General features: G+C 52.0%; 2 protein-coding genes across 2 annotated transcripts; one reads left to right on the top strand and one right to left on the bottom strand.

Annotated features, from left to right (window-relative positions):
* The first annotated feature begins 5609 nt into the window (after positions 1-5609).
* On the top strand, positions 5610-36922 carry hspa13 (heat shock protein 70 family, member 13). Its single transcript, XM_072513103.1, has 5 exons — positions 5610-5715; positions 15868-16208; positions 19431-19644; positions 33179-33346; positions 35868-36922. The coding sequence occupies exons 1-5, from the start codon at positions 5691-5693 to the stop codon at positions 36455-36457; spliced, it is 1338 nt and encodes a 445-aa protein (XP_072369204.1). The 5' UTR covers positions 5610-5690; the 3' UTR covers positions 36458-36922.
* Positions 36923-45275: 8353 nt separating this feature from the next.
* LOC140427650 (lysozyme C, milk isozyme-like) lies at positions 45276-55180 on the bottom strand. The gene is made up of 4 exons (XM_072513101.1): positions 55023-55180; positions 52276-52452; positions 50955-51036; positions 45276-45554 (listed from the first exon to the last, which is right to left on the bottom strand). The coding sequence occupies exons 1-4, from the start codon at positions 55150-55152 to the stop codon at positions 45488-45490; spliced, it is 456 nt and encodes a 151-aa protein (XP_072369202.1). The 5' UTR covers positions 55153-55180; the 3' UTR covers positions 45276-45487.
* Positions 55181-60630: the final 5450 nt, after the last annotated feature.

The raw sequence follows: 60630 nt of genomic DNA, 5'->3' as shown, positions 1-60630 counted from the left end.
GGAAAGAGCACCCTACCCAAGGTCAACACCTCCGCCCTATCCCCATAACCCAGTAACCCCACCCAACACTAAGGGCAATTTTGGACACTAAGGGAAATTTATCATGGCCAATCCACCTAACCTGCACAACTTTGGACTGTGGGAGGAAACCGGAGCACCCGGAGGAAACCCACGCACACACGGGGAGGATGTGCAGACTCCGCACAGACAGTGACCCAAGCCGGGAATCGAACCTGGGACCCTGGAGCTGTGAAGCAATTGTGCTATCTACAATGCTACCGTGCTGCCCACTCTTGCATGACACCTAGTGGTCAGAGGCTCTATACACTGGTCGTATACACTGTTACTGCATAACATTATACTGTCTCCTTTAATCCTTCTACCAATTGCCTTAAATCTATGCCCCCAGTAAGTGACCCGTTAGCGAGGGGAAACAGGTCTTTTCTGTCCACCCAATCTAGGCCTTTATAATTTTGGACAATTTAATCAGGTCACCCCGTCGCCTCACCTGTTCTTCTGGTTCCAGGAATATGATATCACTCTCTCACTTCTGGGTCAGACGGTTCTCGATCCAAGCCCCAAACATGAGCACACAATCATAGAATCAGAGCAGAAGGAGGCCATTCGGCCCATTGAGTCCACACTGACCCTCTGAATGTACCACCCAGGGCTTCGGGACTGCAATGGGAAAGACCCTTAGTTATATGTAAATTTAAGTATCAAATAGCTGGTCTGATTGTCAAATCGACCACCTTAAACATTCCTGCCCTGCACTACTAGCGCATTGTTGTTTAACTTATAATTTACAATCTTTATTCGTGTCGCAAGTAGGCTTACATTAACACTGCAATGAAGTTACTGTGAAAAGCCCCCAGTCGCCACATTCCGGCGCCTGTCTGGGTACACAGAGGGAGAATTCAGAATGTCCAATTCACCTAACAAGCACGTCTTTCAGGACTTGTGGGAGGAAACCGGAGCACCCGGAGGAAACCCACGCAGACACGGGGAGAACGTGCAGACTCCGCACAGACTGTGACTCAAGCCGGGAATCGAACCTGGGTCCCTGGAGCTGTGAAGCAACAGTGCTAACCACTGTGCTACTGTGTATCCGTGTGTAGCATCTGCAAGAGGCACTGTAGCAACTCCCAGACTTCCAACTTGGGCACCACCGCCTCCAGTATTCCCTAAACCCTGGCTTGGAAATCTAATTGCCGTTCCTTCACCGGGGGTACTGCCTCCCGAACAGCACTGTGGAAGCACCTTCATCACACGGGGCTGTAACGGTTCAGGGCAAAGGTCCACCATCACCTTCTGAGGGAACTAGGGGTGGGTAATAAATGCTGTCCTTGCCACGGACACCCATACCCCTCCATGGCTCACCCTCTCCCTATCTCCGTAACATCCTCCAGCCTTTCAAACCTCCAAATTCCCAGCACTTCTCCAATCTGGCCTCTCGAGCATTCCCAGTTGCCGAGGCCCTAAGCTCTGGAATTCCCTCCCTAAACCTCTGCACCTTGCCACCTCCTACCCTCCTTTTAGGATGCCTGTTTAAACATCCCCGCCCAATCTTTCAGCCACCGGCCTTTCCATTGGAATATTGATGTGGTCACTGACCTAAAACGTTATCTTGGTTTTTCAGAATTTCCGGTTTGCATTTCAAATTTTGTTTTGCCCTGAAAACACCTTAGTGTCAAAATTGTGTTTGGTGATGCTCCTGCGAAGCACCTCGCTCAAGTTTTTCTACGCTAAGACTCTATTCGTTACAATTTGTTGCAAGGCCTTAACACCATAACGGGCTACAAAGCGAAGCTGAGCAGCATCTCTGGCAGCAGCGCACCCCTCCCCGATGAACTCAGTGCATTTTATGCTCGGTTCGAGCAGGAAACCATCGATCCGCTGGCGAGTGCCCCAGCAGTCCCGGACACACCCCATACCCACCGTCACAGCTTCCGAAGTCAGATCGGCCTTCCTGAAAGTGAACCCTCGGAAGACGACGGGTCTGGACGAGATCTCTGATCGTGCACTCAGAGCCTGCACGGACCAGCTGGCAGATGTGCTCGTGGACATCTTTAACCTGTCCCTGCTCTGCTCCGAGGTCCCCACCTGATTCAAGAATACCACCATCCTACCGGTGCCAAAGAAGAACCAGGCGACGTGCCTCAATGACAACCGTCCAGTGGCCCTGACATCAATCGTAATGAAGTGCTTCGAGAGGTTGGTCATGAAGCGCATCAACTCCATACTCCAAGAACGTCTTGATCCACTGCAATTTGCATACTGCTCCAACCAGTCCACAGCAGACGCCATCTCCCTGGCCCTACACTCATCCCTAGAGCACCCCAACAACAAGGACTCGTACATCAGACTCCTATTTATTGACTACAGCTCCGCCTTCAACACAATAATCCCAGGCAAGCTCATATCAAAGCTCCAAAACCTAAGACTTATCTCCTCACTCTGCAACTGGATCCTCGACTTTCTGACCCACAGACCACAATCAGGAAGAATAAACAACAACTTCCTCCAGATAGTCCTCAATACCGGGGCCCCGCAAGGCTGTGTACTTAGCCCCCCGACTATACTCCCTTTACACACACGACTGAGTGACAAAATTTGGTTCCAACTCCATTCACAAGTTTGCTGACGATACGACCATAGTGGGCCAGATCTCGAACAACGAGTCAGAATACATGAGGGAGATAGAGGACCTAGTGGAGTGGTGCAGCGACAACAATCTGTCCCTCAATGCCAGTAAAACTAAAGAGCTGGTCATTTACTTCAGGAAGCAAAGTACTGTACACACCTCTGTCTGCATCAACGGGGCCAAGGTGGAGATGTTCGACAGCTTCAAATTTCTAGGGGTACACATCACCAAAAATCTGTCCTGGTCCACCCATGTTGACGCTACCACCAAGAAAGCACACAAAGCCTATACTTCCTCAGGAAACTAAGGAAATTAAGCATGTCCACACTGACTCTTACCAACTTTTACAGATGCACCATAGAAAGCATCCTATCGGGCTGCATCACAGCCTGGTATGGCAACTGTTTGACCCAAGACCACAAGAAACTTCAGTAAATTGTGAACACAGCCCAGTCCATCAAACAAACCTGCCTCCCATCCATTGACTCGATCTTCATCTGCCGCTACCTGGGGAAAGCAGGGCAGCATAATCAAAGATCCCTCCCACCCGGCTTACTCACTCTTCCAACTTCTTCCATCGGGCAGGAGATACAGAAGTCTGAGAACACGCACGAACAGACTCAAAAACAGTTTCTTCCCCGCTGTTACCAGACTCCTAAACAACCATCTTCTGGACTGACCTGATTAATACTACACCCCTGTATGCTTCACCCGATGCCGGTGTCTATGTATTTACATTGTGGACCTCGTGTTGCCCTATTATCTGGATCTGGAAGTTCTCTGTCCCAAGGCAGGTCCATGGTCTTATTGAGCAGCAGAATAGACTCGAGGGGCTGAATGGCCTACTCCTGCTCCTTGTTCGTATGTTCGTAATCAACGACGCCGCAACTTTTGCTCTGGGTAGGGCAAACCGGCAGGTCCTGAGTCCATTCCATCCGGAAAGGGGATCGAATCCCATGCTGTTGCCACCAATCTGATCCACACCAGCCGCCCAGACAACCGATACTGTTGGGGCCGGCCCGCTGTGTGGGTCTGCCATGTTGCGTGTGTCCGCAGCCGGACGTGCAGGGCCCCGTATCGGCAGCCGGAGCGGCGTGGACCACTCCAGCGCCCTGCCAGCCCCCTTCAAAACGGAGAATCACTCTGGACTTTCTCCAGGAGTGATTCGCGCCGGTTTTCTCGCGGGCGTGGGGACATAGCCCCATTATCAGAGAATTCCGCCCAAGGAGTCACCCATTTAAAGCAGCGGTGGCGAGTTCTTTTTACTGAGGGTCGTGAGTCTTTGGAACTCTCTTCCTGAAAAGGCGGTGGAAGCAGAGCCTTTGAATGTTTTTAAGACCGAGGGAGATACATTCTTGATAAGCAAGTGGAAGCAAAGTTATTGCGGTAGGTGGGAATGTGGAGTTATTGAATGACGGAGCAGGCTTGAGGGTCACGCGGCCTACTCCTGCTCCGACTTTACTTTTGTATGTTCTTCTGATTTCAAGTATTCTGGGAGTAAATTGAAGATTGTCAGTGTTTGGTTTATCTTAAAATTAGTAGTTACATTCAAGACCTCATGGTAAGTATATTATCTTCTGGGCACATGGTTTAGCTCTGCTGCCTCACAGCGGCAGGGACCCGGGTTCAATTCCAGCCTCCGGTCTGTGTGGGGTTTGCACGTTCTCCCCGTGTCTGCGTGGGCTTCCTCCGGGTGCTCTGGTTTCCTCCCACAGTTCAAAAATGTGTAGCTTAGGTGGATCGGCCGTGCTAAAGTGCCCCTTAGTGTCCAGGGATGTGCGGGTAGCTGGGGTTACAGGGATAGGGCTCGGAGTGGGCCTCGATAGGGTGCTCTTTCAGAGTGTCAATGAAGAGTCGATGGGCTGAATGGCCTCCTTCTGCACTGTAGGGATTCTATGGATTCTATGATCTGTGTCTTGCTGCCTTGGAGGCACGCGTACATCACCTAATTAATATAACCATTAACCCTTTTCAGTAGAGGCTTCAATTACTTCCCATCACACCAGGAATCACATCACCCTTAGTGTTGGGTGGGGTTTACTGGGTTATGGGGATGGGGTGGAGGTGCTGACCTTGGGTGGGGTGCTCTTTCCAAGAGCCGGTGCAGACTCGATGGGCCGAATGGCCTCCTTCTGCACTGTAAATTCTATGAAATTCTATGAATCTCTCCTCTTAGTGCCTCCGTTGAAAGGTTTTACATGTTGTGGCACAGTGGTTATCACAATTGCTTCACAGCTCCAGGGTCCCAGGTTCGATTCCCGGCTTGGGTCACTGTCTGTGTGGAGTTTGCACCTTCTCCCCGTGTCTGCGTGGGTTTCCTCTGGGCGCTCCGGTTTCCTCCCACAGCCCAAAGATGTGCAGGTTAGTTGGACTGACCATGGTAAATTGCACCTTAGTGTCCAAAAAGGTTAGTTTGAGTTACGGGGATAGGGTGCAGGTGTGGGCTTAAGTAGGGTGCTCTTTCCAAGGGCCAGTGCAGACTTGATGGGCCGAATGGCCTCCTTCTGCACTGTAAATTGTATGATACTCAAACTATTTGATCCTTCCATGGTAATTAAGTGTGACTTGAACCTGGAGCTCTGGAAGTAGAGAAGTTACCCACAAGACCTCTGCAGCCCATTTTATAAATTAACACATGGACTGACCATGGTGTCCCTGGAAGCCAAAGGCAACAATGAATCAGGAATTTCGGTTGGGTGCTGTGTTCCTGCTCCGACCTGCCGGTGGCGCTGTCAGTCATTCAGCCTGGGGGAGGAAGCGTTCTGCTCTTGCCGCGTCTCCCGGATCGTCGTCAGCTCCGTCGCCTCCCCTCCGCCGGACGGCGGGGCGCGCAGTGCCCGCCGGGGGCTGTAGTTCCTTAAGCGTGGTGACGCCGTGGGAGAAGGCGGAAGCAGAAAGGCAGAAAGACTACAGGTCCCGGCATGCCGCCGGCGCCGCTAGGTACAGTCAGCGTTGTGAGGAGAGAGTTCGGCCCCGGGGGGGGGCCGCGCCATTAATCCGGTCTGGAAGCGGACGGAGCACAGCGCTGCCAGCAAGCTGCCACACCATGGCCGGGGCCATGGCCATCCTGGGTGAGTGTCCTTCTTCTGCCGCAGGCAGCCTCTATATTCATTAATCATGTATCCCTATAGTCTCACTGCCTATAGAGCAGTCTCCCATTATATACATTAATCACATATCCCTATAGTCTCACTGCCTATAGAGCAGTCTCCCATTATATACATTAATCACATATCCCTATAGTCTCACTGCCTATAGAGCAGTCTCCTATTATATACATTACTCATATCCCTATAGTCTCACTGCCTATAGAGCAGTCTCCCATTATATACATTACTCATATCCCTATAGTCTCACTGCTTATAGAGCAGTCTCCCATTATATACATTACTCATATCCCTATAGTCTCACTGCTTATAGAGCAGTCTCCCATTATATACATTAATCATATATCCCTACAATCTCACTGCCTATAGAGCAGTCTCCCATTATATACATTACTCATATCCCTATAGTCTCACTGCCTATAGAGCAGTCTCCCATTCTATACATTAATCATATATCCCTATAGTCTCACTGCCTATAGAGCAGTCTCCCATTATATACATTAATCACATATCCCTATAGTCTCACTGCCTATAGAGCAGTCTCCTATTATATACATTACTCATATCCCTATAGTCTCACTGCCTATAGAGCAGTCTCCCATTCTATACATTACTCATATCCCTATAGTCTCACTGCCTATAGAGCAGTCTCCCATTCTATACATTAATCATATATCCCTATAGTCTCACTGCCTATAGAGCAGTCTCCCATTATATACATTAATCACATATCCCTATAGTCTCACTGCCTATAGAGCAGTCTCCTATTATATACATTACTCATATCCCTATAGTCTCACTGCCTATAGAGCAGTCTCCCATTATATACATTACTCATATCCCTATAGTCTCACTGCTTATAGAGCAGTCTCCCATTATATACATTAATCATATATCCCTACAATCTCACTGCCTATAGAGCAGTCTCCCATTATATACATTACTCATATATCCCTACAATCTCACTGCATATAGAGCAGTCTCCCATTATATACATTAATCATATATCCCTATAGTCTCACTGCCTATAGAGCAGTCTCCCATTATATCCATTACTCATATATCCCTATAGTCTCACTGCCTATAGAGCAGTCTCCCATTATATACATTACTCATCCCTATAGTCTCACTGCCTATAGAGCAGTCTCCCATTATATACATTACTCATATATCCCTACAATCTCACTGCTTATAGAGCAGTCTCCCATTATATACATTAATCATATATCCCTATAGTCTCACTGCCGATAGAGCAGTCTCCCATTATATACATTACTCATAAATCCCTACAATCTCACTGCTTATAGAGCAGTCTCATTATATACATTATCTTCATTACTCACATCCCTATAGTCTCACTGCCTGTAGGGCCATCTCCCATTATATTCATTGATCATATATCCCCATAGACTCACTACCTATAGAGCAGTCTCCAATTATATACATTGATCATCTAGGAAGTAAGTAATCATATTATATATCCCGACAGTCGGACTGCTCATAGAACTGTACAGCATCTGTCTGCGATATACCAGCATCTCTGGTAACCACACTTTTGGAAGGATGTGAAGGCTTTAGAAAGAATGCAGAAATGATTCACAAGAAAGATTCTAGGAATGAGGAACTTCAGTTATGTGGATAGATTGGAGAAGTTGGGACTCTTTTACTTGGAGAAGAAGTTGAGAGGATATTTAATAATAATAATCTTTATTGTCACAAGTAGGCTTACACTAACACCGCAATGAAGTTACTGTGAAAAGCCCCTAGTCGCCACATTCCGGCGCCTGTTCGGGTGCACGGAGGGAGAATTCAGAATGTCCAAATTACCTAATAGCACATCTTTCTGGACTTGCGGGAGGAAACCGGAGCTCCCGGAGGAAACGCGCGCAGGCACGGGGAGAACATGCAGACTCCACACAGACAGTGACCTAAGCCGGGAATCGAACCTGGGACCCTGGAGCTATGAAGCAACTGTGCTAACCACTGTGCTCCCGTGCCGACCAATTTGATTGAGATTTTCAAAATCATGCGGAGTCTGGACAGTGTAGGTAGGGAGAAACAGGTGGAAGGATCAAGAACCCGAGGGAATAGATTTGAAAATGAAATGAAATGAAAATCGCTTATTGTCACAAGTAGGCTTCAAATGAAGTTACTGTGAAAAGCCCCTAGTCGCCACATTCCAGCGCCTGTTCGGGGAGGCTGGTACGGGAATTGAACCCACGCTGCTGGCCTGCCTTGGTCTGCTTTCAAAGCCAGCGATTTAGCCCTGTGCTAAACCAGCCCTTAATAAGGTAAATGACAAAAGAACCAGAAGGGGCATGAGGACAAAATGTTTTTATATTCGAGAATGGTTTGGCACTGGAATGCACTGTCTGAGAGTATGTAACCCCTGTACCTAAATCACACATCAGCACATGGTTAATGACGTGACCTTCACAGACCCGTGCCATCTTTTCCTGCTCCTTATGAAGGTGGCGATTTAATCAGGGAGGCTCTTGACAAAGAATTATGTTCTAAAAATAATACTGCAGTAGGCATTGTGTTAGTGTGCTGGGGAATTGAATAGAGGAACATCAATTTGCCATCCAGTGAGGCATGGCTCACTATCCAAAATTCTGGGCAGATTGAGGGTTATAGTTTTAGCGTTGGCCCATGAGGTTTACCAGGCTGAATCCTGGGGTGGCGCGACTGACATATGAGGAGAGACTAAGTTGTTTAGGATTATATTCATTGGAGTTTAGAAGTGTGAGAGGGGATCACAAAGAAACTTACAAAATTCTAACAGGATTAGACAGGGTCGATTCAGAAAGAATGTTCCCGATGGTGAGGGGACTCCAGAACTAGGGGTCATAGTTTGAGGATAAGGGGGTAAACCTTTTAGGACTGAGGTGAGGAGAAATTTCTTCACCCAAGAGAGTGGGAAATCTGTGGAATTCGCTACCACAGAAAGTAGTTGAGGCCAAAACATTGTGTAATTTCAAGAAGGAGTTAGATATAGCTCTTGGGGCTAAAGAGATCAAGGGATATGGGGGGAAGGCGGGATCAGGGTATTGAACTTGATGATCATAATGAATAGTGGAGCAGGCTCGAAGGGCCGAATGGCCTCCTCCTGCTCCTATTTACTATGTTTCTCTGTATGGATGTTCCCCTCTACTTTTCCCCTTTTTGTTAATTGAGGAAGGAATGTCAGCCAGGACTCCAGGATAAGTTTGTTTTCTGGAGTTGGCTGCCGGTCAATTGCCAGGCTCACCTGTCCTGCCATGGAACCCACTGTGTGGGGTCATCTCCGGCGGAGACTGGAAGGTCTCACCAGCAGGAGGAGCTGGAAAATCCCACCCGTGGTCACCGTTGTGGGAAACATGAGCTATTTAAACACAGCAAACACTAATGTGATAGTGAGCATTTTAATTTAATGTTCATTGAAGGATAAATTATTGGGCAGGATTGGGCAGCACGGTAGCACTGTTGCTTCACAGCGGTAGAGTCCCAGGTTCGATTCCCGGCTTGGGTCACTGTCTGTGCGGAGTCTGCACGTTCTCCCCCTGTCTGCGTGGGTTTCCTCCGGATGCTCCGGTTTCCTCCCACAAGTCCCGAAAGACGTGCTGTTAGGTGAATTGGACATTCTGAATTCTCCCTCTGTGTACCCGAACAGGCGCCGGAATGTGGCGACTAGGGGCTTTTCACAGTAACTTCATTGCAAAGATGTATCTACTTTTCTGAGAATAGAACCATTCACCTGAGAGGACAGGCGTAACCTCTGGTTAATATTTCATCCCAAAGATGGCACCTCCGGCAGTGCAGCATTCCCTCAGCACTGCACTGGAGGGTTAATCTAGAATGTGGGCTTATGACGATAGAGTGGAAACTTCAACTCACGAGCTTCTGATTCCAAGGTGAGGTTGATATCGCTGAACCACTGAAATAAGTACAAATAAGATTACTACACACTTTCACTTCTCCTTCCCTGATATAGTTCTAGTAAACATTGTGAAGATCTGATCAGGTGAAAAAATACTTTAGCAATCTCTCCTTACTGATTAAATGCATGATGTCTCAATGTCAAACTTGTTTCTGTTTTTTTCTCGCTCGCCCTCCCTCCGCTCGCCCTCCCTCCGCTCGCCCTCTCACCTCCGCTCGCCCTCCCTCCGCTCGCCCTCCCTCCGCTCGCCCTCCCTCCGCTCGCCCTCCCTCCGCTCGCCCTCCCTCCGCTCGCCCTCCCTCCGTCGCTCGCCCTCCCTCCGCTCGCCCTCCCTCCGCTCGCCCTCCCTCCGCTCGCCCTCCCTCCGCTCGCCCTCCCTCCGCTCGCCCTCCCTCCGCTCGCCCTCCCTCCGCTCGCCCTCCCTCCGCTCGCCCTCCCTCCGCTCGCCCTCCCTCCGCTCGCCCTCCCTCCGCTCGCCCTCCCTCCGCTCGCCCTCCCTCCGCTCGCCCTCCCTCCGCTCGCCCTCCCTCCGCTCGCCCTCCCTCCGCTCGCCCTCCCTCCGCTCGCCCTCCCTCCGCTCGCCCTCCCTCCGCTCGCCCTCCCTCCGCTCGCCCTCCCTCCGCTCGCCCTCCCTCCGCTCGCCCTCCCTCCGCTCGCCCTCCCTCCGCTCGCCCTCCCTCCGCTCGCCCTCCCTCCGCTCGCCCTCCCTCCGCTCGCCCTCCCTCCGCTCGCCCTCCCTCCGCTCGCCCTCCCTCCGCTCGCCCTCCCTCCGCTCGCCCTCCCTCCGCTCGCCCTCCCTCCGCTCGCCCTCCTCCGCTCGCCCTCCCTCCGCTCGCCCTCCTCCGCTCGCCCTCCCTCCGCTCGCCCTCCCTCCGCTCGCCCTCCCTCCGCTCGCCCTCCCTCCGCTCGCCCTCCCTCCGCTCGCCCTCCCTCCGCTCGCCCTCCCTCCGCTCGCCCTCCCTCCGCTCGCCCTCCCTCCGCTCGCCCGCCCTCCGCTCGCCGCCCTCCGCTCGCCCGCCCTCCGCTCGCCGCCCTCCGCTCGCCCGCCCTCCGCTCGCCCGCCCTCCGCTCGCCCGCCCTCCGCTCGCCCGCCCTCCGCTCGCCCGCCCTCCGCTCGCCGCCCTCCGCTCGCCCGCCCTCCGCTCGCCCGCCCTCCGCTCGCCCGCCCTCCGCTCGCCCGCCCTCCGCTCGCCCGCCCTCCGCTCGCCCGCCTCCGCTCGCCCGCCCTCCGCTCGCCCCGCCCCTCCGCTCGCCCGCCCTCCGCTCGCCCGCCCTCCGCTCGCCCGCCCTCCGCTCGCCCGCCCTCCGCTCGCCCGCCTCCGCTCGCCCGCCTCCGCTCGCCCGCCCTCCGCTCGCCCGCCTCCGCTCGCCCGCCCTCCGCTCGCCCCGCCCTCCGCTCGCCCGCCCTCCGCTCGCCCGCCCTCCGCTCGCCCGCCCTCCGCTCGCCCGCCCTCCGCTCGCCCGCCCTCGCCCTCCGCTCGCCGCCCTCCGCTCGCCCGCCCTCCGCTCGCCCGCCCTCCGCTCGCCCGCCCTCCGCTCGCCCGCCCTCGCTCGCCCGCCCTCCGCTCGCCCGCCCTCCGCTCGCCCGCCCTCCGCTCGCCCGCCCTCCGCTCGCCCGCCCTCCGCTCGCCCGCCCTCCGCTCGCCCGCCCTCCGCTCGCCCGCCCTCCGCTCGCCCGCCCTCCGCTCGCCCGCCCTCCGCTCGCCCGCCCCTCCGCTCGCCCGCCCTCCGCTCGCCCCGCCCTCCGCTCGCCCGCCCTCCGCTCGCCCGCCCTCCGCTCGCCCGCCCTCCGCTCGCCCGCCCTCCGCTCGCCCGCCCTCCGCTCGCCCGCCCTCCGCTCGCCCGCCCTCCGCTCGCCCGCCCTCCGCTCGCCCGCCCCTCCGCTCGCCCGCCCTCCGCTCGCCCGCCCTCCGCTCGCCCGCCCTCCGCTCGCCCGCCCTCCGCTCGCCCGCCCTCCGCTCGCCCGCCCTCCGCTCGCCCGCCCTCCGCTCGCCCGCCCTCCGCTCGCCCGCCCTCCGCTCGCCCGCCCTCCGCTCGCCCGCCCTCCGCTCGCCCGCCCTCCGCTCGCCGCCCTCCGCTCGCCCGCCCTCCGCTCGCCCGCCCTCCGCTCGCCGCCCTCCGCTCGCCCGCCCTCCGCTCGCCCGCCCTCCGCTCGCCCGCCCTCCGCTCGCCCGCCCTCCGCTCGCCCGCCTCCGCTCGCCCGCCCTCCGCTCGCCCGCCCTCCGCTCGCCCGCCCTCCGCTCGCCCGCCCTCCGCTCGCCCGCCCTCCGCTCGCCCGCCCTCCGCTCGCCCGCCCTCCGCTCGCCCGCCCTCCGCTCGCCCGCCCTCCGCTCGCCCGCCCTCCGCTCGCCCGCCCTCCGCTCGCCCGCCCTCCGCTGGCCCGCCCTCCGCCGGCCCGCCCTCCGCCGGCCCGCCCTCCGCCGGCCCGCCCTCCGCCGGCCCGCCCTCCGCCGGCCCGCCCTCCGCCGGCCCGCCCTCCGCCGCCCGCCCTCCGCCGGCCCGCCCTCCGCCGGCCCGCCCTCCGCCGGCCCGCCCTCCGCCGGCCCGCCCTCCGCCGGCCCGCCCTCCGCCGGCCCGCCCTCCGCCGGCCCGCCCTCCGCCCGCCCGCCCTCCGCCCGCCCGCCCTCCGCCCGCCCTCCCGCCCGCCCTCCCTCCCTCCGCCCGCCCTCCCTCCCTCCGCCCGCCCTCCCTCCGCCCGCCCTCCCTCCCTCCGCCCGCCCTCCCTCCGCCCGCCCTCCCTCCCTCCCTCCGCCCGCCCTCCCTCCCTCCGCCCGCCCGCCCTCCTCCCTCCGCCCGCCCTCCCTCCCTCCCTCCGCCCGCCCTCCCTCCCTCCTCCGCCCGCCCTCCCTCCCTCCCTCCGCCCGCCCTCCCTCCCTCCCTCCGCCGCCCTCCCTCCCTCCGCCCGCCCTCCCTCCCTCCGCCCGCCCTCCCTCCCTCCCTCCGCCCGCCCTCCCTCCCTCCGCCCGCCCTCCCTCCCTCCGCCCGCCCTCCCTCCCTCCGCCCGCCCTCCCTCCCTCCGCCCCGCCCTCCCTCCCTCCGCCCGCCCTCCCTCCCTCCGCCCGCCCGCCCTCCCTCCGCCCGCCCTCCCTCCCTCCGCCCGCCCTCCCTCCCTCCGCCCGCCCTCCCTCCCTCCCTCCGCTCGCCCTCCCTCCCTCCCTCCGCTCGCCCTCCCTCCCTCCCTCCGCTCGCCCTCCCTCCCTCCCTCCGCTCGCCCTCCCTCCCTCCCTCCGCTCGCCCTCCCTCCCTCCCTCCGCTCGCCCTCCCTCCGCTCGCCCCTCCCTCCGCTCGCCCTCCCTCCCTCCCTCCGCTCGCCCTCCCTCCCTCCGCCCGCCCTCCCTCCCTCCGCCCGCCCTCCCTCCCTCGCTCGCCCTCCCTCCTCCCTCCGCTCGCCCTCCTCCCTCCCTCCGCTCGCCCTCCCTCCCTCCTCCGCTCGCCCTCCCTCCCTCCCTCCGCTCGCCCTCCCTCCCTCCCTCCGCTCGCCCTCCCTCCGCTCGCCCTCCCTCCTCCGCTCGCCCTCCCTCCCTCCCTCCGCTCGCCCTCCCTACCTCCCTCCGCTCGCCCTCCCTCCGCTCGCCCTCCCTCCTCCCTCCGCTCGCCCTCCCTCCCTCCCTCCGCTCGCCCTCCCTCCGCTCGCCCTCCCTCCCTCCTCCGCCCGCCCTCCCTCCGCCCCGCCCTCCCTCCGCCCGCCCTCCCTCCGCCCGCCCTCCCTCCGCCCGCCCTCCCTCCGCCCACCCTCCCTCCGCCGCCCTCCCTCCCTCCCTCCGCCCGCCCTCCCTCCCTCCGCCCGCCTCCTCCCTCGCCCGCCCTCCCTCCCTCCGCCCGCCTCCCTCGCCCGCCCTCCCTCCTCCGCCCGCCCTCCCTCCCTCCGCCCGCCCTCCCTCCTCCCGCCCGCCCTCCCTCCCTCCGCCCGCCCTCCCTCCCTCCGCCCGCCCTCCCTCCCTCCGCCCGCCCTCCCTCCCTCCGCCCGCCCCTCCCTCCCTCCGCCCGCCCTCCCTCCTCCCTCCGCCCGCCCTCCCTCCCTCCGCTCGCCCTCCCTCCCTCCCTCCGCTCGCCCTCCCTCCCTCCCTCCGCTCGCCCTCCCTCCCTCCCTCCGCTCGCCCTCCCTCCCTCTCCCTCTTTTTTCTCCTCTCTTTTGTTTCCCTCTTTCCCCCCCCTCTTTCCCCCCCTCTTTCCCCCCCTCTTTCCCCCCCTCTTTCCCCCCCTCTTTCCCCCCCTCTTTCCCCCCCTCTTTCCCCCCCTCTTTCCCCCCCTCTTTCCCCCCCTCTTTCCCCCCCTCTTTCCCCCCCTCTTTCCCCCCCTCTTTCCCCCCCTCTTTCCCCCCCTCTTTCCCCCCCTCTTTCCCCCCCTCTTTCCCCCCCTCTTTCCCCCCTCTCTTTCCCCCCTCTCTTTCCCCCCTCTCTTTCCCCCCTCTCTTTCCCCCCTCTCTTTCCCCCCTCTCTTTCCCCCCTCTCTTTCCCCCCTCTCTTTCCTTCCCCCCTCTCTTTCCTTCCCCCCTCTCTTTCCCCCCCTCTCTTTCCCCCCCTCTCTTTTCCCCCCTCTCTTTCCCCCCCTCTCTTTCCCCCCCTCTCTTTCCCCCCCTCTCTTTCCCCCCCTCTCTTTCCCCCCCTCGCTTTCCCCCCTCTCTTTCCCCCCCTCTCTTTCCCCCCCTCTCTTTCCCCCCTCTCTTTCCCCCCCTCTCTTTCCCCCCCTGTCTTTCCCCCCCCCTCTCTTTCCCCCCCTCTCTTTCCCCCCCTCTCTTTCCCCCCCTCTCTTTCCCCCCCTCTCTTTCCCCCCCTCTCTTTCCCCCCCTCTCTTTCCCCCCCTCTCTTTCCCCCCTCTCTTTCCCCCCCTCTCTTTCCCCCCCTCTCTTTCCCCCCCCTCTCTTTCCCCCCCTCTCTTTCCCCCCCTCTCTTTCCCCCCCTCTCTTTCCCCCCCTCTCTTTCCCCCCCCTCTCTTTCCCCCCCTCTCTTTCCCCCCCTCTCTTTCCCCCCCTCTCTTTCCCCCCTCTCTTTCCCCCCTCTCTTTCCCCCCCCTCTCTTTCCCCCCTCTCTTTCCCCCCCTCTCTTTCCCCCCCTCTCTTTCCCCCCCTCTCTTTCCCCCCCTCTCTTTCCCCCCCCCCCCCCTCTTTTTTTCCCTCTTTCTTTCTCCACTCAGTTTAATGTCAGGCAAGAGAAATGTTGTCTCTCACTACTGCGGCACTCCCTCAGTACTGCGGCACTCCCTCAGTACTGCGGCACTCCCTCAGTACTGCGGCACTCCCTCAGTACTGCGGCACTCCCTCAGTACTGCGGCACTCCCTCAGTACTGCGGCACTCCCTCAGTACTGCGGCACTCCCTCAGTACTGCGGCACTCCCTCAGTACTGCGGCACTCCCTCAGTACTGCGGCACTCCCTCAGTACTGCGGCTCTCCCTCAGTACTGCGGCACTCCCTCAGTACTGCGGCACTCCCTCAGTACTGCGGCACTCCCTCAGTACTGCGGCACTCCCTCAGTACTGCGGCACTCCCTCAGTACTGCGGCACTCCCTCAGTACTGCGGCACTCCCTCAGTACTGCGGCACTCCCTCAGTACTGCGGCACTCCCTCAGTACTGCGGCACTCCCTCAGTACTGCGGCACTCCCTCAGTACTGCGGCACTCCCTCAGTACTGCGGCACTCCCTCAGTACTGCGGCACTCCCTCAGTACTGCGGCACTCCCTCAGTACTGCGGCACTCCCTCAGTACTGCGGCACTCCCTCAGTACTGCGGCACTCCCTCAGTACTGCGGCACTCCCTCAGTACTGCGGCACTCCCTCAGTACTGCGGCACTCCCTCAGTACTGCGGCACTCCCTCAGTACTGCGGCACTCCCCTCAGTACTGCGCACTCCCTCAGTACTGCGGCACTCCCTCAGTACTGCGGCACTCCCTCAGTACTGCGGCACTCCCTCAGTACTGCGGCACTCCCTCAGTACTGCGGCACTCCCTCAGTATTGCACCGGCGTGTCAGTCTAGATTTTACACTCAGTTTCTCGAAGTGGGGTTTGACCCCAGAAATTGCTGACTTAAAGCGGAGTTTTGTCCACTGAACAGCGGGTGACGACCACAGTTGTGTTTCTCTTGGGTTTCTGGGTGAGTGAGCAGGAGGAACTTGAAAGGAAAGACACTCTACCGAGTTTTGATTGGGCTTGGCCGCCTTTGGTTTGAGTGGGTCTCTCACTCGGCTTCTTGTGTTTCCCCAGGCTCCTCTATTCTGGCCCTCCTATTGGCTGGTTATTTGGCACAGCAGTACCTGCCCCCACCCAAGCCGAAGGTGATTGGTGTGGATCTTGGCACCACCTACTGCTCGGTTGGCGTGTTTCAGCCTGGCACCGGCAATGTGGAGGTGATTGCGGACAAGGCCGGGCGGAAGAGCTTGCCGAGTGTGGTGTTGTTCACTGACCAGGGGATACTGGTAGGGTACGAGGCACAGGAGCTGGCAGATGCCAACCCATTGAACACTGTGTATGATGCCAAACGCTTCATAGGGAAGCGCTTCACACCGGAGGAACTGAGCACCGAAAGTGGCCGCTACCAGTTTAAGGTAATGATTGGAAATGTTTTGGATCATTAATTGCAATTCTTGGAGCGCTGCAGTTTTCAGGGAGCGGCTGGCCAAGTCTTTGGAGAGAGTGCAGAAGCAATTTACTGGAATGGCGTCACGGATGTGAAAAAGAGGAATTGTTCTACATGGAGAGCAGAGATAGTTCAGAGCAAAATTCAGGAATACACAAACGGATATCGATAAAATATAACATACAAAATGAAGTGATCAATTTTGGAAGGAAGAATGAGGTTAAAATGGAAAAGAGGAGGAATTACTTCTCACAGAGGGACGTTAGTGTTTGGGATTCTCCAGAGAGTAGGTGAGGCTGGGTCATTGAATATATTGAAGAGCAAAGAGAACAAAGAACTGTACAGCACAGGAACTGGCCCATCGGCCCTCCAAGCCTGTGGCAATCATGATGCCTGTCTAAACGAAACTTCTGCACTTTCGGGGTCTGTATCCCTCTAGTCCCATCCTATTCATGTATTTATTAAGACGCCCCTTAACGTCGCTATTGTATCAGCTTCCACCACCTCTCCGGCAGCGCGCTCCAGGCACCCACTACCCTCTGTGTGGAAAACTTTCCTCGTACATCTCTAAACTTTTCCCCCTCGCACCTTAAACCTCTGCCCCCTAATAATTGACATTTCCACCATCGGAAAATGCTTCTGACTATCCACTCTGTCCATGCCACTCATAATTTTGTAAACTTCTATCAGGTCGCCCCTCAACCTCCGTTGTTCCAGTGGGAACAAACTGAGTTTCTCCAACCATCTCCTCGTAGCTAATATCTTCCAGACCAGGCAATATCCTGGTAAATCTCTTCTGTACCCTCTCCAAAGCCTCCACCACCTCTGGTAATGTGCCCACCACAATTGTACGCACTATTCCAGATGTGACCTAACCAAGGTTCTGTACAGCTGCAGAATGATGCCATTCAGTGCTCCGACCGATGAAGGGAAGCGTGACGCATGACTTCTTGACTGCCTTATCCGCCTGCCTGCCACTTTCAGGGATCAGTGGACCTGTACCCCAGATCTCTCTGCTTGTCAATATCCCTAAGGATTCTGCCATTTACTTGTCCCACCTGTATGAGACCTTCCAAAATCCTTTACCTCACATTTGCCCGGATTAAACTCCATCTACCATTTCCCCGCCCAAGTCTCCAACTGATCTATTTCCTGCTGTATCCTCTGACAATCCTCTTCACTATCCGCAACTCCACCAACCTTTGTTTGGTGGAGCTGAGTTAGATAGATTTTTGATAGACAAGGAGGCAAAGGTTATGTGGGCGCGGGGGCTGGGGGAGGAAGAAAGGTATGGGGGTGACAGCAGTGAAAGGAAAATTGCGTTGAGACACAAGCAGATCAACCATGATCTTACCGATAGGCGGAGTAGGGTCGGACAGCCTAGTCTGATCCTCTTTTGTGAAGCGGAGATTGACAGACTTATTTAAAAAAATTATCAAGACTTTCAATCGAGTAAATATGGGGAAACTATTACTACTGGTGGCGAGTCAGTCACCAGAGAACGTAGATTTAAGATGATTGGCAAACGAATGAGTGTCTGGGGTATAGCTCTGTTACTGTATAACACTGCAGCATCGTACACTTGGAGACAGGCAATTTGAGTCTTGTGACTTGCCTGAAAGGATGGTGGAGATAGATTTAGTAATAACATTCAAAGGGAGTTAAACAAATACTTGAGAAGGAAATAGTTGTAGGGCAGCAGGAAAAGAGCAAAGCAGTTGGGATTAATTGCACAATTGGACAGTTAATGTTTCAAAGAACCAGTACAGCCACAAGGGGTCAAATCGTCTTCTTGGTTATGCAGCTTAAACTGTGCTTTCAGCCTTTCCACTTATTAAGGTTCTATTGTACCTGTTATAAAATCCAATATGTAAGTCACTTCGCAGTAACCATTCCTTATAAGGTGGTACAGGTCTGTGACTGTATATCACTGGGGTGCAGTTCTGGTGAGGATAGGTCTGTCACTATAACATTGGGGTACAGTACTGGTGGGTATAGGTCTGCTAGTGTATAACATTGGGGTACAGTACTGGTGGGGACGGGTCTGTCACTGTATAACACTGGGGCACAGTACTGGCGGGGATGGGTCTGTCACTGTATAACACTGGGTTACAGTACTGGTGGGGATGGGTCTGTCACTCTATAACATTGGGGTACAGTGCTGGTGGGGACGGGTCTGTCACTGTATAACACTGGGGTACAGTACTGGTGGGGATGGGTCTGTCACTGTACAACAGTGGCGTACAGTACTCGTGGGGACAGGTCTGTCGCTGTATAACACTGGGGTACAGCACTGGTGGGGACCGGTCTGTCACTGTGTCACACTGGGTTACAGTACTGGTGGGGCCGGGTCTGTCACTGTATAACACTGGGGTACAGTAGTGGTGGGGACGGGTCTGTCACTGTATAACACTGAGATACAGCACTGGTGGGGACGGGTCTGCCACTGTGTCACACTGGGTTACAGTACTGGTGGGGCCGGGTCTGTCACTGTATAACACTGGGGTACAGTAGTGGTGGGGACGGGTCTGTCACTGTATAACACTCGGGTACAGTACTGGTGGGGATTGATCTGTCACTGTATAACACTGGGGTGCAGTACTGGTGGGGACGGGTCTGTCAGTGTATAACACTGGGGTACAGTACTGGTGGGGATGGGTCTGTCAGTGTATAACACTGGGGTACAGTACTGGTGAGGATGGGTCTGTCACTGTATAACACTGGGGTACAGTACTGGTGGGGACGGGTCTGCCACTGTGTCACACTGAGATACAGCACTGGTGGGGACGGGTCTGTCACTGCATAACACTGGGATACAGTACTGGTGGGGACGGGTCTGTCACTGTATAACACCGGGGTACAGTACTGGTGAGGATGGGTCTGTCACTGTATAACACTGGGGTATAGTACTGGTGGGGACGGGTCTGTCACTGTATAACACTGGGGTACAGTATTGGTGGGGATGGGTCTGTCACTGTATAACACTGGGGTACAGTACTGGTGGGGACAGGTCTGTCACTATAATACTGGGGTACAGTGCTGCTGGGGACGGGGCTTGTCACTGTATAAAACTGGGGTACAGTACTGGTGTGGGCCACTCTTATTTTAGGTGAAGTAGGAGAATTCGCGAGTGTTTTGGTATTTTTTTCTCTGTAGTATATTGAGTCATCTGATTGTTTTCATTTCACAGATCCTGTACAGCAAGGGCGATGCTGTGTTCTCTGTTTTTTCTAATGAATCATTGCACGTCTCGCCAGAGTACATCAGTTCCCTTTTGCTGTTAGAATTGAAGAAGATGGCAGAGCAGTACCTGGGGGCAGCTGTGAGTAAAGCTGTAATCTCGGTACCAGCAGAGTTTGACGAAAGGCAGAGGAACCATACGGTGAAAGCTGCACAGCTGGCGGGTAAGCAGAGCTTGCAGGTCTCGTGGTAACGTCACGCCAGTTTTCTTCCACCTCTGGATGGAGTCTTCGTCTAATTTGTGGCATTTGTGTTGCTCATGGCACTGGGGGGGCAGTTCTTCAAAATAGCAAGAAGTCTTTGAACACCAGGTTAAAGTCCAACAGGTTTGTTTCAAATCACTAGCTTTCAGAGCACTGCTTCCTCGGGTGAATGAAGAGGTACGTTCCAGAAACATATATACCGACAAAGTCAAAGATGCAAGACAATGATTTGAATGCGAGCATTTGCAGGTAATTAATTCTTTTCAGATCCAGAGATAGGGGGTAACCCAGGTTAAAGAGGTGTGAATTGTCGCAAGCCCAGACAGTTGGTATGATTAATTGATTAGTAGACAGTTGGTGCCTACCAACTGTCCTGGTTTGAGACAATTCACACCTCTTTAACCTGGTGTTGTAAGTCTTACTGTGCTCACCCCAGTTCAAAGCCAGCATCTCCACATCATGACTACAAAATAGTGATTATGGGATCTTATCCCTTCCCCTGAGAGGGGACTTGGAGCCTCAACGTAAAGTCTGTGTTGAAAAATGGCACCTCTGATGAAAAAGCTCTCCCTCAGCATAGTACTGGTGCTGTCAACCTTGATTAGTTCAGGTTTCTGCATTGGCATAATGATTCAAATTCAAAAGGTATTTTATTAACAACATGAGGGGCAACCTGTTTCCACGCATACGATACTGCAGTGTTATACAGTGACAGACCCGTCTCCTCCAGTACTGTACCCCAGTGTTATACAGTGACAGACCCGTCTCCTCCAGTACTGTACCCCAGTGTTATACAGTGACAGACCCGTCCCCACCAGTACTGTACCCCAGTGTTATACAGTGACAGACCCGTCTCTACCAGTACTGTACCCCAGTGTTATACAGTGACAGACCCGTCCCCACCAGTACTGTACCCCAGTGTTATACAGTGACAGACCCGTCCCCACCAGTACTGTATCCCAGTGTTATACAGTGACAGACCCGTCCCCACCAGTACTGTATCCCAGTGTTATACAGTGACAGACCCGTCCCCACCAGTACTGTACCTCAGTGTTATGCAGTGACAGACCCATCCCCACCAGTACTGTACCCCAGTGTTAGACAGTGACAGACCCGTCCCCACCAGTACTGTACCCCAGTGTAATACAGTGACAGACCCGTCCCCACCAGTACTGTACCCCAGTGTTACACAGTGACAGACCCATCCCCACCAGTACTGTACCCCAGTGTTAGACAGTGACAGACCCGTCCCCACCAGTACTGTATCCCAGTGTTATACAGTGACAGACCTGTCCCCACCTGTAATGTACACCAGTGTTATGCAGTGACAGACCCGTCCCCATCAGTGCTGTACCTCTGTGTTATACAGCGACAGACCCGTCCCCACCAGTACTGTACCCCAGTGTTATACAGTGACAGACCCATCCCCACCAGTACTGTACCCCAGTGTTAGACAGTGACAGACCCGTCCCCACCAGTACTGTACCCCAGTGTTATGCAGTGACAGACCCGTCCCCACCAGTACTGTACCCCAGTGTTATGCAGTGACAGACCCGTCCCCACCAGTACTGTATCCCAGTGTTACACAGTGACAGACCCATCCCCACCAGTACTGTACCCCAGTGTTAGACAGTGACAGACCCGTCCCCACCAGTACTGTATCCCAGTGTTATACAGTGACAGACCCGTCCCCACCTGTAATGTACACCAGTGTTATGCAGTGACAGACCCGTCCCCACCAGTACTGTATCCCAGTGTTACACAGTGACAGACCCATCCCCATCAGTGCTGTACCTCTGTGTTATACAGCGACAGACCCGTCCCCACCAGTACTGTACCCCAGTGTTATGCAGTGACAGACCCGTCCCCACCAGTACTGTACCCCAGTGTTACACAGTGATCGAATTGTCCCCACCAGTACTGTACCCCAGTGTTACACAGTGACAGACTGGCCCCCACCTGTACTGTCCCCAGTGTTGTACAGTGACAGTCCTGCCCCCACCAGTACTGTATCCCCGTATTAGACAGTGACAGACCTGACCCCGCTGGTACTGTGCCCCAGTGTTATACACTAACAGAACCACTCCCACCAGTACTGTACCCCAGTGTTATGCAGTGACAGACTCGTCCCCACCAGTACTGTACCCCAGTGTTATACAGTGACAGACCCATCTCCACCGATACTGTACCCCAGTGTTATACACTAACAGAACCGTCCCCATCAGTACTATACCCCAGTGTTACACAGTGACATACCCGTCCCCATCAGAGTATACCCCAGTATTACACAGTGACAGACCCGTCCCAACCAGTACTATACACCAGTGTTACACAGTGACAGAACCATCCCCACCAGTACTATACCCCAGTGTTACACAGTGACAGACCCGTCCCCATCAGTACTATACCCCAGTGTTATACAGTGACAGACCCGTCCCCACCAGTACTATACCCCAGTGTTACACAGTGACAGACCCATCCCCACCAGTACTATACCCCAGTATTACACAGTGACAGACCCGTCCCCATCAGTACTATACCCCAGTGTTATACAGTGACAGACCCTCCCCACCAGTACTGTACCCCAGTGTTACACAGTGATCGAACTGTCCCCACCAGTACTGTACCCCAGTGACAGACCTACGCCTACCAGTACTGGGGCAGTACGGTAGCATAATGGATAGCCCTGCGGCTTCACAGCGCCAAGGTCCCAGGTTCGATTCCCCGCTGGGTCACTGTCTGTGCGGAGTCTGCACGTTCTCCCGTGTCTGTGTGGGTTTCCTCCGGGTGCTGCGGTTTCCTACCACAGTCAGAAACGTGCAGGTTAGGTGGATTGGCCATGATAAATTGCCCTTCGTGGCCAAAAAGGTTAGATAGGGTTATTGGGTTATGGGGATAGGGTGGAAGTGAGGGCTTAAGTGGGTCAGCGCAGACTCGATGGGCCGAATGGCCTCCTTCTGCCCTGTATATTCTATAATCTATGTGCTGTACCCCAGTGTTATACAGTGACATACCTGCCCCCACCAGTACTGTACCCCAGTGTTACACAGTGACAGACTGGCCCCCACCTGTACTGTCCCCAGTGTTGTACAGTGACAGTCCCGTCCCCACCAGTACTGTAACCCAGTGTTATACAGTGACAGACCCGTCCCCACAGTCCTGTACCCCAGTGTTATACAGTGACAGACCCGTCTCCACCAGTACTATACCCCAGTGTTACACAGTGACATACCCGTCCCCATCAGTACTATACCCCAGTGTTATACAGTGACAGACCCGTCCCCACCAGTACTATACCCCAGTGTTACACAGTGACAGGCCCATCCCCACCAGTACTATACCCCAGTGTTATACAGTGACAGACCCATCCCCACCAGTACTATACCCCAGTGTTACACAGTGACAGACCTGTCCCCACCAGTACTGTACCCCAGTGTTACACAGTGACAGACCCGTCCCCACCAGTACTATACCCCAGTGTTACACAGTGACAGACCTGTCCCCACCAGCACTGTACCCCAGTGTTACACAGTGACAGACCTGTCCCCACCAGTACTATACCCCAGTGTTACACGGTGACAGACCCATCCCCACCAGTACTATACCCCAGTGTTACACAGTGAATATAGAACATACAGTGCAGAAGGAGACCGTTCGCCCTTTCGTGTCTGCACCGACCCACTTAAGCCCTCACTTCCACCGTAACCCCTTCTCGCCTTTTTGGTCACTAAGGGCAATTTATAATGGCCAATCCACCTAACCTGCACATCTTTGGACTGTGGGAGGAAACCAGAGCACCGGAAGAAACACACGCAAACACGGGGAGAACGTGCAGACTCTGCACAGACAGTGACCCAGTGGGGAATCGAACCTGGGACCCTGGCGCTGTGAAGCAACAGTGCTATCCACTTGTGCTACCGTGCTGCCCAAAGTGATAAAACTGTCCCCACCAGTACTGTACCCCAGTGTTATACAGCGTCAGACCCGTCCCCACCAGTATTGTACCCCAGTGTTATACAGCGTCAGACCCGTCCCCATCAGTACTGTATCCCAGTGTTATACAGTGACAGACCGGTCCCCACCAGTACTGTACCCCAATGTTATACAGTGACAGACCCGTCCCCACCAGTACTGTACCCCAGTGTTGTACAGTGACAGACCCATCCCCACCAGTACTGTACCCCAATGTTATACAGTGACAGACCCATCCCCACCAGTACTGTACCCCAGTGTTATACAGTGACAGACCCGTCCCCACCAGTACTGTACCCCAGTGTTATACAGTGACAGACCCACTCCCACCAGTACTGTACCCCAGTGTTATACAGTGACAGACCCGTCCCCAGCAGTATTGTGCCCCAGTGTTATACAGTGACAGACCCGTCCCCACCAGCACTGTCCCCCAGTATTACACAGTGACAGACCTGTCCCCACCAGTACTGTAACCCAGTGTTATACAGTGACAGACCCGTCCCCACAGTCCTGTACCCCAGTGTTATACAGTGACAGACCCATCCCCACCAGTACTATACCCCAGTGTTACACAGTGACAGACCTGTCCCCACCAGTACTGTACCCCAGTGTTCCACAGTGACAGATCTGTACCCACCAGCACTGTACCCCAGTGTTACACAGTGACAGACCTGTCCCCACCAGTACTATACCCCAGTGTTACACGGTGACAGACCCATCCCCACCAGTACTATACCCCAGTGTTACACAGTGAATATAGAACATACAGTGCAGAAGGAGACCGTTCGCCCTTTCGTGTCTGCACCGACCCGCTTAAGCCCTCACTTCCACCGTAACCCCTTCTCGCCTTTTTGGTCACTAAGGGCAATTTATAATGGCCAATCCACCTAACCTGCACATCTTTGGACTGTGGGAGGAAACCAGAGCACCGGAAGAAACACACGCAGACACGGGGAGAACGTGCAGACTCTGCACAGACAGTGACCCAGTGGGGAATCGAACCTGGGACCCTGGCGCTGTGAAGCCACAGTGCTATCCACTTGTGCTACCGTGCTGCCCAAAGTGATAAAACTGTCCCCACCAGTACTGTACCCCAGTGTTATACAGCGTCAGACCCGTCCCCACCAGTACTGTACCCCAGTGTTATACAGCGTCAGACCCGTCCCCCCCCAGTGCTGTACCCCAGTGACAGACCTGTCCCCACTAGTACTGTACCCCAGTGTTACACAGTGACAGACCCATCCCCACCAGTACTGTACCCCAATGTTATACAGTGACAGACCTGTCCCCACCAGTACTGTACCCCAGTGTTATACAGTGATACACCTGTCCCCAGCAGTATTGTACCCCAGTGTTATACAGTGACAGACCCGTCCACACCAGCACTGTACCCCAGTATTACACAGTGACAGACCCGTCCACACCAGTACTGTATCCTGGTATTAGACCGCGACAGACCTGTCCCCGCCAGTACTGTGCCCCAGTGTTATGCAGTGACAGACTCGTCCCCACCAGTACTGTACCCCAGTGTTATACAGTGACAGACCCATCCCCACCGGTACTGTACCCCAGTGTTACAGAGTGACAGACTCGTCCCCACCAGTATTATATCCCAGTGTTTTTCAGTGACAGACCCATCCCCACCAGTACTATACCCCAGTGTTACACAGTGACAGACCCGTCCCCATCAGTACTGTGCCCCAGTGTTACACAGTGATCGAACTGTCCCCATCAGTACTGTACCCCAGTGTTACACAGTGGTAGACCTATACCAACCAGTACTATACCCCAGTGTTACACAGTGACAGACCCGTCACCACCAGTACTGTACCCCAGTGTTACACAGTGACAGACCTGTCCCCACCAGTACTATACCCCAGTGTTACACAGTGACAGACCCATCCCCACCAGTACTGTACCCCAGTGTTATACAGTGGCAGACCCATGCCCACCAGTACTGTACCCCAGTGTTACACAGTGACAGACCCGTCCCCACCAGTACTATACCCCAGTGTTACACAGTGAATATAGAACATACAGTGCAGAAGGAGACCGTTCGCCCTTTCGTGTCTGCACCGACCCACTTAACCCCTCACTTCCACCGTAACCCCTTCTCGCCTTTTTGGTCACTAAGGGCAATTTATAATGGCCAATCCACCTAACCTGCACATCTTTGGACTGTGGGAGGAAACCAGAGCACCGGTAGAAACACACGCAGACACGGGGAGAACGTGCAGACTCTGCACAGACAGTGACCCAGTGGGGAATCGAACCTGGGACCCTGGCGCTGCGAAGCCACAGTGCTATCCACTTGTGCTACCGTGCTGCCCAAAGTGATAAAACTGTCCCCACCAGTACTGTACCCCAGTGTTATACAGCGTCAGACCCGTCCCCACCAGTATTGTACCCCAGTGTTATACAGCGTCAGACCCGTCCCCATCAGTACTGTACCCCAGTGTTATACAGTGACAGACCGGTCCCCACCAGTACTGTACCCCAATGTTATACAGTGACAGACCCGTCCCCACCAGTACTGTACCCCAGTGTTATACAGTGACAGACCCATCCCCACCAGTACTGTACCCCAATGTTATACAGTGACAGACCCATCCCCACCAGTACTGTACCCCAGTGTTAGACAGTGACAGACCCGTCCCCACCAGTACTGTACCCCAGTGTTATACAGTGACAGACCCACTCCCACCAGTACTGTACCCCAGTGTTATACAGAGACAGACACATCCCCAACAGTACTGTACCCCAGTGTTACACAGTGACAGACCCAGCCCCACCAGTACTGTACCCCAGTGTTATACAGTGACAGACCCGTCCCCAGCAGTATTGTGCCCCAGTGTTATACAGTGACAGACCCGTCCCCACCAGCACTGTCCCCCAGTATTACACAGTGACAGACCTGTCCCCACCAGTACTGTAACCCAGTTGTTATACAGTGACAGACCCGTCCCCACAGTCCTGTACCCCAGTGTTATACAGTGACAGACCCGTCTCCACCAGTACTATACCCCAGTGTTACACAGTGACATACCCGTCCCCATCAGTACTATACCCCAGTGTTATACAGTGACAGACCCGTCCCCACCAGTACTATACCCCAGTGTTACACAGTGACAGACCCATCCCCACCAGTACTATACCCCAGTGTTACACAGTGACAGACCTGTCCCCACCAGTACTGTACCCCAGTGTTACAGAGTGTCAGACTCGTCCCCACCAGTATTATATCCCAGTGTTATACAGTGACAGACCCGTCCCTCCCAGTACTGTAGCCCAATGTTATACAGTGACAGACCCGTCCCCAGCAGTACTGTACCCCAGTGTTACACAGTGGTAGACCTATACCTACCAGTAGAATACCCAGTGTTACACAGTGACAGACCCGTCCCCATCAGTACTATACCCCAGTGTTATACAGTGACAGACCCATCCCCACCAGTACTATACCCCAGTGTTACACAGTGACAGACCCGTCCCCATCAGTACTGTACCCCAGTGTTACACAGTGACAGACCTGTCCCACCAGTACTATACCCCAGTGTTACACAGTGAATATAGAACATACAGTGCAGAAGGAGACCGTTCGCCCTTCGTGTCTGCACCGACCCACTTAAGCCCTCACTTCCACCGTAACCCCTTCTCGCCTTTTTGGTCACTAAGGGCAATTTATCATGGCCAATCCACCTAACCTGCACATCTTTGGACTGTGGGAGGAAACCAGAGCACCGGAAGAAACACACGCAGACACGGGGAGAACGTGCAGACTCCGCACAGACAGTGACCCAGTGGGGAATCGAACCTGGGATCCTGGCGCTGTGAAGCCACAGTGCTATCCACTTGTGCTACCGTGCTGCCCAAAGTGATAAAACTGTCCCCACCAGTACTGTACCCCGGTGTTATACAGTGTCAGACCTGTCCCCTCCAGTACTGTACCCCAGTGTTATACAGCGTCAGACCCGTCCCCACCAGTACTGTACCCCAGTGTTATACAGTGACAGACCCGTCCCCACCAGTACTGTACCCCAGTGTTATACAGTGACAGACCCATCCCCACCAGTACTGTCCCCCAATGTTATACAGTGACAGACCCCTCCCCACCAGTACTGTACCCCAGTGTTATACAGTGACAGACTCGTCCCCACCAGTACTTTACCCCAGTGTTATACAGTGACAGACCCATCCCCACCGGTACTGTACCCCAGTGTTATACACTAAAAGAACCGCCCCCAGCAGTACTGTACCCCAGTGTTATACAGTGACAGACCCGTCCCCACCAGCAGTGTACACATGTGTTATACGGTGACTGACCCGTCCCCACCTGTACTGTACCCCAGTGTTATACAGTGACAGACCCGTCCCCACCAGTACTGTACCCCAGTGTTATACAGTGACAGACCCGTCCCCACCAGTACTGTACCCCAGTGTTATACAGTGACAGACCCATCCCCACCAGTACTGTACCCCAATGTTATACAGCGACTGACCCGTCCCCACCAGTACTGTACCCCAATGTTATACAGTGACAGACCCGTCCCCACCAGTACTGTACCCCAGTGTTATACAGTGACAGACCCATCCCCACCGGTACTGTACCCCAGTGTTATACAGTGACAGACCCGTCCCTACCAGCAGTGTACACATGTGTTATACGGTGACAGACCTGTCCCCACCAGTACTGTAACCCAGTGTTATACAGTGACAGACCCGTCCCCACTAGTACTCTACCCCAGTGTTATACAGTGATACACCCGTCCCCACCAGTATTGTACCCCAGTGTTATACAGTGACAGACCCGTCCCCACCAGCACTGTACCCCAGTATTACACAGTGACAGACCCGTCCCCACCAGTACTGTAACCCAGTGTTATACAGTGACAGACCCGTCCCCACAGTACTGTACCCCAGTGTTATACAGTGACAGACCCGTCCCCACCAGTACTGTACCCCAGTGTTATACAGTGACAGACCCGTACCCACCAGTACTGTACCCCAGTGTTATACAGTGACAGACCCGTACCCACCAGTACTGTAACCCAGTGTTATACAGTGACACACCCATCCCCTCCAGTACTGTACCCCAGTGTTATACAGTGACTGGCTCATCCCGAAAGTTACCGTCACCCAGTGTTATACAGGGACAGGACTGTATCGCAGTGCTATGCGGTGGTTGGCCCATTGCCACCAGTACTTTATCCCAATGTTATACGGGAACAGACCTGTCCCCAGCAGTATACAGGGACAGACCCGTTAGCAGTGCTGTACAATGATAAACCCGTCTGCAGCGCAGACTGTGGCAGACCCATCCGCAGTGCTAGACAGTGACAGACTCCTCCTTGCCGATAGTCGGAGACAGACCCATCTGCAGTGCTAGACAGTGACAGACTCCTCCTTGCTGATAGTCAGCGACAGACCCATCCGCAGTGCTAGACAGTGACAGACTCCTCCTTGCCGATAGTCGGCGACAGACCCATCCGCAGTGCTAGAAGGCGACAGACCCGTCCTTGGCGCTACACAGAGGCAGACTTGTCCGCAGCGAGAGGCGGGGCCTATCTGTCATGCAAGACTGATATCACTAAACAAAGATTGACACTGTACTTGGTTAAAGTGTTGTCTTTTATTGTTGTGTGAGAAACTCATTAGCTGAACTCGATGCAGCAAGATTCCACTAACATAACTGAGTGCTCAGTCAATTTGTTTATTTGCTGGTGAAGATTGGACAGGAAGACCGGATAATTCCTTGCCCTAGCCTAGACGCAGGTTGGTGGGGACCCAATATAACATTTTATCTGCGACCAGCATTGGAGCTCAAGTTACTGATGCCCTAGTCCCAGCACAGATCTTCCACTGCCCAATTCTGATTCCTGATGCCAAGTAGCCAGAGCTGAATGTTTTTGAGGTTTTGCTTTGCTTTTGGTCAGGTCCTGGAGCTGGCAAGCTCCATACACAGTGCCCTATCCCCAGAGCAGCATAGTCCCAGCATTAGCACTTTTCTTAATGCTCATCAATTGAGGAATGTTGTTTCTGTGGATCGAGTCAGTTAACATCAGGCACCCCAGGCTAGGTACCGCATGGATAAGATTCAATATAAAGCTCCTCATACCATTCAGCTAGCTGTTCTGACCCTTCACTTGCATCAGTTCCACACATTTCCATACCCCAGAGTGACACTCTCGGCTCTCCAAGCAAGGCAGTTCATTTACAGCCAAACTATCGGTAGCTATGTTCTGTGAATGTCCGTTCCCCACAGGAATTAACTGGTGACGGTCTAAAGGTACGTCATATTGCACTGAGTGAAGACTCGGCCATCGCTACTCACCAGGCAGATGAAATCTCTGAATATGCTGCTTGGTTTCAGTCAGGATGTTTTTGACGTTTTGATGTGTGCAATTTTCTAAATAATAAAATAATTGCAGGAGGTGGAAATAGATTGTCCTCAAAGGTGGCTGGCTGCCATGGGATGAACAGTACATTATGTAGCAATGAAGGAGATGAAGCTATAACTACCATGTCTTGGCTGATTTCAGCCTGACAATTTCAGACATTGATTGCTAATACATTAAGTAACAACTCCTGTGTCTGCTGTCGGAGAGAATTGGGGAAAGGGTTCCTGATTGAACATCAGAAAGTGTGTTGGGAACAGTACCCACCCTTCCTCACCGCATCTCTGAACCCTTCTTACCCACCTTTTCCCTTTATCCCTCAATCCCCACTAAATCAATATTCTCACCATATCCCTAAATTCTAGATGCTGACCTGCTCCTCGTATCTCTCAGTCCCGCCTCCTCCCCGTATCTCTCAGTCCGGTCGCCTCCCCGCATCCCTCAGTCCGGTCGCCTCCCCGTATCCCTCAGTCCCGTCGCCTTCCCGTATCCCTCAGTCCCGTCGCCTTCCCGTATCCCTCAGTCCCGTCGCCTCCCCGTATCCCTCAGTCCCGTCGCCTCCCCGTATCCCTCAGTCCCGTCGCCTCCCCGTATCCCTCAGTCCCGCCTCCTCCACGTATCCCTCAGTCCCGCCGCCTCCCCGTATCCCTCAGTCCCGTCGCCTCCCCGTATCCCTCAGTCCCGTCGCCTCCCCGTATCCCTCAGTCCCGTCGCCTCCCCGTATCCCTCAGTCCCGTCGCCTCCCCGTATCCCTCAGTCCCGTCGCCTCCCCGTATCCCTCAGTCCCGTCGCCTCCCCGTATCCCTCAGTCCCGTCGCCTCCCCGTATCCCTCAGTCCCGTCGTCTCCCCGTATCCCTCAGTCCCGTCCTCTCCCCGTACCCCTCAGTCCCGCCTCCTCCCCGTACCCCTCAGTCCCGCCGCCTCCCCGTACCCCTCAGTCCCGCCGCCTCCCCATACCCTTCAGTCCTGCCTCCTCCCGGTATCCCTCAGTCCCGCCGTCTCCCCGTACCCCTCAGTCCCGCCGCCTCCCAATACCCCTCAGTCCCGCCGCCTCCCCGTATCCCTCAGTCCCGTCGCCTCCCCGTATCCCTCAGTCCCGCCTCCTCCCCGTATCCCTCAGTCCCACCTCCTCCCGGTACCCCTCAGTCCCGCCTCCTCCCGGTATCCCTCAGTCCCGTCGCCTCCCCGTATCCCTCAGTCCCGTCACCTCCCCGTATCCCTCAGTCCCGCCGCCTCCCCGTATCCCTCAGTCCCGTCGCCTCCCCGTATCCCTCAGTCCCGCCGCCTCCCCGTATCACTCAGTCCCGTCGCCTCCCCGTATCCCTCAGTCCCACCTCCTCCCCGTATCCCTCAGTTCCGTCGCCTCCCCATATCCCTCAGTCCCGCCTCCTCCCCGTATCCCTCAGTCCCGCCTCCTCCCGGTATCCCTCAGTCCCGCCTCCTCCCGGTATCCCTTAGTCCCGCCTCCTCCCGGTATCCCTTAGTCCCGCCTCCTCCCGGTGTCCCTCAGTCCCGCCTCCTCCCGATATCCCTCAGTCCCGCCGCCTCCCCGTATCCCTCAGTCCCATCGCCTCCCCGTATCCCTCAGTCCCGTCGCCTCCCCGTATCCATCAGTCCCACCTCCTCCCCGTATCCCTCAGCCCCACCTCCTCCCCGTATCCCTCAGTTCCGTCGCCTCCCCGTATCACTCAGTCCCGTCGCCTCCCCGTATCCCTCAGTCCCACCTCCTCCCCGTATCCCTCAGTTCCGTCGCCTCCCCATATCCCTCAGTCCCGCCTCCTCCCCGTATCCCTCAGTCCCGCCTCCTCCCGGTATCCCTCAGTCCCGCCTCCTCCCGGTATCCCTCAGTCCCGCCTCCTCCCAGTATCCCTTAGTCCCGCCTCCTCCCGGTGTCCCTCAGTCCCGCCTCCTCCCGGTATCCCTCAGTCCCGCCGCCTCCCCGTATCCCTCAGTCCCATCGCCTCCCCGTATCCCTCAGTCCCGTCGCCTCCCCGTATCCATCAGTCCCACCTCCTCCCCGTATCCCTCAGCCCCACCTCCTCCCCGTATCCCTCAGTTCCGTCGCCTCCCCATATCCCTCAGTCCCGTCGACTCCCCGTATCCCTCAGTCCCACCTCCTCGCGGCATCCCTCAGTCCCGCCGCCCCGTCGCCTCCCCGTATCCCTCAGTCCCGTCGCCTCCCCGTATCCTCAGTCCCGTCGCCTCCCCGTATCCCTCAGTCCCGTCGCCTCCCCGTATCCCTCAGTCCCGCCTCCTCCCCGTATCCCTCAGTCCCGCCTCCTCCCCGTATCCCTCAGTCCCGCCTCCTCCCCGTATCCCTCAGTCCCGCCTCCTCCCGGTATCCCTCAGTCCCGCCTCCTCCCGGTATCCCTCAGTCCCGCCGCCACCCGGTATCCCTCAGTCCCGTCGCCTCCCCGTATCCCTCAGTCCCGTCGCCTCCCCGTATCCCTCAGTCCCGCCTCCTCCCCGTATCCCTCAGTCCCACCTCCTCCCCGTATCCCTCAGTCCCGTCGCCTCCCCGTATCCCTCAGTCCCGCCGCCTCCCCGTATCCCTCAGTCCCGCCGCCTCCCCGTATCCCTCAGTCCCGCCGCCTCCCCGTATCCCTCCGTCCCGCCTCCTCCCCGTATCCCTCCGTCCCGCCTCCTCCCCGTATCCCTCAGTCCCGCCGCCTCCCCGTATCCCTCAGTCCCGCCACCTCCCCGTATCCCTCAGTCCCGCCGCCTCCCCGTATCCCTCAGTCCCGCCGCCTCCCCGTATCCCTCAGTCCCGCCGCCTCCCCGTATCCCTCAGTCCCGTCGCCTCCCCGTATCCCTCAGTCCCGCCGCCTCCCCGTATCCCTCAGTCCCGTCGCCTCCCCGTATCCCTCAGTCCCGCCGCCTCCCCGTATCCCTCAGTCCCGTCGCCTCCCCGTATCCCTCAGTCCCGCCGCCTCCCCGTAGCCCTCAGTCCCGCCGCCTCCCCGTATCCCTCAGTCCTGTGAGATCTCCATTTTGAAAATGTCCTGTGTGCACGTGCATGTAGATGCTTTATAATTTTCTACCTCCGGTAAGCGAGCACCACCCCAGCCACGAATCATGCCGCAAGGGCTGTCAACCGGTTTAGTGAGACTGACTGTTTGTGTTGCAGGATTGGACATTCTGCGAGTGATCAATGAACCAACAGCAGCAGCAATGGCCTACGGACTGCACAAGGTGGATGTTTTTAATGTGCTGGTGGTGGACTTGGGGGGCGGAACCTTGGATGTATCCCTGCTGAACAAACAAGGAGGAATGTTCTTGACCCGAGCAATGGCAGGTAAAGGGATCTCAGTACAATAATCTTTATTAGTGCCACAAGTAGGCTCACATTAACAGTGCATTCAAGTTACTGTGAAAATCCCCGAGTCGCCCCATTCCGGCGCCTGATCGGGTACACTGAGGGAGAATTGAGAATGTCCAATTCACCTAACAAGCACGTCTTTCAGGACTTGTGGGATGAAACCGGAGCACCCGGAGGAAACCCACACAGATACGGGGAGAATGTGCAGACTCCGCACAGATAGTGACCCAAGCCGGGATTCGAACCTGGGACCCTGGCGCTGTGATGCAACAGTGCTAACCACTGTGCTACCGGCCAGTATATGTTTCTCAGTGCTGACACTCTCTTCCTACAAAGGATGTGTGGCCTTGAAAGGGCTATGGTGTAGATGCAGCAGAATGTTACCCAGGTTCAAAGTGTAAGATTATGAGGCGAGATTTGTCTGCCCTTCCTTATAAAAGATTAAAGGGTGACTTGATTTGATTTAAGGGTTAATGGAGAGAAACTTTGTTCTGCTGGCCAGGGCAATTTAAAACGAACATAAATGGGAGGTGGAGGAGACCATTCAGTCCTTCAACCCTGCTCTGGCATTCAGTAAGCTCGAGTATGGTCTTCTGCTGTACATTTCTACACTATCTCCATGTCCCCGACTCCCCATTTGTGTTACACTGGTTAAAATGCCACTGCAAATTTCCTATATCTATTTCAGCTACAACTAAGGGATAACCTTGTACGTCTACCGAATGTATCAAGCACTGTTCAGCCAATTGAAGCTGTTTTAAAGCGTGGCCACTTTGTAACGTGCATCTTCTTCTGATTTAAAATTATCTACCAAGTAAGGACAAATACTTAATAAAATCTCTAAAGGTTAAACAGGTCACGTCCACAAATACAGAAACAGAGTACTGGGCTCAGCTTCGAAGAGGACTGAGAAACGTAACTCTGGATTGATGTGACCCATGGCCTCAGATTGGAGGCATAGAGGTTTACAGCGCGGAAAAGGCCCTTCGTCCATCGTGTCTGCGTCGGTCAAAAACAGGCACCTAACTATTTTAATCCCATTTTCCAGCACTTGGCCCATAGCCTTGCATGCCTTAGCATCGCAAGTGCACATCTAAATCTCAAATGTTATGAGGGTCTCTGCCTCCTCCGGTCTTTCAGGCAGCGAGTTCCAGACTCCCACCACCCTCTGGGTAAAAATGATTTCCTCGCATCTCCTCTAAACCTCCTGCCCCTTACCTTAAATCTCTGCCCCCTGCTCATCGATCCCTCCACCAAGGGGAAACGTTTCTTCCTGTCTATTCTATCCATGCCCCTCATAATTTTATACATTTCAATCATGTCCTCCTCAGCTCCAAGGAAAACGCCCCAATTTATCCACTTTCCTATCATAGCTAAATCTCTTCAGCCCAGGCAACATCCTGGTAAATCTCCTCTGTACTCTTTCCAGTGGTATAACATACCCACTATCATGTGGATTCCAGAACTGCACACAATAATTGTGACTTAACAATCGCTTTATACCGTTCCAGCGTAACCTCCCTGCTCTTAAACTCTATGTCTCGGCTAATAAAGTCAAGTAAACCATCTGCCTTCTTGACCACTACATCCACCTGCTCTGCTACCTAAAGGGACCGGTGCACATGCAAAAAAAAAAAGTCCACAAAAGGAAATGCTAGGATAGGTACAGCACAGGAGTGGATGCAGAATAAAGCTCCCGGTACACTGTCCCCATCAAATGGTAAAGTAAAGACGCTATAGTCCCAGATGACCTTTGAGGGATTTAACCTGAGGATCACCACACCTCGGGCAAGGGCCAAGGTTGAGAACGCAAGGCCTTCATGAATAACCTCAGCTGGTACAGGAATTGAACCCATGCTGTTGGCCTCATTCTGCAACACAAACCAGCTGACCAACCAACGCAGCTAAACCAGCCCCCAAATGTCCCCATCAAACACTCCCAGGAAATGAAATGAAATGAAAATGAAAGGCACAGCACGGGGTTAGATACAGAGTAAAGCTCCCTCTATACTCTCCCCATCAAACACTCCCAGGACAGGTACAGCACGGGGTTAGATACAGAGTAAAGCTCCCTCTATACTGTCCCCATCAAGCACTCCCAGGACAGGTACAGCACGGGGTTAGATACAGAGTAAAGCTCCCTCTATACTGTCCCCATCAAGCACTCCCAGGACAGGTACAGCACGGGGCTAGATACAGAGTAAAGCTCCCTCTACACTGTCCCCATCAAACACTCACAGGACAGGTACAGCACGGGGTTAGATGCAGAGTAAAGCTCCCTCTACACTGTCCCCATTAAACACTCCCAGAACAGGTTGGCACGGAGTTAAATACAGAGTAAAGCTTTTTATTTCTGAATAGTATGGATAAAGGGCAGTGAGAGGAGTGCCACTAATTGTAGAACTCTTTCAAAATGTCAGCAGAGAGACAAAGAGGGCTGAATGGCCTCGCTCTAGGCTGTAAGGTTCTAATCTGTTCAATTTATTTATTTGTGCAGGTAATAACCAGTTGGGCGGCCAGGATTTTAACCAGCGGTTGCTGCAGTTCCTGTTTAAACAGATCTACCGGCGGTATAGAACACTACCAACCCAGAAGCAGGACGTGCACCACCTACGCCAGGCCGTCGAGGTGGCCAAACTGAACCTGACCCTCTATGACTCTGTGCAAATCAGGGTGCCACTGTCACTTACGGACCCCAGGCACTCCAGTGAAGGAGGAGGCGAGGACAGCGGCGGAGGCAGCACTGTTCTGTTTGAAGAGACGGTGACCAGGGATCTGTTTGAGGGGTTGAACCGGGACCTGTTTGATAAGATTCTGCAGCCCGTGGAGGACGTGCTGTCCCGTGGTCACCTGGGCCGGTACGAGGTGGACGAGATCGTGCTCGTCGGCGGCTCCACCCGCATCCCGCGGATACGCCAGGTTATCCGTGAGTTCTTTGGCAAGGAGCCAAACACCTCAGTGGATCCTGACCTGGCAGTAGTAATTGGCGTTGCCATACAGGCAGGGATCATGGGAGGCTCTTGGCCCCTGCAGGTCAGTGCCCTAGAAATTCCCAATCGACATTTCCAGAAAGTCAACTTCAACTAACGGATTCCTTTTTCCACCAACCCCCCCTCTCCGACATTGAGCACAATCCTAAAGGATTGAAAAACTATTATTTTTGTGTTATGGTCTGGATCAGAGGTTGGTGAATGAGCAGTTAGCACTAACACAATTACCATTCTCTCCAGATCAACCACCCCTGTCTTCTGTTAAATCATTCCATGAAGTTGGCCATTGTTAATTTTGGGAGCTTTGCTCTTTCAGCACTTTGGAGTCATGTGTTCCTTTTTCTGATTGTGAATCAGCTGGGTCTGATTAATACTTGGACTGCATTGCACATTAATTGAGATGGTCACCAATGTCGCTGCTTGTTGAAATATTTGAAGCGTCGTTTATTTTGCAATTTGCACCGTTTCATGTTCCTTTCCTGCTTAGTTGACGACTCTCTTCCCCCAACCTGACTCATTTCCATCAAAGCCCGGTGGACCTTTTGGTGGGGGGAGGGGGGGGGGGGGGGGGGGGGGGGTACTTTGTGCGTTTTCCCCCACATCCTATGCTCTTTCTGTGCTTGACCCCGATCAAGGCTTTCCGGTAGAATTGGCTCGAGTGTCGCAGGGACAGACGGTGGGAAAATGCAGGCCAAGTTCCTGCCTCTTGACTGCTCCCCTGCACTAGGTATTGGATATTGGGCCAAGACAACACTGACCTTGACCTGGTAACACTCTCCTTAAACTGGCGGTCAATGAATGAGCGGCCTTCAGAGAGGTACAGACGTGGACGGTCGATCCTCGATGTGGATGCCTTCAGGAGAGGGGAGGATTGACCATATAAGACAATGGATTTAAAAAAATGTCCTGTAAATAGCCGGACGATGAGTTGGACGATGAAGGTACTGACCATGTGATGGAAGTTCTGAGAGGAATCTCTTGTCACCCAAACGGCCGGGGGGCGGTTGGGGGGGGGGGGGGGGGGTTGGAGGGAAATAAATCAGTGCTTCTACCTGAAGGAAGGTTTGTTTATTTAAAAGTAATGTTTGTACTTTTGTTGTTTTATTTATTTAAACAGTGCCAAAAGCCAAAATGCGAAGGTGGAATAAATTTATTAAATATATATTTATATATATATATATATTTTTAAAATTTTATACATGAAGCAAATTGTCTTGATGAATTGAACCTTGTTTGAAGATCTTTTTTTCTCCTTGGTGTACATACGGGTTAGAAAATCATAGCAATGGGTAAATATTTAGTAAATTATCCACTGTGTTTTTCGGGAAGTTCACTCGCGTTCAGACATTTCTAAAAATGAATTCTTGTGGTGTGACCGTCGCTGGGAAGATTGGCATTTTCTGTCCACCCCTGATTGCCCTATGAGCCGGTGGTGGTGAGCCACCTCCTTGAGCTGCTGCAGTCCACGCGGTGTAGGTACTGAGTTGTTTGGGTAGAAGTTCCAGAGGATTTAAACTGAAGGAGGATGGAATGGTGTGATATAGTCCCAAGCGGGGACGGTGTATCAGATTGGGAAGGGATGTTTTAGACGGTGGTGTTTCCCTGTGCCGTGGCGAGTTGCTGCACTGCACCTTGTAGGGATGCAGACATGGTGAGGTGTTCAACTGCTGCCAATCAATCAATGGAGGTGCTTTGTCCACTTGAGTGGCTCTTGCAACTGCACGCATCCGGGGAAGTGGGGAGCATTCCACCAGACTCCTTAATCTTACTTGTGTACTTTGCTGAGCAGCAGGGTCTTCAGGGTGCCAGGACAAGTGTGGGGTTAATCTGCCACAGTCACTCTGTGCCATGCGGGAGCACTCTCTCCAAGTGTGTCACAGCTCCAGCTGAAGAAGGAAGGGAAACGGGTTTGAGGCTCTTCTGAAAGTGTGGAGTACTTGTGAAATATGCTATTTTTGTACCAACACGTCACAACGTTGTGATAAAGGAAATACTTTTCTAAAGTGAAGAATTTTGATTGAGAGTCCTTCACAGTTAATTATTTACATGTCCGTTCGCATGTGCACGCTTTACAAAATTCTGCTCCACCCCTTGCAGCTAATAGTCCAGCAACGCTGCAGTTACTGACCTCCTCCCAACATTGTGGTGGAAGCATCTTGCACCCTTGCCTATGTAATAATCTTTCACTTCTGGTATTATCTCAGCCAACCCTCACTACTCTCTCTCTATCCTTGCCTCTTGGTACTTCCAGCAGGTGGAGATACGGAGGCCAAGGGCGGGGGAAAGAAAAATCCCCAAAGCCTTATTGAGGTAGGTGTGCGTCATTGCCGTAATGCTGTAGGTTGTTTCCCTGCCAGCTGCATCGTACTCCACCCTGGCCTTAACGTGACACCTTGTGTGACATGCAACCCCACTGGGTAATGTGATTATGGCTACAGCAGGAGTTCTGAACTATGTCTGAAAAATCTGAACAAAGCTTTCCATGGGAGAAATGTTTTGCCGGGGGTTTTTAAAGTTCAGGGCTTGCGTCGCCGCTTCACTTTTTAGTCTAAATCGATTTCTTTTGATCATGGCAAATGTTTGTAGCCTGTACACAATGAGGATCAACTCCATTTTGGTTTGATGTATCTGCGCCAGTCTCCACAGGGAAAGCCCCGTTTGTTCTTACCCACCCTGTTGAATGATTCCACCCAGTGTCGATCCTGTAAGCACCTCATTTCTATAGTAATTACAGCACAGAAAGTTGCCAATCGGCCAAACAGCTACGTGCCAGTGTTTACCACTCTATTTACTTCATTGGGCCCTATATCAGCACATCGTTTTGTCCTTCTAGCTTCCCCTTAAATGAATCTGTGCGTTTTACCTGTGGTAGAAAGTTTCACATTCTCACCATTCTGCTTTAAGACGTTTTCTCCTATATTCCTCATTGAGTTTATTACCGTAGAGGGGTCTAACACTTCATCCTGGGGTTAGCTGCCTCAAGAAAACCAACATTGTGGAATAATATGTCTCGGAGAATCAAACGATGGCAAAGTTGGCCATGCAGCCCATCTTGCCTGTGGCAGCTCTTGGATAGAACTGTGCAAAATAGCCCCATTCTGTCCCTGCTCTCCTGGTGGCCCTGCAAACGCTTTTTTTCCTTCATTTGTCACTGAAGTATTTATCCAATTAATTTCTGGAAACTTGAATTAAATCCGCTTCCACCGTCATTTCCGAGCAGCAGATTGCATATCGCAATAGCTCCACTACTTAAAAATTCTACTTTGCACTTGAAGTGAGATATGAAAAAATGAACATTCCTTTTACTGAAATCGTAGTGACACCGATTTCTCTTTAACCTCCTTCTCTCCCCTGCTTCACCTGATCCCCTCACTAGCGGAAATGGAGGGATGGATCCGGTCTGATCTGATTTTGGTAGCGCTGGATCTAGTGAAGCGATGCCTGCTGTGAGGTTCTTTTTGTTGCTCTCCAAATCAATGCAGTCCATTGAGTGTTCTCATCCCTTGGGAAGATCTCAACTCTCCTCAAAAGGCTGGGACAGTAGAGGGCCCAGCATTCTACCAATTGGGCTCTGCCACGTGTCTCGAGCCCACATGATCATGGGTGCACATTGCTATTTAGACCTAAAGGCTGGGAGTTTGCCGTGAACTGGTTGCTGTAAATTTGTGTGTTGCCCCCACCCCCACCTTCTCCCTGAGCATTCCCTCTGCCCCCTTCCCACAGCTCCTCCTCCCTTGCTCTCACCCCCACTCTTCTTCCTTTGCTCGCAGATGCCCCATCCCATGGATGGGAACCTTTGCCAGTCCTCTGCCAAAGCTACGACAGCTTATCGGAACAAATAAACACCTTCCCTGCCCCTGCCCTGGAAGAGGCTTTTTTTTGGCACCGAATTAGTCTGTGAAATGTGCAATATCTGCATGAGACAATGCAGCAGCGTTTAATTTATTGTACTGACCACTATTACTGCCCTTGTACCTCACTGCAGTCTCAGCTGGAGAATATATTAAAATGTGCCTCTATTGGAACTGACTTGTGTCTCAATTTGTGGCAATTTTGCCCTCTCTTAGTGACGAGGAGAGTACCTTTATGAACAGAGATCTGTCATTGCAAAATGCTCCGCCACCATAACCCCCAGCTTGCGGCAGAGACATTCGGCAAGACAAAGCAATTAGTGCAGTGTGAAAATCCAGAAATAACTACCTGGGTAGTGTGAGTAGTGGAGGTTACCACCCTGCCCTATCTAACCACATAAACGTGAGGGGCAATGTGAGTGCACCCGTCCAATTTTACCCCTTTACAGGGTGTGTCTCTGCCATTCATGGGCATGACCCCGACTGCGGGGGAAAAATCTGACCAGTCAGACAAGCATTATTTCCATTTGCCACATCTCCTCTCCCTCCTGGGCGGTCCATCTCCTCTCACCAGATTCCAGAGACTGAGACATAACGTGTGAGATTTTCCCAGAAATTGGCCAAGGCCGATGTTGGGCTGGAAAAGTGGCGTTGGGAGTTGGCAACGGCGGCTTCCTCGGCCTTATGGTCCCGGACCTTGGAAGGACAAAATGAAAAGGGCAGGTTTAATGGCACACTGCTGGCAGGTGGCCTCTGATTCACTCGCAACTCAGTCGTTAAGGATTGGGGAGCCAATTTTAAAGACTGCTCAAGTGCAAAAATGTTCACGTTGGAATCCCCTCTCACGGCACTGCCCGGACACCTGGCATTGCCACTGAGCAGTGCCGGGGGCAGTGCCTGAAGCATGACCCTCTCTCACCTGAGCTCGCCAGGAGCATGCCTTGGGAGACAAGTCGGGGTTTGTGCTGTTCTGCCATCATGCCGACGAAGGATTTTCTGACAAGGAAGGGACAATTCAGCAGTAGGGGCCTGATAATAATAATCTTATAATAATCTTTATTGTCACAAGTAGGCTTACATTAACACTGCAATGAAGTTACTGTGAAAATCCCCATGTCGCCACATTCCGGCGACTGTTCGGGTACACTGAGGGAGAATTCAGAATGTCCAATTCACCTAACAAGCACGTCTTTCAGGACTTGTGGGAGGAAACCGGAGTACCCGGAGGAGACCCACGCAGACACGGAGAACGTACAGCCAGTGACCCAAGCCGGGAATCGAACCTGGGACCCTGGAGCTGTGAAGCCACTTGTGCTGCCCAGATGATAATGAGATGTTTATATATTTCCGTGATGTTCCTGACCTTGAACATTGGAAAAAGTGTCCTGTCACTGACCTGGTTGGGGGGGGGGGGGCATTTGGATCATATGTTTTATCATGGCTTTCTCGTGTTATTTTCCACTTGTGTTGCTGAGCCTGCAGACGGGAGAGGAACATCTCGGCCTGTAAGTAACGTGAAATGTGTGAGTAGCCCAGACTAGGGGACAGCGAGCCGCTGCTGGCGAAGGTGGCAGCAGGTGACAGGGCTCGTGATGCCGAAGGCTTTCCACCATTGAGGGCTTCCTCACTTCATGTTTGAGCCTACTGTCGACACATCGAAAGGGAGAGAGTTGCTGTGGTGAGTCAAGAACTCCCATGATTGTTGTATCACAGAATCCCTACAATGCTGACGGAGGCCATTCGGCCCATTAAGTCTGCATTGACCCTCTGAAAGAGCGCCCCACTTGAACTCACTTCCTGTAATCCACCTGTCTGCACTGGGAGGTTACTAGAAAAGGAAGCCTCCATATCTGGGCTTGAATGAGTGTTCGGCAATGTAATAAGCTGAGCACCGAGACCTGCTGTGGCTTCCGATGCTAATGACCACGAATAACCTCAGAGGATTGGAGTTGGAGCATTGCTGCCCTACTGAGGAACTGGCGTTAGCTAAAAGGCCCGAGTCAAAATGAGAGATCTGGTAATAACTTTTAGAGGTGTATCTGATTAAGTGGCATCTTGGAGTGATCTCCATGAATAGTTGACCCTGTTAACAGGAGTAAGCCATTCAGCCCCTTGAGCCTTTTCTATTCAATTCAACTTAATTTACCCACCTTAGCCCCATATCCCTTCATGCTCTTGTGCCACAAACATCTATGGTGTATTCTGGGCTTGCATCAATCTATTGTTGACGTTATACTGCCACTGGATTAAGCAGATGGGGACTCAGTTAAACATCTTTGGAGGACAGGACAATGTGCAAATAGGATGATTGTAGTTGGGCTAAATCCAGTGCACTCAACTGAACTACTGATACTATAGTGCAAAGATGTGGTTGGGAATCTGGACGGCCGAGCACCTTGGGGTTCGGGGTGGGGGGAGATGGCTGCATAATGGTAATGGGTAATGTTACTGACCAGTAATCCAGAGGCCCAGACTAATACTCTGGGCTATGGTTCAAAGAATAGGTGGAATTGAAAGCTAGTATCACCAATTGCTGTAAAAACCCATCTGGTTCACCAGTGTCGAATCGGGAAGGGGGATCTGTCCTTGCCCGGTCCGGCTTACTTGTGACTCCAGAACCACAGCAATTAACTGCCCTCTGAAATGGTCTATTAAACCGCTCGGGAACGGGCAGCAAATGTTGGGCCTTGCCAATGATGCCCGCATCTCTCAGACAGTAAATTGGAAAAAAGATTACGTTTGCTTGTGAGAAGACTTTTTAAAGCACCACTTCACAGCCTCAGGGCACCACAAGAATGCCTGACAGCCAATGAAGTACTGTCACCAATGTGATGTAGGAAACTGGGTAGCCACCCACGGCAGTCTGGCACTGACAGCATGTTGACCCCGGAAATTGGGTTGTGTAGCATTTTGTTGTGTTGTATGATCACCAGGATCCAAAATGGCAGGATTGATATTCGCTGCTCAACCTTTTGGGCATGATGTGGAGATGCCTGGCTTTGGACTGGGGTGGGCACAGTTAGAAGTGTCAACACCAGGTTAAAGTCCAACAGGTTTGTTTCGAATCACTAGCTTTCGCAGCGCAGCTCCTTTTTCCAGGTGAATGAAGAGGTGGGTTCCTTTTGGGAGAGGAGGTAGAATTTGTGTTGTGGTTCCACGCTGCCAGCATTTGCAATCAAAAATTATTTATTCGGCTGTGGTTTGTCGGCATGGGACGTACGTGATTTTGGACCGCCCCAGCTGGGTTTGTCCTTGCCAAGCGTGCTAACCCAGCTTAGGACAAAGATTGGCACAGCAATGACGTGAACGCTCTTCTCCGCACCCTTGTCGGCGTTATTTAAAAGGGTTGCGTCCGGCCTAGCAGGTTAGTCACCGATTCATTACTTGTGGCCTGTGTTTTGCCACTTTCAGACTTCACTCTCTACATCGAGAGAGGTTCAGTTGCCTTTGGAGTGCTCTCGGCCTTTTAAGAAGATGAGAAATAGGAGCAGGAGTAGATCATGAGCCTGCTCCACCATTCAACGTGACTATGGCTGATCTGTGGCCCCCCCTTTCCTGCCCCCTCTATCCATCGATTACCTGAGAGATCAAACGTCTGTCTACCTCAGCTTCAAAGTTACTCAGCAAATGCACCATCCACAATCCTCTGGGATAGAGAATTGGAAAGAACCGCAACCCCCTGAGTGAATAAAATTCTCATCATCTCGGTTCTCAGTGATTGGCTGCTTATCTATATTGAAGTTCATTTGCCAAGTGCATGCACATTGTACAAGTTTATTAATGTCTTCCTCTTTTTAATCTCACTGCATAAGATCATAAGACATTGGAGCAGAATCAGGCCACTAAGTCCATCGAGTGCTCCGCCATTCAATCATGGCTGATATTTTTCTCAACCCCATTCTCTTGCCTTATCTCCTTGTTCGCCATATTAACTATACTTCTTTATTTGGTGTCACCCGTAAAATGTGATGTTGAACCTCTGAGTCCCAAGTTCCAAATCCTTTATGTAAATAGTGAACAACACTGACCCAGTGGAAAGTTACTTCCCACCTTCTGCCAGCCTTGAGTAACTTCCTTTACCTACTTTGTCACTTCGATACTCTCACTTGGGGAGCCAGTGTCAGTTTTCGGGACAGTGTGAGTTTAATTATCTTTAATTAAGGATGTTCTATTAAAAAGCAATTAGCAAAGCAAAATTAACTTATGAAATTAAGCTCTCAAGGAATATAAAAAGGAAATCAAGATAGACTAGGACCATTAAGGGATAAATGTGATAATTGGCTAGAAAAGCACGTATGTAATCGCAGGTAACGACAATTTAAATGGCGGAAATGCTAATTATTGACTTTGCTCCAATATTTGTTGGGGAAACTATCATGGCGGATATGACAGAAGAAACAAACAAGAGGGATATAAAGAACATTGAAGGTAGAAAGGGGGAGACAATAGATACATTAATCAGTCTACGAGAAGACAAAACTCTTGGTCTGGATGGATTACACTCATATATCTTAGTCATTTAAAGAGATAGCAGAGGGCTATTACATATAGATAAAAGCTCATTAGAAACTGGAAAGATGCCAGAGGAGTGGCAGACAGATAATCTGATTCCTATATATAGGCAGGTAGATAGAACAAGTCCGGGAACTGTAGACCATTCAGTTATTGCCAATGATAGGAAATCATTAATCACAGATGTAATACAAAAACATCTAGAATCTGGGAGTGTAATAAAGAGTAGGCAGCACTGATAGCAAAAGAGAAGACGGTGCTTCACCAGACCTATATAATCACTTCAACAAGAAGCATAAAGGGTAGATTGGATAATGTAGGGGTAATAATTGGATATTTCAAAAAGGCCTTTGGTAAGTTTTCACATAGGTGACCGGTAACTAAGGTCAGAACATGTGGAGGATCTTTTGTCTTTCTCTCCGTTATTGTCCATGTACTTAGTGTATGCTTTTTTTTCTTTAGTTTCAATTTTCCTTCTCACACTTCTAGATGTGATGTTAACGGGTCTGCTGTTTTGTATTGCTGCTCAATGGCAATTGAAAGACTCGAGACTTGATAATTGTTGGTGTTTATTTTAAATGAGTTGTCACAAGAGGGCTAGGACCTTCCCTTCTCCACAGCAGTCTCAGGAATCACAGTATTGTTACGGCGTGGAAGGAGACCATTTGGCTTATCGGGTCTGCACTGGCAGAGCTGGTGGCTACAAGTGTTGCCTGCCGAGGTCTATCGGAAGTGAGCCGTTTTGATCAACAGGACCTTTTGCTTTACCACTCGCAAAAGTATGTGTAATAGTTAATAAATCTCCCCTTGCAGTTGTCGACCCAACTTTTCCTGCAAAAACAGACGGCAGAAACAAGAAGTCAGTCATACTGAATCACAAAAGCCCCAGCAACGGGTTTAGTGACATGAAGTGTGGAGGGCATCAACTCCTTCCCTGAAACGGTCTATCGCTCCTCATGGAGCTGTTGATTCCTACTATGGCACAGCAGTACTTACCCCACACAGGAGCTGCATGTGTGCCTATTAATATTTATTTGATCTGCAAATTCCCCTGTATTATATTTGACCAGATTCCTTCAGTATAAAATGAGCACACTGTAGGCCAACAGTAATTGGGAAAGATGATGGACACATAAAGGCCAAAAAGAAGTCTGACATAATATTTGAACTGAGCCAATTTGCAGACTGCTTGCTTATAGAATCATGGGATCATAGAAAGGTTACAGCACAGAAGGAGGCAATTCAGGCTATCTTGTCCGTGTCCTTTCTAATCCCACCTTCCTGCACCCAGTCCTTAGCCCTGTAGCTCACAGCACTTAAGGTGCAGATCCAGGTACCTTTAAAAAGAGTTTAGGGTCTCTGCCTCCACCACCAACTCGGGCAGCGAATTCCAGGCTCCCACTACCCTCTGTGTAAAACGGTTCTTCCTCATGTCCCCTCTACACCTTCTCCCGCGAATCTTGAATCTGTGTCCCCTGGTTCCAGAATTCTCCACCAAGGGGAACAATTTTATCCTGTCCACTGTTATCTCTTCCCCTCATAATTCTGTACAGCTCAATAAAGTCTTCTTTGTTCAAAGGAAAATAACCCCAACCTATCCAATCTCGCCTCGTAGCTACACTTTTCCAGCCCTGGCAACATTCGTGTAACCCTCCTCTGCACTCTCTCCAGAGCAATAACGTCCGTCCTGTAATGTGGCGACCGGAACTGCACACGATACTCCAGTTGTGGATTCACCAGTGCTTTATACAATTCCAACTTTATATCCTTTTATATTTTATACCCCTGCCCATGAGGGAGAGCATTCCATATGCTTTCTTAACAACCTTGTCTACTTGAACTGCTGCCTTTAGGGAGCTGTGTACCTGTACACCACGATCTCTCAGTTCACCTTCCCCTCTTAGTATATTCCCGTTTATTGTGTACTCCCTATAACTATTCAATCCCCCAAAATGCTGACCTCACATTTCTCGGTTTTAAATTGCATCTGTCACTTTATCGCCCACTCCACAAATCTATCTATATCATCCTGAAGGTTTAAACCACCCTCTACACTGTGCGCCATGCGGCTAATCATTGTGTCATCTGCAAATTACCTAATCATGTGCCCCACATTCACGTCCAAATCATTAGTATATAACACAAACAGCAAGGGTCCCAACACCGAGCCCTGTGGAACAACTTTCCAATTGCAAGGGCAGCCATCAACCATTACCCTTTGTTTCCTGTTACTAAGCCAACTTTTTATCCAGTTTGCCACATTGCCCTCTATCCCATGGGCTTTCACTTTCTTGACCATTCTGCCATGTAGGACTTTGTCAAATGCCTTTCTAAAATCCATGTACACTGCATCCACTGCATTACCTTCATCAACTGCTGCTTCACAGCTCCAGGGACCCAGGTTCAACTGACTGTGTGGAGTTTGCACTTCGTCCCCGTGTCTGCGTGGGTTTCCTCCGGGTGCTCCGGTTTCTTCCCGTAGTCCAAAGATGTGCAGGTTAGGTGGATTGACCATGCTAAAATGCCCCTTATTGTCCAAAAGGTTATGTGGGGTTACGGGGATAGATGGAGGCGTGGGCTTAAGTGGGGTGCTGTTTCCAAGGGCGGGTGCAGACATGATGGGCTGAACGGCCTCCTTCTGCACTGTAAATTCTACCCCTCTATAATCCTTCTTGTCACTTCCTCAAAGAATTCAATCAAATTTGTGAGTCAAGGCCTTCCTTTAACAAATCCACAGCATGGATATGTAAAAGAAAGGTATGTGATATGTGATTTTTACTATTGTTGATATCAATTGATGTAAAACCCAACAATATATTCTATAACATGCCACTCAATATGACATTCTGTACAATATACCTTCACTGTGACACTCCATAACACACCCTCACTATGACACTCTCTTTAACACACCCTCACTATGACACTCTGTAACCCACTTTCACTGTCACACTTTCTATGATGCACTCTCACTGTGAGACTCCTGATAGCAAACCCTTACTGTAACACTCTTTATAACACACCCTCACTGTAACACATGTCATGTGAGAGTACTTTTAAGACATGGATGTTTAAGCAATGTACCTTTAAGAAAACAGTGATGTCAGAGAGTGGGTGGGGCTGGGCTTTAGGTCAGCCATTTTGCAGGTTTTTAGTTTCAGTTTAAAAAGCAGTGTGTGTGTGTTTCCAGAGAGCTGCAAGTTTTGAAAAGAGCTGGGTGTGTGTCTGTGTTTTGCAGTGAGCTGGATCCCTACCATGAAAGACTATCTCTGGATCATTTGGGTGATTTAAACTTATAATAGTGAAGCCTTTAATCTGATGTGATTTTGTTTAAAGGTGTTAATTAAGTCTCTTGGAAGTTTGAAGGAACATTTTAAGGAGTTATTTACTGTTGCAATATTTTCTGAGTTATCTTTGAAGTAAGGGGTGTTAAGAGATCCAATGTTTATTTAAGATGTTAAGTTGAGTTCATGCAATAAACAGTGTTTTGTGTTTAAAAACCCACGTGTCCATAATTGTAATCCCACACCGAGGGAAAAAGCCGCGTGCTCGGAAAAGCAACAAATCCATTAAAGGGAGAGGTTGGTTGAATTCCATGAAACATTTTGGGGTTCTGAAAAAGCCGCGCCCACAACACACTCTCTACAACACACCGTTACTGGAATACTCTCTATAAACACCCTCACTGTCACACTCTCTATAACACACCCTCACTGTGACACTCTCTATAACACACACTCACTGTGACACTCTCTATAACACACCCTCACTGTCACACTCTCTATAACACACTCTCACTGTGACACTCTCTATAACACACCCTCACTGTACCACTCTCTATAACACACACTCACTGTGACACTCTCTATAACACACCCTCACTGTCACACTCTCTATAACACACCCTCACTGTCACACTCTCTATAACACACTCTCACTGTGACACTCTCTATAACACACCCTCACTGTAACACTCTCTATAACACACCCTCACTGTCACACTCTCAATAACATACCCTCACTGTGACACTCTCTGTAACACACCCTCACTGTGACACTCTCTATAACACACCCTCAAAATGACACTCTCTATAACACACCCTCACTGTCACACTCTCTATAACACACCCTCATTGTCACACTCTATAACACACCCTCACTGTGACACTCTCAATAACACACCCTCACTGTGACACTCTCTGTAACACACCCTCACTGTGACACTCTCTGTAACACACCCTCACTGTCACACTCTCTGTAACACACCCTCACTGTGACACTCTCTATAACACACCCTCATTGTCACACTCTATAACACACCCTCACTGTGACACTCTCAATAACACACCCTCACTGTGACACTCTCTGTAACACACCCTCACTGTGACACTCTCTGTAACACACCCTCACTGTGACACTCTCTATAACACACCCTCACTGTGACACTCTCTGTAACACACCCTCACTGTGACACTCTCGATAACACACCCTCACTGTAACACTCTCTATAACACACCCTCACTGTGACACTCTCTGTAACACACCCTCACTGTGACACTCTCTGTAACACACCCTCACTGTGACACTCTCTATAACACACCCTCACTGTAACACTCTCTATAACACACCCTCACTGTCATACTCTCTATAACACACCCTCACTGTGACACTCTGTATAACACACCCTCACTGTGACACTCTCTATAACACACCCTCACTGTGACACTCTCTGTAACACACCCTCACTGTGACACTCTCGATAACACACCCTCACTGTAACACACCCTCACTGTCATACTCTCTATAACACACCCTCACTGTGACACTCTGTATAACACACCCTCACTGTGACACTCTCTATAACACACCCTCACTGTCACACTCTCTATAACACACCCTCACTGTGACACTCTCTATAACACACCCTCACTGTCACACTCTCTATAACACAACCTCACTGTGACACTCTCTATAACACACTCTCACTGTGACACTCTCTGTAACACACCCTCACTGTGACACTCTCTATAACACACCCTCACTGTCACACTCTGTATAACACACCCTCACTGTGACACTCTCTATAACACACCCTCACTGTGACACTCTCTGTAACACACCCTCACTGTGACACTCTCTATAACACACCCTCACTGTCACACTCTCTATAACACACCCTCACTGTAACACTCTCTATAACACACCCTCACTGTGAAACTCTCTATAACACACCCTCACTGTGACACTCTCTGTAACACAGCCTCACTGTCATACTCTCTATAACACACCCTCACTGTGACACTCTCTATAACACACCCTCACTGTAACACTCTCTGTAACACAGCCTCACTGTCATACTCTCTATAACACACCCTCACTGTGACACTCTCTATAACACACCCTCACTGTGACACTCTCTATAACACACCCTCACTGTGACACTCTGTATAACACACCCTCACTGTGACACTCTGTATAACACACCCTCACTGTGACACTCTCTATAACACCCCCTCACTGTCACACTCTCTATAACACACCCTCACTGTGACACTCTCTATAACACACCCTCACTGTCACACTCTCTAACACACCCTCACTGTGACACTCTCTGTAACACACCCTCACTGTCACACTCTCTATAACACACCCTCACTGTGACACTCTCTATAACACACCCTCACTGTGACACTCTCTGTAACACACCCTCACTGTCACACTCTCTATAACACAACCTCACTGTCACACTCTCTGACACACCCTCACTGTGACACTCTCTGTAACACACCCTCACTGTCACACTCTCTATAACACACCCTCACTGTGACACTCTCTATAACACACCCTCACTGTGACACTCTCTGTAACACACCCTCACTGTCACACTCTCTATAACACACCCTCACTGTGACACTCTCTATAACACACCCTCACTGTGACACTCTCTGTAACACACCCTCACTGTCACACTCTCTATAACACACCCTCACTGTGACACTCTCTGTAACACACCCTCACTGTCACACTCTCTATAACACACCCTCACTGTCATACTCTCTAATACACGCCCTCACTAATTCCTGAAATAATTCTGTTTGTGATTTCTGTTTGTGCCAACACTGTCGTTGCAGTATTTGTAACCTCAATATAGAAGCCAGCAGCTTTCCCTCACTCAATTACAGCCTCAGTATTTGCAGAGTGAGAGAAAAATAGGTTGAGCCTTGAACATACCAGGCCTCCATTCCTTGTTGGTTCACTATTATTGCTGCACAATCAATGTCCGTTTGTAAGTCGTGACCATTTTTCAGGAAGACTACAATCAAAAAAGAAAAGTAATATTACAATCAATGTTTGTATCTTTGTTATGTTTCAATGCAGAATTCCGAAAGCTCGAGGTTCAGAGGTCTCAAGTGTGCATGTTGCCGGTTATTTTAAATGTGATGGAGTTGGAGTGCCCGAGGGTTGGAGGGACTCCGTATTCTGTGAGCTGCAATATGGCGCCGGCAGTGCACTCCCACCCGTGGGTTTCCCTGTGGTATGGGGCGGCTTCAATGGGAAATCCCATCGACCACGGCAGGAACAGAGAATCCCATCACCAGCGAGCAGCGCGCCGCCTCCCGCTGCCGAGAAGCCAGCCCATGGTTTGCAATCCCACAGCGGCTGCTGGGGCACTTAAATTCAATTAATTGAATAAAATGTAAATTAAAAAGCTAGCTTCAGAAATGATGACCACACGGCCATTGGATTGCCACAAAACCCATCTGGCTCATTAATGTCCATTGTGGAAGGAAAACCGTCGCCCTCTAGCTGTGTCGCCAAACCCTCAGCAATGTAATTCACTCTGAACTGCCCTGCGAAATGGCTTAGCAAGCTCAACACTACCTACCCATTAGCAGTGAATCCTGCCTTTACAGTTTTGCCCATCCCCGTGCATGAATAATATTAAAATGTAATGCCCTGGTGGCCACATTATTTTGATAGCTGATAGACTTGCTCTTCCCCATAGGTGAAACATTACTGTGAGAGCATCTACTAATACATCTATTACACCATGGGGCGGCACAATAGCACAGTGGTTAACACTGTTGCCCCATAGCTCCAGGGTCCCATGTTCGATTCCCGGCTTGGGTCACTGTCTCTGCGGAGTCTGCACGTTCTCCCCGTGTCTGCGTGGGTTTCCTCCGGGTGCTCCGGTTTCCTCCCACAAGTCCCGAAAGACGGGCTTGTTAGGTGAATTGGACATTCTGAATTCTCCCTCTGTGTACCCGAACAGGCCCGGAATGTGGCGAGTAGGGGATTTTCACAGTAACTTCATTGCAGTGTTAATGTAAGCCTCCTTGTGACACTAATCAAGATTATTATTATTAGGTCAACGGAAAAGAGACCCAGTCTGTTCAGTCTTTCCAAGAGTCTAACAGTTTTGCCCCCTCTCTATTGCTTCTGAACCCTTTTCATAACATAGCAACCAAAACTCTGCACTACACTCCAACTGCATTTTCCTTATTTATAAAAGAAATGAGAAATTGAACACTTAATTGTAATGTTCACCCACCGTTACAATTCATGTTACAGCCATTGGGACTGTTTGGAAACTGTGTGTCTGCACACCACCATTGACTGTGTATCTGAAAGATCCCATAGTATGCTGACCGGGTCATTCCATTATTGCCTCTCTCGTCGTATTTTGCGAGTGTGTTGTACTTACTCGCATGGTGGGCCATACATACCCCTGGAATTAAAATGAACACAAGGCGCTGTAGGTTAGAACATGTGAAAACACTGCACCACGCAGACTGGGTGGGGCAGTCCCCAGTAAATCTTGTTTTAGCTGCACCCAGGTGAATTCTCACCGTGTTCAACCACCCCAACTTTAAACATAAATGGAGCAATCAAAGTGAGAGAAAGAATGAAAAATTTCTGCATGGGATAGGATACCGGACCTCTCTTATTGACAGTCGGTTTAATTAAAGGCAGTCATTGTGGGAACTGGAGAAGTACAAAAAATGGGACTTTATTTGGCGGATTGTCTCTCCTGATCTGCCGATGGTGACTCTCACAGAGAGTTCCGTTCATGGGCAAATGTATCTGTTTCCATCAATGAGCCTAAGAGTTGTAGAGTTGAAAAGTTATTCACTCTTATGCAGCCAAACCAACCCTGCCCTTGATAAGGGCGGAATACTGCAGATGCTAGAAATCAGCCACAAACACTTGAAATACTCGGCACGGTAGCACAGTGGTCAGCACAGTTGCTTCACAGCAACGGGGTCTCAGGTTCGATTCCCGGCTGGGGTCACTGTCTGCCCCCAGGGCGGGGTGCCTTCTCGAACCCCTCAGGCGATCAAAGCCAGTCTAGGAGATCAGACGGTGATCGGACTAAACATTATCTATAAAGATACTGACCTTCTAAACAGAGTGAATGCTGCCCCAGTCAGGAACCAATCCAGCTCTCTTAGTTGAATCCTGAAGATCGCTTTACTCAGTTGAGACCAAACTCACACATATTGCTCAGCCTCACCAGTGTAACATGCACTCACCCACTGACTGACAGAACTAAGAACTACACAAGCCAAACACACCACTGCCCGAGATTACATTCGGCTCTATTAGTAAATTCAAATTCCCAAATTTGAGCGATAGCCTCCTTACTTTCTGAACATTAATGGATTAGTCCACCTCTTAAGTCTGTAGAGGGGACACTCCATGGTGATGTTCTGCATTTTTTGTGTCTTTCCACAAGAGCAGGAGGGGTTTGTGCGGAGGCCCCAGTGGGGCAGGTTGGCTGCACAGGGACCCTGTGCCAACCCTGAACCTGTTTAGCAAGGACCATTCTCACCAGGGCAGTTCAAAGTCTGCCCTTGGACAGCCGGAGTTTGTCACAAGGAACTTCTAAGTGACTTCCCCTGTTTCATAGAACATAGAACAGTACAGCACAGTACAGGCCCTTCGGCCCACAATGTTGTGCCGACTATTTATCCTAATCTAAGATCAACCTAACCTACACCCCTTCAATATACTGCTGTCCATGTGCCTGTCCAAGAGTCGCTTAAATGTCCCTAATGACTCTGACTCCACCACCTCCCCTGGCAGTGCATTCCACACACCCACCACTCTCTGTGTAAAGAACCTACCTCTGACAGCTCCCCTATACCTTCCTCCAATCACCTTAAAATTATTTCCCCTCGTGGCAGCCATTTCCGTCCTGGAGAAAAGTCTCTGGCTATCCACTCTATCCATGCCTCTCATCACCTTGTCCACCTCGATCAAGTCACCTCTCTTCCTTCTTCTCTCCAGTGAGAAAATCCCTAGCTCCCTCAACCTTTCTTCATAAGACATGCCCTCCAGTCCAGGCAGCATCCTGGTAAATCTCCTCTGTACCCTCTCCAAAGCATCCACATCCTTCCTTTAATGAGGCGACCAGAACTGGACACAATATTCCAAGTGTGGTCTAACTAGTTTTATAAAGCTGCAGCAAAACCTCGAGGCTCAGAAACTCAATCCCCCTGTTAATGAAAGCCAACACACTGTACGCCTTCTTAACTACCCTATCAACCTGGGTGGCAACTTTGAGGGATCTATGTACCTATTTCTTAATCAAAAGGATGTTTGCTGCTAGATTTTGCTCAGGAGCTAGTTCCATAAACAGACTCTGAGATGGAAAGCGGACAGTTGGTGGGTTGAATAAAGGCGGAATGGTGCACAATGGTTTGCACTGCTGCCTCACAGCACCAGGGATCTGGATTTGATTCTGAACTATGGTGTTTGCATGTTCTCTCTGTGTCTGCGTGAGTTTCCTCCGGGTACTCCGGTTTCCTCCCACAGTCCAAAGGTGTGCAGGTTAGATGGATTGGCCATGATAAATTTCCCCTCAGAGTCCAAAGATAAGGTGGGGTTACGGGGATGGGGCGGGGAGTGGGCCTGGGTAGAGCGCTCTTTCAGAGGGTCGCTGCAGACTCATTAGGCTGAATGGTCACCTTCTGCACTCTAGGGACTCCATGATTCTATGAATAGGTCATCACGGGGAGTGGTAAGTGAGGTACAGCAATCTGTCAGTGCCCAGCTCGCGATGGGGAAGCAAATGATGCGACCAGCAGACTGAATTCGAAGAGAAGCTTACATGAAAGTGCCCCCTTGAGAAATCCCAGCCCGCCCAGAACTGCAGTCTCAACACTGAGCAGCCCTCCGGCTTTAAGGCAAAGGAAATGCTCTCAGAATCTTACAACGTAATTTGGCGGGGCCTGTCAGCTGGCAGGCGAAACCTCACTTAGTTCTGCTTTGGCAACATAGAGAAAGGTTACTTACAGTCTGCCACGCTGTATTTGGTGAACGCGGTCAGTATGGAATTCTTTACAGCTCTCGCAACGTCACAGCGTGTAAGGACTGTGGCGCTGGAGACTGTGAGGAGGACGCTGAGGGCAATGAGGCTCTTCATCTTCTCGGCAGGAGATGTGTTCGGAGTTTGGCAGTGACTGCTCTTTTATGTAGGACCGTGCCTCTGGTTATCAATCCCACAAAGCTGGTCAAACAAAAACCTGGGAAAAATAAAGATAAAACTATGTTTGCCAGATTACTATTGAGTTTGGAATGACGGGCTGTCATTTAATAAACATTGCAATGCAAGGGGTGGGAGACAAGAACACAAAGGGTTGGAATTTGCAGTGAGGCATACTGCACGGCGCACCCACCATGCCCAGATGGAAGAAATCAAACCGCCCAATTGATAAGTACCACACCCCGCTCCCAATACCTTCCAACCTTTTTTAAAAAACATCTGTTTTAAAATCGACCATTGTATCCTGACACGCCTGAGTTTTCTGAGGATGCAGGTGGATTGTGGATTGACAGGGCAGCACGGTAGTACAAGTGGATAGCACTGTGGCTTCACAGCGCCAGGGTCCCAGGTTCGATTCCCCGCTGGGGCACTGTCTGTGCGGAGTCTGCACGTTCTCCCCGTGTCTGCGTGGGTTTCCTCCGGGGGCTCCGGTTTCCTCCCACAGTCCAAAGACGTGCAGGTTAGGTGGATTGGCCATGATAAAATTGCCCTTAGAGACCAAAAAAGGTTAGGAGGGGTTATTGGGTTACGGGGATAGGGTGGTTTAAGTGGGTCGGTGCACTCGATGGGCCGAATGGCCTCCTTCTGCACTGTATGTTCTATGTTAACTGCTGCCTAATTAAGTCAAGAATCTCAATATTTTATGTGCCCCCCCCCCCCATCTGCTAAAAACACAGCTGGTGGGCAGGGCAGGCGGGGGGCGGTGCTGCGTAAAATCCAACTCAAGAATAAGAAGCAGAATAGGTTATGTGACCCTCTGGACCTGCCCCCCCCCCCCCCCAGATATTTACATGTTTCAATAAGATCACCTCTCAATCTTCTGAACTCCAATGATGAAATGCCCACCCTTCCACATCAGCTCACCCTTTCTCCCCCAGGAATCAGTCAAATGGGTAAAAGTCAAATCTGAAGTGAGAATGGAAAATGCTCTCAGGCTGCAGAGCCCTTGGCACAGAGTTCACGTTTCGAGTCCGATTGACTGCTCTTCAGTCAAGCGAACCAGTTCTGAATTGCTTTGAAAGCATTTCTACCCTTCCTTAAGTAGGGGAGCCAAAACTGTACACAATCCTCCGAATGTGATCTGTACCTGGAGCAACACTTCACTACTTTTAAACTTGGGTCCCCTTGCAATACACACCGCATTCCATTTTGCCTTTCTACTCACTTGCTGTACCTGCATGCTAGCTTTTTATGATTTAAGCACCAGAATACCCAGATCCCTCTGTACCCAAAGTTCTCCAATCTCACACCATTTAAATAACATACTTCTATTCTTAGTGCCAAAGTGGATGACTTCACATTTTCACACATTATGCTTCATCCACCAATCTTGTTGCCTACTCATTCAACCCATTTAAATTCCTTTGCACATTTACTGCCTCTTCCCTATTCTCCAATGGGGAGTTTACTTTCCTCACTAAAATTGTGACACCAGCAAATATATTCTGTCCCTTCACCAAAGTCATTGATGTGGGACATCAATTTTGTGGGCAGCACGGTAGCACAAGTGGATAGCACTGTGGCTTCACAGCGCCAGGGCCCCAGGTTCGATTCCCTGCTGGGTCACTGTCTGTGCGGAGTCTGCGTGTCTCTCCGTGTCTGCGCGGGTTTCCTCCGGGTGCTCCGGTTTCCTCCCACAGTCCAAAGACGTGCAGGTTAGGTGGATTGGCCATGCTAAATTGCCCTTAGTGACCAAAAAAGTTTGGAGGGGTTATTGGGTTATGGGGAAAGGGTGGAAGTGGGGGCTGATGTTGGTCGGTGCAGACTCGATGGGACGAACGGCCTCCTTCTGCACTCTATGTTCTATGTAGATTCTAAATAGTCGAAACAGCAGAACGAGTCCCTTTGGCACTGGCCTAATTATAGCAGGCCAAACTAGGAGTGACCCATTCATCCATACTCTCTGCTTCCTGTTAGCTAATCAATCCTCTATACCTGCTGATATCCTGCCCCCTAAATTATGAGCTCTTTCTTTGTACAGTAACTTTTGGTGTGGCACCCTATTAAATGACGTTTGGAAATCCAAGTACACCACATGGTACAGGTTCCCCTTTACCCGCATTGTTTTTCCCTCAAAGAACCCTAAAGTCTAGTCACACACAATTTCCCATGTACAAACTCAGCCTGCTTATATTATCATTTTGTAAATGTCACGTTATTATCGCCTTAATAGCATTTTCCCTATGACAGATGTTTCAACTGGGCTATAATTTCCTGCCTGCTCTCTCCCTCTCTCTCTTGAATGGAGGTTGTCACACTTGCAAATTTGGGATTGTTCTTGTGTCACCTGCAGCGATACAGAGGGCTGGTGTCCCCCCCCCCCCTCACCCCCCCCCCCCCCCCCCCCCCCCCCCCCCCCCCGTCCCCCCCCCCGCTCCACTCCCTCAGTTTTGCTGTGACAGAGGCGGGCCACAACTAGCTGGTGGTGGGATCGCCTCGTCCCACCGCTGTCAATGGATCTTCTTCTCGCCCCCTTCTCCACCGAGGTTGCCGTCAGCAGGACCAGACGATCCCCCTGGTGGGAACGGCTGGAAATGTTTGGCCAAAATATCTGTTCAACACTTCTGCCTTTTCCTCGGTTTCCCCAACACTCACTGGAGCTACTCTTTTCCTTTTTAAATACTTGTCAGCTCTCTAACTACCTGTTGTTATATTTCTCACCAGCCTTCTCACATATTGTAATTTCTCCATCTTATCGTTTTAGTCCTTCTTTGCTGGTTTCAAAAATCTGTCCAATCTTCTAGACCTGCCACAGATAGTTGCAGTATTGTACGCTTTTTCTATCAATTTGATAAGATACTTAACTATCTTAGTTAGTCACAGATGACGAATCAGTCTCATAGAGCCTTTGTTCCTCGATGGAATACAGAGGGAAAAGGATTTTAGGGCTGACTTCACTAATTTTATCCCTGGCTTGGGATGAGGTATATATGGATGTTTCAAACATCTACAGTAATATCAGTCATATTACTTCAAGATACAGATACAACATACTGCCATGAAATGATGATTACACAATGTTCAGCACCATTCGCGACCCCTCAGACACCGAAGCAGTCCACGTACAAGACCTGGGCAATATTCAGGCTCGGGGCTGACAAATGGCAAGTAACATTCACGCCACACAAGTGCCAGGCAATGACCATCTCCAATAAGAGAGAATCAACAATTGCCTCTGGGTATTGAATGGCATTACCATCACTGAATCCCCACGACCAACATCCCGGGGGTGACTATTGATCAGAAACGGAACCGGACTAGCCATATAAACACTGTGGCTACAAGAGCAGTTCAAGGGAATCCTGCAGCGAGTAACTCACCTCCTGACCACCAAAGGCTGTCCACAATCTACAAGGCACAAGTCAGGAGTGTGATGGAATACTCCCCACTTGCCTGGATGAGCGAAGCTCCAACACCACTCAAGAAGCTCGACACCATCCAGGACAAAGCAACCGCTTGATTGGCACCCCATCCACAAACATCCACTCTCTCCACCACCGAGGCACAGTCTGTACCCTCTACAAAGTCCACTGCAGGAACTTACTAAGGCTCCTTAGGCAGCACCTTCCAAACCCACGACCACAACTATCCAGAAGGACAAGGGCAGCAGAACCTGGGAACCCCACCACTTGGAAGTTCCCCTCGAAGTCGCTCGCCATCCTGACTTGAAAATATATCGCCGATCCTTCACTGTCGCTGGGTCAAAATCCTGGAACTCCCTCCCTAACAGCACCGTGGGTGTACCTACAGCACATGGACTGCAGCAGTTCAAGAAGGCAGTTCACCACCGCCTCCTCAATGGTAACTAGGGATGGGCAATGAATGCTCCCCTCCTTGGTCCCTGAAGCGTGGCAAATGTTTTCTATTCTATCCAGTCCCCTTTTGAAAGCCATGGTTGAATCTGCCTGCTGCACATTCTCAGCCAGTGCATTCCTGATTCTCACCACTCGCTGCAGAGAAAGGGTTTTCCTCATGTTCCCCACTGGTTCTTTTTCCAATCATCATGTGGTGAATGATATCTGTATACATATGTACCTTTAATGAATAGGCCCCTTTAAGACCGGGTTTGGAACCCTGGGGGACTCGGCCTCCGGCTCCGCCCCCAGGAAGCTGTATATAAGGTTACGTTCAGTAGGCTGTCTACCCCCCCCAGATCTTGTATTCCCATAACAGTGGTAGCTGCTGCCGCCCGTCCATTCCACCGAACACCCCCGTGTCAGGACCCCGACTGTGGTAATGTGGTGATGGTCACGCTAACTCCAACTGACCATTGTGGTCACTGACCGCACAGGCAAAGGCTATTGCTCATGGGGAATTGTCAATTCTAGTAATGCCAGCACCTAGAACATCGAACATAGAGCATACAGTGCGGAAGGAGGCCATTCGACCCATCAAGTCTGCGCCGACCCACTAAAGCCCTCACGTCCACACTATCCCCGTAACCCAATAACCCATCTTAACCTTTTTTGGACACTAAGGGCAATTTAGCATGGCCAATCCACCTAACCTGCAGATCTTTGGACTGCGGGAGGAAACCGGAGCACCCGGAGGAAGCCCACGCACACACGGGGAGAACGTGCAGACTCCGCACCGGCAGTGACCCAGCGGGGAATCGAACCTGGGACCCTGGCACTGTGAAGCCACAGTGCTAGCCACATGTGCTACCGTGCTGCCCATCGCAGCTGCAAAGTGGCTATGTCAGCCATGTGTTCTGGGAACTCCTCCATTTTTCTGTACAACTACCTGCTTGCCTGGTCTTCTGTTGCTTTGGCTGCTGCCTCTATATTTAGTTGTTTTCTGCCTGACTGACCGCCTGGAGGAAAGAAAAGAAGGAAGAGGGGAGAAGGGGAAGGGGGAAGTTTGTCTGCCTGCCTGCAGGAAGAGAGAGAGAGTGAGAGGTGAGTGTTGCCTCTCCTCCTTTCCTGCTTGTCTCCCAGCCTGCCTGCCTGAGGGAGAAAGGGAAGAGAGGAGAGAGAAGTGGAGGGAAGAAGGAGACACCTGCTGTCCAGGAGAGAGGGAGAGGAGGGCTTGGTGCCTGTTTTCATCGACTGCCATTCTCTTTGAGACTGAGGTGGATGTGGGACTGTGCTGCCTATCTGTGTGTTACTGGGCCCTGCCTGGGCTGAAGGCTCAGCCCTGACCTGCCCACGCACCCAACACCCGGGGTGGGAGTGGGACTCCTGTGGATTGAGGTTCTGCTAGGCCCTCTGTGGTTGTCACCACTGATGTATATATTAGGCGATTGGTGGTAAGGCCCTGTACTACAGGTACGGGGGTAGTTCCCTGCCTGCTGGCTCTGCCCAGTAGGCGGAGTATAAATATGTGTGCTCCCCACACAGCAGCCATTTCGCCAGCTGC

This window comes from Scyliorhinus torazame, chromosome 8 (assembly GCF_047496885.1).
Source record: "Scyliorhinus torazame isolate Kashiwa2021f chromosome 8, sScyTor2.1, whole genome shotgun sequence".
Classification (NCBI taxonomy): domain Eukaryota; kingdom Metazoa; phylum Chordata; class Chondrichthyes; order Carcharhiniformes; family Scyliorhinidae; genus Scyliorhinus; species Scyliorhinus torazame.
Note: the sequence above shows the minus strand (reverse complement) of the source record. Positions and strands in the feature narration are given on the sequence as shown.

Excerpts from the sequence above, each read along its gene's own strand:
- hspa13 (XM_072513103.1), top strand. The coding sequence starts at position 5,691 with ATGGCCGGGGCCATGGCCATCCTGG. Across the intron at positions 16,209-19,430 it reads GTGGCCGCTACCAGTTTAAG|ATCCTGTACAGCAAGGGCGA; the intron begins GTAATGATTGGA and ends TTCATTTCACAG. Across the intron at positions 19,645-33,178 it reads GAAAGCTGCACAGCTGGCGG|GATTGGACATTCTGCGAGTG; the intron begins GTAAGCAGAGCT and ends TTTGTGTTGCAG.
- LOC140427650 (XM_072513101.1), bottom strand. The coding sequence starts at position 55,152 with ATGAAGAGCCTCATTGCCCTCAGCGTCCTCCTCACAGTCTCCAGCGCC. Across the intron at positions 52,453-55,022 it reads CAAATACAGCGTGGCAGACT|GGGTATGTATGGCCCACCAT; the intron begins GTAAGTAACCTT and ends TTTTAATTCCAG. Across the intron at positions 45,555-50,954 it reads CAACAAGGAATGGAGGCCTG|GAAAAGTTGGGTCGACAACT; the intron begins GTATGTTCAAGG and ends CTGTTTTTGCAG.